Source organism: Micromys minutus, assembly GCF_963924665.1.
Source record: "Micromys minutus genome assembly, chromosome: 31".
Taxonomy (NCBI): Eukaryota; Metazoa; Chordata; class Mammalia; order Rodentia; family Muridae; genus Micromys; species Micromys minutus.
The window spans coordinates 27,201,125-27,273,213 of NC_137966.1; the positions used below are offsets into that span (position 1 = coordinate 27,201,125).

At 39.7% G+C, this 72,089-nt stretch overlaps 1 protein-coding gene and 1 pseudogene across 2 annotated transcripts; both read right to left on the minus strand.

The window, feature by feature from the left end:
• Nucleotides 1-21,969: 21,969 nt before the first annotated feature.
• LOC308440465 (eukaryotic translation initiation factor 4E transporter-like) lies at nt 21,970-56,230 on the minus strand (annotated as a pseudogene). The gene is made up of 5 exons: nt 56,177-56,230; nt 46,195-46,260; nt 24,515-24,806; nt 23,651-24,472; nt 21,970-23,445 (listed from the first exon to the last, which is right to left on the minus strand). The product of its transcript is annotated as a eukaryotic translation initiation factor 4E transporter-like (transcript).
• A 2-nt stretch (nt 56,231-56,232) lies between these two features.
• Nucleotides 56,233-58,940, minus strand: LOC308440466 (PRAME family member 8-like; the record flags this gene model as incomplete). Its single annotated transcript, XM_080942566.1, has 3 exons — nt 56,233-56,800; nt 57,617-58,207; nt 58,660-58,940. The coding sequence occupies 3 exons, from the start codon at nt 58,938-58,940 to the stop codon at nt 56,233-56,235; spliced, it is 1,440 nt and encodes a 479-aa protein (XP_080798692.1).
• Between the last annotated feature and the right edge of the window lie 13,149 nt (nt 58,941-72,089).

Below are 72,089 nucleotides of genomic sequence, written 5' to 3' on the forward strand. Positions count from 1 at the left end.
TAGATTGGTTTAATGTTCTCTGGTAGTAAAATAATTGAAACAGGAGAAATCTACAGCATTACAGGCAGCAGTGTTATGGGGGTGTTCATGAGGGAAGACTCCTAGGACAGGGGTTTTAATCAATAGAATGACTTTATTAGCCAGCATGCAGTAATGCTGGGTATTAGGGATCCCAAGGTTACACCAAACCTATCTCAGGGTGAGTTTTAAGTAGAAATGTTATCTTCTATGTTGGCATACTTCAAATGATAAGAACAGTTAGCTCCAAGCTTAAATACAATAGCCCCAAATCCTGATTAGTACATTTAGGAACCTTTTCAGAACTATGGACTTTGTTGGATTTTGCTTTTGTTTTATTTATGGCAGATGGCAGTGTCTATGTTCTCCATTTTAGAGTCTGAATGGTAGTTGTTTCATAGAAACAGTTGGGCTAAGGTCTCAGTGCCTACTAAGATCTATGTCCCTGTTATATAATCCATTGGTCTTAGTTAATGATTTAAACCATGTACTCTGCCTGTTTTAAAGAGTTATAATTGGTTCTAAGATGCATTTATTCAATTGAACTGCTACATAACGGGCCATATAGATTAGCATGCAGAATCACATGTAAACCAATCAGAATGAAAAGCCCAGTAAGAGCAGATAGTGGAGTAGCTAACCAAAGGTAACAGGAGAACAGTAACTAGTATCAATTCTTCAACATCCATCCATCCTTCCCTATCTCCCTTCCCCTCTCTGTTTTTATCTCTGCCTCTCTCCCTCCAACTTTTCTTCTTTTCCTCTCTCTGCACTTCTCCTTTTTCAAAGGAGGTTCCATTTCCTAAATGTTCCACAACAACACTGCCAGCTTAGGATATACACTGTTCAAACACGAACTTTGGCAATTATTTCACATTCAAAACATAAAAGCTAATTCTGGACCCAATTATTAGTGACCATGACATAATAAAACTAATTAGATGAATAAAAAGTCTATTTTCTTGTTTAACAATAGTCTTATAGGCATCTTTACCTACAATAAGAGAAAAAGGACAGAAAAATCCCTCTTATAGACTTCAGATTGGACCTCATGAAAGGGTTACTCATCCATGGTTGACCACTAAGGTCGAAAGTTATGTGTATCTCAGGACAGATTACTTACAATATTACCAGAAAGTTCAGTGTTTCTTTTTTTTTCCCTGTGTGAACCTGTATTTTATTTTATTTTTTTCTTTTCATTTTTCCCCTTACAGCTTTATTTAAAATAAAATAAAAAAAAGAGATACATGTACAGACTTTTAAAAGCATTTTGGCATAAAACTATGTGAATGTATTTTGGCCAGTTTTTCCTTTATTTTTGGTGTGCTTGACCCACTTGTTAACAAACCTAACAGAACCCTATTCCTAATTCTGAGATACCATAACCTTAACCCTAACCCAACGGACACTTGGTCTTATTCATGATAATTTACCAATTCTTATAAATGGTGTGTGTAGACCTTCTTAAGTGGCCAATCTGGATTCCAAGACTTTTGAGAAAGTATACTTACACCAGCTCTTGTATCTACCAAACCTTCTCTGTTAATACCATTCATTTGTACCACTAATTTGGGTCTCTGATCATTGACCATTGTTGGTCAGAACACATATTTTCCAGGACTCCCAAAATCTCCTGTCCTTTCTCTTGGAGAAGCTTTGCCCTTGATGTAAGGAAATAACATTTGAGCAATTCTATCACCAGTATCAATTTGCATCTCCCTTCTCACATATCCTCGCTATCCCCATCTATGATGTTTGAACTGCACAATAAATCCTTTAGAAGGTGTCTAAGCATAACCAGCAATCTTGCCCAAGTTCTGACTGGGAATCATTAACTCTATTCCCAGGGTGCCTTCTTGTGCCATGGAGTATGGTTCCCTAGATTTTCTGCTTCCCAAAAGTCAGAACACATATTTTAAAGAGATTTCTAGATTTTTAATTTTATAGCCATTGGGTTATATTTTCTTATTTTATATATTTTGGGAGGGGGCTTTCTTTCTATATACCTGTATTGTTTTACAAAACCTTTGTTTTGCACTCCCAACTTTGCAATGAAATCTTTTAATTTCTCGAAACTAGGGTAGCCCAGACATGGTATTCATAGACTTGTAAATTCTTATTTCTATCACAAAAGATAAACTCCTGCATCGTTCCTTTCTTTAATACAACTAGAAATTTACAATACTTATCTGTTAGCAAAGGTCAAGATGAATATGTGTTACTGGTCTGTATTCATGTTAGCTAATACCTTCCCTACATTTCTTTCTCAGTTCCCAGACCCAGGACTGAGGACAGTGGTGATTGAATCCCATATTGATACCAAACACAAGTCTCAAAAAAGGTATAGGGGCAGGTAGTTGAAGAGCCTGTGGTTTCTATAAAAATCTTAATTTTAATGTATGTATAATCTAGAGACAATCCCTTTGCCAGCATCTGTGGCTTTCACTTCTTTGACCTTGGTATGGTGGATCCATGGTGTAATGCTAGCTACCTTCATAGCCACAGGAATGGAGAGAATCACTGTGCAGTTTTTGTTTTTTTAACATATTTGCTTCATTGCTCCTTCAGTTATACATCTGACCCAGACAGGATCACTATACTTGAACAAGGGAAACTTGATAGTGAACTCAGAAGTTGGCTGGTTCTCTTGAATAGTCCAATAAATAGGGTTAGGAGGACTGCATGACCTTCATTCCTTGAGAAAGAAATGATTAGAGAATTCTGCCAACTGTTGGTATCTGAACCTGGGAAACAGTGAGTAAGGTCTTTCAACCGTAATGTCATAGGAAGACAATACCTCCCGACATGGGGTGTAGTGGGTCCAAAGCAAAGCAAAGGAACAAGGTCTGTGTACCCTTTGCTGGACTCTAATGAGAGTTCTGTTAGAGTTTCTTTTGATGTCCAGTTTTTGTTTGTTTTGCTTTGTTTTTCTACCTGCCCAGACGCTGATGTTTACATGTACAATGAAGTTTCCCATCTATGTTTAAAGATTTTAGTTGCTAATTAAGTTTTGGCAATGAAAGGACCAACTGCTGAGAAACATGAATGACCCTGAAAAACAAGAGTCTCCTAATGACTAGAATAAGAAGATTGCAGTTGGGGAGAACTATGGAAGATCTGCTGCTTCTCTTCACTAGGCCAATGCTAAATATCGTGTACAGAGTCCAGGGAATGGTGCAGTAGCAAGTGCCAATATGGTCCAGAAGAGAAGGGCTCTGGTGATAATTAAGAAACTGTGAAGCTGAGGTGTTTGAAGGACTCCCAAGCCTAAATCACCCTGGTTAAGGCAGTGTCAGATAAAATGACTCAAAACTTCAAAGACAATCCTTCAGACTCTTCAGGTAAAGAAAGGGAAGGTTGGTGAGAATACAGTGGCAAACCATCACCTTTCCTTCTTCTTGTAGCCATACATAGGCAAGTGCAACTCTGCAGACCTTCCCATCGAAAGAACAGTTTCTCCATGCCTTGCATTTGTATTAATCATAAAATTTGTTCCAGTGGTTGAGCAGAACTGAGCGCAAATGATGGTGTATCCATTTGGAACCAAGTCTTCAAAAGCCTTAAATATACTTCTTGACCAGACAACAGCAAATCAGTCTAAGCTAATCATATGAATTTTTGCTTCCTATATATTCAGGTAATATTTAATCTGTTCTCAGATATCTGATGGAATTGAAGATTAGATATAACTTCATAATCAAAGTTAAGTTCTTTATCATTAAGATGATCTAGATTTTAAAAGATGGTTTTTAGATGGTATACAAATTAAAATCAAAACATAATTCAGATATAAAATTATAAATTCTTAAGATAGATGATAGAATACTATATCTAAATAGATAAAATTGATAGACTGGATGTTATGAGTATATGTCATACTTTAAAATTTACATAATTATAATTATACTCAATTTAAATGTGAGAAAATAAAAGATTCTTTAACTGGAAAAAATGCAGGAAATGTGGATTTGGTCTAATGCTGCTTGTGATATGTTATTTTGTGTCCCCAAAATTACATGAAAATTGAAGAATGCACTGTTGCCAGCAGGATCAATTTAAGTGATTATTTGTACTGTTACATCCTCTGTTTATATAGCTGTATGTATTTACTAAAATCTAAATTTCAGATGTCAACTGTAGTGTGAAAAAGTCAGTTTACAATTTTGCATAGCCTAAAAGTTCACCATTCATTATATAGCTATTTCCAAAGTTAATAGTGGACTCTTCTGTGAAAATAATTAAGATCTCATGTATTTATCTTATAGATTCAGCTACTGTTCTACCTTGTGTTGAGCCTTAGAGTAGAAAGCACATTCTCAGCAGCTGTAAGGAAGTTACTCTACCTGGGATGGCCAGCTTATAGTTTTAGAACTGTAGATCCCCTGAATGGAAGCCAAAAACTGGAAATCCACCTCTTAATAAAAAATTCACTTTCAGATTTTCAACTTTAAAGGAGTTATCTTCCCAGACTTCTGTCAACTTGACACAGGCTGGAGTTAACTGAAAGAAATGAACCTCAATTGAGAAAATGCCTCCATATCTACATCTAGCTGTAAGACATTTATAAATGAGTTTTTGATGGGGGATGGCCCATCTTATTGTAGGTGGTGCCATCTCTGAACTAGTGGTCCTGGGTTCTGTAAGAAAGCAGACTGTGCAAACCATGGGCAGCAAGCCTGTAAGCAGCATCCCTCTATGGTTTTTCCATGAGCTGCTGCCTCCAGGTTTTTGCCCTCTTTGAATTCTTGCCCTGTGTTCCTTAGATGATGAACAGCAATATGGAAGCATAAACAAAATAAACCCTTTACTCTTCAACTTGCCTTTTGGTGATGGTGTTTTGTTGCACCATCTCTAAGACAGGGAGTTTGAACAACAATGTCTGTTTGAACAACAACACTTGAAATTCAATTTTGTAACATTTTTAATTTCAGAAACAGCCATACTTCAACAATCCTCTAAGCCTTTGGTTGGCAAGGAAAGTTTTGGCAAGGAAACTGTAAGCTGTGAAGAGTATGGGAGGCAACACGAGAAAAGGACATCTTTTGAGAGTCTTATTTGCCTCAGAACCACAGCTGATCAAATCCAGCAACTGCAATTTTCTTGCAAGAAGTCTGTTGAAGAGGGAAAGCCAATGATAGAATAGTACCAATCATTTCTGGACCAGGACTCTCAGTCTCAATATATGGATTCACACTCTCTGTCTCTGTCTCTCTGTCTTCCTCTTCCTCTCCCTCTATTTCCCCCCAAATCTTTGTGTCTCCCTGTCTCTCGCTGTCTGTCTATCTCTGTCTTATATGTCTTTGTCTCTGTTTCTCTGTCTCTCTCTCCCCTTAGCACCATTGGCTTCTTTTTTTTCTGGGAGAAGCAGCTGGCAGGGATGTGTAGTCTGCTTTGAGAAACTCACTCAGGGTGGAAGTCCAGATGCAGATTTCAAGCTGTGCTCTGCAAGGAAGCAAACCAGTGGTCCTGTGAAGAGGATTATGGTCAGGTCAGTGAAGCTGTGGAGCACTCTGGGGTGGAGGATCCTCCTCCCCAGGTGAGAGATGCAAGAGGAGAACTGATCCACCCCCCAGTACTGATCTGTTGCATTAGTGTCTAAGTGAAGGGAAATTCCAGAAAGGGTCTTCGAATTTAGGTAGATCAGAAAAGTAGTACCCCTAAGAGGCTACTTCTCAAAGATTGTTTCCTGTTCACACACAGCCCTTCCCTCATTCCACCACTATCACCCCCAGCCATCAACCCAAAATTTTGCAACTGTTACAGAGTGCTAAAATGCTTCTGGAAGAATCTATTCTGGGGTGTTTGGTGGCAATTGAGACCTTAGAAGGTGTAGGGGAAGGAATCAGGGAAGGCAGGAAAGCAGGTCACTCTGCATTCCACTGCCTGTTGCTATTTTCCACATTGACATTTTTTCCAAGACATACAATTAATTGTCATTCCCACACAACAAGCTATGCAGTGCCCTAGCAAACCATCCTGCAACTTAAGACCCCTGTAACTTAAGAATTAGAGGCTTCTGAGCAACTGGGGCTGTTCTTTTCTGGGAACATTTAGCTACTTTCTCAACAGTGTTTCTTCAGAAATATCAACAAGGTGAGATGTTGATGTGTATACACTCTGCCTAAGAAGCAGCACAAGTCCAGCTCAAGCTGACAGCTCAGCATCATGGGGAATTAGTACCCTGTCTTCTAAGGCTGGGTCCTAGCCCCTGCAGGCTCCCTTTCTTGGGGAGCAGTCCGGCCTACTGCAAAATCTCCTCAAGGTGTTAAGCAAGAACTTCATTCTATTCGGGAGCCTCTCAAATACAAGTTGTTAAAACACTTTGGCAAGTGTCTTTGGACTGGTGAGGTTCCTAGGGATACAATAAGGACAGGGTGGGTCAAGAATGTACATCTTTGCTTTGCTTTCTGGCACTGCAGGTAGAAGCCAGGGTCTTACATGCTAGGTAAGTGCTGTACACTAATTGTATCTCTCAAGAGTACTTTTCTGAACTTAGAAGCATGTTTGACATGCTGGGGAGTTTATGATATATATTTAGGATGTAGTTCAACAACTCTTGAATAATAATCTATTATTATAGGGGGCTGGAGAGATGGCTCAGTGGTTAAGGGCACTGACTACTCTTCCAGAGGTCCTGAGTTCAATTCCCAGCAACCACATGGTGGCTCACAATCATCTGTAATGAGATCTGATGCCCTCTTCTGATGTGCCTGAAGACAGCTACAGTGTACTCACATAAAAAAAAACCAACAACAACAACAACAAAAACCCCAAAACTATTATTGTTGACACAGAAAAGCCTGTCATTCTCTAATGTGATTCTCAACTTTTCAGTGCTACACACTTGTTAATACAGTAACTGCAATAAATCATTATAAAAGTGTGAGTTTTTGTTGTGGCATTTATATACTGTTTCAATTTCTTTCTAATGCTTCCTATCAAATTGAATTTCCTTAAAACACCCATTGTGTTTGTTTTGTTTTGTTTGGTATTTTTTCATCCTCAACATCTTCTGCTACTGGGAGCTTTAAAAGTTTTAGGTTTAAAATATTTTCATAATATTAATTCTTAACACTGCTTACAACTGAGGTGATCTATTGGTTTAAACAATTGTTTTTGTTTATGTTTTCTCTGTTTAAACAAATGTAAGTTTCATACTTCCAATGTAAATTGGCTCCTGTCGGTTGCAGGATGCCACAGTTGGCAGGTCCAGCTCCAGGCACTAAGAGCATCAGTAAGGATTACCTTAACCTTATTATGTTCTGAAAAAAATTATTATTTAAATGTGTTTGTGACGAGCTAAACTTCTCATTTTCTAGATGCCCAAAGTAGCAATAGATCTGACTGAGATTCCCATGCACAGCAAGTTGACTGGACCAAGGCTGTGACTTCTCAGAGCCGGTGATGAGACACGGAACAGCAGAGTCAGGGTCTTTTGTATCCCAGACAACTGGCTATGTGACCAAAGATGACCCTGAACTCTTGAATCTCCTACCTCTGAGTCTCCCCAGTTGTTCAGATTACTGTCATGTATAACCATGCTTTCTTCACTTGAAGATGAAGTGGATAAGAGTAAAAGTAATATTTTCCCATCTCCCCTTTCCAAGGGAAAATGTGATTTTAAAATAAATGACATTTCAGGTGGCTACTTTTTTATGAGCAACCATCCAACTTTATATTTTACAGGTATATTTCATTTCTATCAGGATTATTTGTCTTATCTTTATTAATAGCATGAAGGACAGTTAACATTGCATTGAGCACATACTTTTCCATACATTTTCAAGTGCAAAGCCTGGTGCATTTCTTGCTATTTCTGTCATGATCTGCCCGTACTAGTTAGGGCTTTGGGTAGGAGAAGCTGACAAGTTCTACCGGCTTATAAGAGCCACTTGCTTTGTTATATTAGTGATATAGGACACCTTGAGAGATGGAAGGACTGTTAAAACTTATAGTTAATGTCATTGACCCCGAATGTATATGTCAAGCTTTGGTACAAAGGTTCTACAATAGACAGCCTTGTCTAATTCCAAGCCTAGGATGCTACTTGGATGTTTTTGCCACATGTGCTGAGGGACACCATTAGTCTGTTGCTGCTGGTTAGAACTCCTTTCTCCTGATGTTTTGGTTTAGTTTGTCATATGATGATGATAACTGCTGCCAACTCCAGGACTAAAGAGTCAAATCTATCATTTTAGGGATTTCCATTTTCCTGTCACCTGTGAGGCTATGGATACAGAGTTCATAGTAGAGTGTTTTTACCTGTCAAATTTGAACTCTAGGATGGCAAAGATTTGGTGTGCTGCTTCACATCTTTGGGAGTTAGAATCAGGAGAATTAGAACCTCAAGGACATCCTCAGTTGCATAATAAATCCAAACCCAGCCTTAGATATGTAAGACGTCACCCTAAACAAACACATGAAAGACTGAAACAGAACATCATTCCACAGAGCCAAGCATAAGAATGCACTGTTTTTGTGTGTAGAATGTTAACCACAGAATAGAAGGGAAGCCTGGCTCCTTCTAGTACTGCTGCATGTGAAGTGAGTAGTAGCCATTCTCCAGAGAGCTCACCTGTGGGAACTGCTAGTGCACAGTGGTTTTTTTTTTTTTTTGTTTGTTTGTTTAGTTTGTAAATGAAAGATCAGAAAAATCAGATATGTATCACGCAGCAAGTCAGTAGTCACTAGACATTGGACCCTCCGCCTAATGGATTTACTTTTCTCTTTTCTACTTGCCAGTATGTTGACACCCACGTTTGTGTATTTTGAGAAATATCTTCAGAGTCATCATTAGGGGGGTGGAGGAATTCTCTTGCAGTTTGTATTCTGGCCTGGGGTTCGTACTCCAGATTTCAAAAGGCTGTTGGACATGCAGGTGATGACATCATCGACATCTTTAATCCCATGCTCTGGTTTGCATTTGCTTCTGGGGAACTCATTTTCTCTTTAGCTATTTCTACCAGTTAATTTCGAAGAACAAAAATGCAAAGCAGGCTCAGACTAGGTCCAGCACCCGCGCCTGCCCCCCCCCCCCACAAGGAAACTGCTGGGCCAAAAGGCTGGCAGTTACTAACTAGAAGTGAGGAGCCAAATGGCTGGCAGTTGCTGATTAAAATATTCTGATCTTGCCCAAACAATCTTAAGGGGGCAGTGACCAGGACATGAGCTGTTATATGTACAAGCAAATCGCCCAAAGTACCCAACAACATCACCCCCACCCCCCAATTCACGGTTTTTGGCTATAAAAGGGTGCTCCTCTTGCTACCAGGGTTCCTCCTTTGGCTCTCTCTCCTGCGTGTGAGCCTAAGAACATTGACGTGCAGGCTTCAAATAAACCTTTTGTTATTACATCGGTCTATTGTCTAATTGAACTCTGGGTCGCGCGTTCCTGAGCTGAGACTCCTTGGGGTCTTACACTTCCATTTGAGGTAAGAGAAGGTTAAATATCTGATTTTCAGACTTTCCACTATGTATCAATAAAGACCAAGTTTTATAATGACTGTTTTTTTGAAACTCTTCCCTTAAGTAATCCAATAGCTAGCACATCTATAATTTTATATTTTTTTATTTTTTAATCATCAGATAAGAGATGATTATTTATGATTATGGGTATTCAGAACTTTTCAAATAACTACTTGTTAAGCCTCTGTACATGTGGAAGCCAAATTATGCCCCTGACAAAGTCCGAAGAGTAAAGATATATATAGAGTTTTTGGCTTTTTTCCAAAGGAGCACAGCAGTGTGAAACCATGCGTGCATGTAACATGAAACAAAACCCTGCATATATGTTGCCTCCACGATAACTGGTTTGGCATGATAAGCTTCTTCTAAATCCAATATTCTGTGATAATGTGGTCAAATTGTATGTTGAGATTCTGTAAACCACACCACAAAGTTACCTGGCAATAGCCAGGTATGCTCAGCCCCATACCTGACATTATAAAAAGGAGCTGCTTGCCCCCTTCTCTCTCTCTTGCTCTCTTGGCCTCTTGCTCTCCCTTTTGCGATTCCTTTCCCTATTCCCTTCCTCCCTCACTCTATACATGCTCATGGTGGGCCTCTACTTCTTTTTTCCTCTTCTCTCTCTCTCTCTCTCTCTCTCTCTCTCTCTCTCTCTCTCTTTCTCTCTCTCTATCTCTCTGCCTCTACTACCCTCTTAACTCCCCTCCCCATGCCCTGAATAAACTCTATTCTGAACTATACAGTCATTATGTGGCTGGTCCCTCAGGGGAAAGGATTCCCAATGTGGGTTTCTCAGAGGCATCCCCCTCACTCCCAGGCCTGGCCGCACCTCCATGGAGCATATGCCCCCCCCCACTCTCTTCATCTTTTTTTTCTTCACATTGTGTACATATATTACATTTTAATCAACAGGCTGGTTGTATCTGATAAGGCTGGCTGAATGCCGTAGTTTAGAGTAGGATGGAAGCTGAGCCATTGAAACAGAGACATAATTACATACAGTGTGCACAAAGCGTCTCCCCTATGTTTTCTAATTTTAACCCAACTCTTTTGTTTTCAAAATAGAAAAAAAAAGAATACCCTGTCATCTGCTTAAACCCCAGGTAACTAAAATATGTTATCTTAGAAGCTAATTCTGGGATGGTACCCCTGTGATGGTTAAACCTGTTTATCACCTTAAGTAGTTTGAAACACATTTGAATTATTGAGGAGTATTTATTTCCCCATGAGCCTGGAGTGAATTTCTAGAAGCAACTGGAACATGGCTCACGAAGGAGTGGGATGGTGGCCACCCTACAGGCAGCATCCATGGATGTAGGGAATATAGAAAGAGTGGAGAAGCTTGCACAGACGCCTTAAGTTCTGTTCACCAGCACTGGGGTCTGGGTCTGATACTCCGTCACCCAGACACCTGACTTGAGTGTGTAGCATGGTCTCAGACTTCTGATCTCATCCCCAGCTTTCAGACTTCAAAATAAGTTGTTACTGCATTCCCAGCCTGTCTTTTTCTGAGATTTCCTGCATCTTGAACTGAGTTGCTGTGCTTTAGTCTAGATCTCAGGCCTAGAGTTGGCCACTAGAGGAATCCTCACCTTCTCAAGTATAGGTCAGTCTCTTTTGGGAAGAAATAGGGACGGGGAAAACATGATTAAAATACATTCTTTGAAAATTTAAAAAAGAATTTAAAAAGACACAGTTGTCTTGGAAGGTGAGAATCCACTATCAATTTAGGAATTCTTGGACTGATCACGTACACACAGTGATAAGTCTAGGAAGAGTGAAAATTGGTTGCTCAGCAGAGGAGTGGAGTGAGTCACCTGATGGCTCCAGGTCATGGGAAACATAAACAAAGGAGCACAGTGGCAGGCTCAGCTCGCGGGTGGTAGGAGCCCCTGCTGTGAAAAGAGACAGAATGGTTGCTCTGAGGCAAAGAGCCAGACAATAAAAGCTAAAGCTGCCTGTTTCTTATAAGCAGGTAAACAAAGGACAGGATTCTCAAGTTTGGTTTAATTGTTCTTAAAGATAGAAGGGAAATACAAATTTTGCCTGAGGCAAGTGGGGAATCTTCCTGTGGTTTGGCTTACAGGTGCTTGGTAGCCCTTGCTGTGCAGAGAGAGACTGACTGCTGGGAGGAAGGCAGAGACAAACAGTAAAAGGTTTCTGGCCTCCAAAAAGCAGGCAAAAGATTGTTGGTTTTCGGGACAGAGGGAGTACAATGGTAATTCTTTAAAGATATTGAGTTCCATGGGAGAGAGATTGAGTGAAAAAACACTTCAGAAAAAATTTGTAAAGGTCTTGCTAGAACATACTCAAGTTCTTTAAAAGTATGCTTCATTGGGAATTCTTGGATTGATTCCTGGCACTACAGATTAGAAGCCTAATAATAGGTTTATATAGTAAGCAGAGGGAATTTAGTCATAATTATTAAAATATTGAGGTATTCATGTTGAAAAAATTAGATCAAAGGCAGAGGATAGGGTACCTAGCCTATATCACACAGTAGAAATTTAGGCCTTGAGAATTATATAAAAAGAGATCCTGGAACTAGGCTCATACAGTAAGTAAATAGATATTAGATAAATAACTTAGGCCTTGATCTTGTGAAGGTGGGGGCAAGGGTGTAACCGTTCTCTCAACAGACACTATTTGTCTAGATTGCTTTATTTGCTTTGAATTGTTTAATTATCAACATGAGCATGATTTTGATGAGTTATATTTAATTTTCTCTGAGAGAAACATTTGATGATTTTAGGTTAGTGTACCAAGCACATGGTATCTGGGGAGAAAAAGCTCTGCATTTGTGTTGACAGAAAAGGAGAATAGGCTCTGTATCCCTTCCAGAGTGATATGGATGACATGTGGGGGGGGGGCAGGGGAGTAACTCCATGAAACACTAGAAAAGTTTGAGAGAATCAAGCAGGAGAGGGATTCTTTGTACCATCCTTCACATGGCATGAATGAAGACTTGTTATAATTGGTTATTAATAAAATTAACTCTTAAGAAAGACAGCTGTCTTTCACATGCTCAAGCAAGGAGCAGAATATCATCCTTAACTTATCTGTGGATATCTTAATGGCACTAAATTTTTGGTTTTGAGATTTGTACATTACAGGATGCACAGCTTTAATGAGATTCATCCTCAGCCTGACTTGCATGGATTCCAGGTTGTCTTGCCTCATTCAACCTTTCAAACTGATCTAGTCAGAACTTCAATCAAGCCCTAAGCCTTTTAAGCACACAGAGACTGGATAACAGTTGCTAAAGTGTTGCTTTCTGAAGTATAGCCATATTTTCTAGTTTTCCTACCCCTCCCTGCCCCTTTAAAGAATTTTTCATTGCCCCTGTTCAGCTAGAAGAAATTGTAGAGAGTTATCAGATCAAACTCTTGGGTTTGGGCATTTGGTAATGGTTATTTTATAAATTATAGTAATGTAATTTTAAGGAATAACTTGGGAATGGTCATAATTTTGAACCAGGAGGAAATAGACGAGACAGTTTGTGTAGTCCTAACCTTAATTGTTAAAAATCATCTTACTTTGGCACAGAATTTATTTTGATACAGATTTAAGATTTTTACTGGTATGAATTTCTTATATTGATACAAAATTTAAGATGAATATTGTTACTCTTAGATAGACATTGTATCTATGCATCTTATTTAAGAATACAGAGCTTAAAACCAGTCCATCTAATAACTGCTTTTACCAACTATTTTAGATGATTAATCAATATGAGTTAGATAACAACTAATTCAATAATAATTAGATAATTAAATAATAACTTATAAGACCAGATAATAACTAATTTTTATGTTAGATTTTGATTTAATTATAAAAGGGTGTTTTTGATGTATTTCAATTAGAATTAGAAATAGCTAAGAGTAGTCAAGATTTAACAGTTCAGATTAATATACATATATTTTTCAAAAACATCAGAAATCACAGAATGTGACATTTAATGTTATTTAATCATTTGACAATGAAAGATATCTGCTCCTGACAGCTCCCCCTCCTTGGGTCAAACAAGATATTGAACATCTTCATTTTCAAGCAAGGTTGCTTTTTGTAGCAGGGTGGCAACTGGGCAGAAATTGCCTACTTCATGTGCACACAGGATACTTTCTAGGAAAAGCTCACATTGTGAAGAATAGTTGATTGTTGGCTGTGCCAAGACAGGGTAAGCAGTCATTAATAATTCTGCTCTGCAAAGATTTGTCAGATGATTCTGGGCCAGAATGCTGAAGATTAATGCTCCAACATTTTGAGGAATTAGGGGGTTGTGCAGGTAGCCAGCTGTCTACAGTTGTTTAAGATTGTGAAGCTGTGTTTGGTGCTTTCTATATTTCTAGGTAATGTTTAAGTAATTTTATGATTTCTGACAGGGTTGAAGACTCATTTTATTCTCATAATCAAACTCAAGTTTTTTAACATTGAGAGAGAGGTTATAAAGTGGAGGACATGGTTTACAGATGGCATAAAATCTAAACATAATCTAGGGATAGAATCATAATTCTTTCAGATAGAGATGATGGTAAAGTGCTTTATCTAGCTGATAAATGTTTTGTTATTGTTGTTGTTTTTGCACGGAAAAGGTGAGGTGTAGGGGTGGTTTTTGATGCTGAGATCCTCTTTCCCAATTTGTTCTTGATCTATCAGGAAAGCAAGTCATGGGCCAACCGCTGGGCAAAAGTTACAGGTAGGACTTCCTGGTCCCTGGAGAAAAAGAGAGACACAGGAAGGAAAGAAGGAGTTTTTGCCATGCTTTGGAGGGAGAAAAACCCAGCAGCCCTGTGATGTCTTGTTAAGAGCTAGGGTCAGTGCCCTCTGCTACAGATGGGTGATCAGGGATGTTTGGCAGGGGCTAGATGGGACTAGCCACGAAGTTTAGGGCAGGTGACAGGAGCAGAGCTATAAGTAATGATAAGGGCATGTTTTCCAGGCCGAAGATAGCACAGACCAGCAATAGTGTCCAAAGGCAAGTTGAAAAGAAACAATTGTGTGTGTGTGTGTGTGTGTGTGTGTGTGTGTGTGTATGTGTGTGTGTTTTATCCATGAATTCAAGGGAAGCCAGTTAGGGCTGGTAGTGTAGCCACTTCGCAGAGCAAAGGTGTGTAGTTCAAAAGTACAAACAACAGTACATTGAATTTGTTCCTGGAAAAATCTCTTCTACATTCATCTTCTGATGTTTAGTCACTTCAGAGAACATTGTTACCTGCTTGAGGACAGGCCTAAGGATTCTGTTATACTCCACCAATCCCTAGCATAGAGCAGGCATTTGTTGCATACTATCAAGTTCCCATCACTGAATTTTGTTATAAACCCACTCACAAATTTCTCTTTTCAACATCAGTGTGTTGCTTATGTTAATATTGATTTCCTACAAGATACTGTTATCAGGAATTCTTCATAAATGAAAGGTTTGAAAATTAAAAATATGCTAACACATAGCACTGAACTTCTTGGAAATTAGTGATAAGTGAAGGAACATGGTTGCTGTACTGTCCATCCTACAATTTAGTATTATATGGTAGCTTTTCCCCTCCTATAGAAATTAGTAATGGTCCCAAAAATAGCTTATATGAATTTTTCCTCCGGGTGTTATTAAAACTCTTGAAATACACTTTTTTCACAGCCATCATTTTAGTATGTAAGCTTGCTCAACATCCAGGAGTTCCCATGAGTGTGCCCACAGCCCTGCCTCTGAGTCCTGCCACAGCACCTGACTCCTTCCTCTAGCACTGGTGCGTCCAGGGCCATTCTTTCCCTGTGTGTTCATCTGCTCCTCAGCTTTTGTCATCACAAGGGGGGGGGGTGAGACTAGAAACAGGAACCAGCTGAATGTGTGTTCTGTTCTTTCTGCCCCATCTGTATGCAGACCAGCCCCTAGCCCTTTTTCCTGGTTGTTTATGCCATAAGCCTGTAATCCTTTATCCACCTAAAACACTATAAGTGGCCAATTAGCAAACTGTACTGACTCTCTTTTAGAGTCATCTTCAAAGTGTGTCTAGTCCTATCAACCTTAATGGGTATAGAGTTACACTATTACTTCTCACCTGGCTTTATTCATTTTTTAATTATTTAAAATTTCTTTCCAAACATGATATATTTTGACCATGTTTTTCCTGTCTGTCAATTCCTTCTGGATATCTCTACCTACTTACCTTATGTTCTTTCTTTCTCTTTAAATACACATGTAAATAAAACCACAAAACCCAACACGCGCGCACACACACACACACACACACACACACACACACCAATGGAAGTCAAAATAAACAAGCAAAACACCAATAAGACAAGGTTGCTCAAACAACTCAAAATGAAACCAAAAAGTCTACAATAATACCATTAAGTTAGTTTTGTGTTGTCCAACTACTCTTGGGAATGGGGCATGCCCTGAAGAGAGATTCATATAATCACCTGAATTTACTTCTTTGTTTTTCATTTTCTCTTGCTTTAATCCAGAATTTGTTCTACTTCTCTACAAGACTTATTCAATTACCTTGCATTGTCAAGTGCTTCAGCCATTTCTAGTCTCTACTTTGAGTTAACTGTAGCATGTGACTCTGTTGGCCTTTCATCCTTTAAACATTACCTTCTTTTGTACAACTGTGGTGTTTTTTTTTCTTCCTGTTTTCTACTTCTCTGACAGTTCATCCTTCTAAGTCTGCTGATCCTTCATCATTTTGACAGCATCATTTGTACAGAGTGCTTCAAATTTCAGTGATCATATCTTTTTTCCTCTGTTATTCTTCAATTATCTTCTATTATTATTAATAATAATTTCTATTAACATTTACATGACTTTAAGGATAATGTGCTGTCTGTCTAAAAATAGCCAGAACCCAGAGAACTCAGAACATAGCCTATAAATCTTGGTGGCTACAGAATTCTCAAAATTTATCTTTGTCATTCTTTGATATGGCATGAATAAAGATGTATCACCATTTGGTTATTTATTAAGCTAACTTAGAAAAAAAACATTCTCTTTTACCTGCTCAAGCAAGGAATAAATTTTATCCTTAACTGTTCTGTGTGCCTTCCACATTCCATAGAAATATCTTTTTTACTTTTTAAAGATTTGTTTGTTTATGTTATGTATGGGTATATTGTTGCTCTGAGGGCACTGAATCTTAGATGGTTGTGAGCCATCATATGGTTGCTGGGAATTGAACTCAGGGCCTCTGGAAGAACAGTCAGTGCTCTGAATAGATTCATCTTCAGGGATGCTGAAATGACCAATGTTCCAGCTTCCTGCCTGATCCTGCCTCAACTGATGCTGTTTCCCGAGACTTGTTTTGAGAGCAGCTTTAGAAGGGGCTGCTAATCCATGCTGACTGCAGTTCATCTAGCCTTTCAGATGCTCTAAACTTTGATATTTTTGAACTTATCCTGTGGAATGTCCCTTTCCTACATTTTATTATCTCTCATGACTACAGACAAAGTGAATTTCTAAAGTTACTTTTATTGTTTAACCCTTTCATTGATTTGTCATCCGGAGCATAGATAAAACAGACTTTACAGGACCTTCATTCTCTCATTCTCCATTTGCCTCACCAGCTTCCTTTGTCTGGATATATTGGTCCCTACAGCCTATGCCACCCTCTGCTTCATGCTTCACAGTTCCTAGAGTGTTCCCTAATCTCCATTCTCTGCCCATGCACATGCTGTTCTGGTGTCCCCAACTTAACAACTAATTATTTAGCCCATATTATTACTTCCTTGCCATGTTCCAGCTATGTGCCCCAAAGGTTTCTCTCAGATGGTAGCTCTGAACCTATCCTACAGCTGTTGACCTTCTCACCATACTAAATGCATGTTGAACACAGGAAGTCAATGCGTTTGTCCACTAGCACAAAAGATGTGGTATCGTGAGTTGTGGACAGAATGTGTGACTAATTATCGGGTTACAATGAATTTTGTGAACTGTGTTGGAACATGTGCATTTTTTTAGTCTAAAAAAATAAGTTTTTGACATTTTTCTTAGTGGAAATAACTGCGGCGTAGAGACAATTTTCAAAATAACATTTCTCCAAATCTTCAGTTTCTTTCTTTCTCTCTTGTTGTCTTCCCTGTGGCATTTCAGGACATGACCTGCTGGTGGTCTAGCTTGGAGCTCTTTCTGTAAGTCCTGAAATTAAGCTGGATCTCTTTTCAATTGTGGGTCCAGAGAAACAAGCAACTTTCTAGTTATAGGGACGGAATACCGAAGTTGAATTCATGAAGGAGAGAGAGAAAGAGGGATGATGAGAGCGATTTTATTTGAATATCTCCTGTCTTTCTTGGGGAAAAAAACCTCAGGTTTGTAAAGTTAGTTTTGAAAAGATTACAGATTGTTTAAGTGTTCGCAAACTTTTCAAATATCTAACGTGAAGGAATGAAAGTGTTGAACTTTGGGAGAAAGTTGTTGGCTTCATGTTTGAGTACTGCAACAATAAAGATAATGGAGTCTCAGATTGAATACCACAGAGGCCTCCTTTGCCAGCCAGCAATGTGCCACCAAGGGTATGCCACCCCCAACTCTGGAAGAGGGCGGGGCCGCGGTCACCTAGCTCTCTGAGATAGCAGCCCCTGTGCAGTGAGCCTGGTCACATGTAGGATGGGGGCAGGGCGAGCTAGAGGGGCCTGGCGGAGGCGAGAAGTGGGGTGGAGCCAGTTTGGAGGCAGGAGGCTGTTCCCTCTGCTGAGGAAGCAGAAGATGCTGAGCCTTGCTGCTCGGAGTCCTGCTGCCTGGCTACCTTCTCCCAGTTTCCTTCTGGCCGCGTTGAGAGTACTGAGTGGCGACGGCGAGGCCCAGGTATGGTGTCTAAAGGCAGCGCGGAGGGTGAGCGACCCCCTTGGCTGGCGGGTTTGGAAATGGCGCGGAGCCCGGAGGTCTCAGTCCGCGGCACTTCCCTTTGTACCCCACGAATTAAGTAATCCGTGACCTCGGTTCCCCTTCCACCACTGTATGGCCATCCCGGCTCTGCCATCTGCACTCCGTCTTTCGCCGACCTGTGTTCCCAGAGCCCTGTCCCTGAGTTCCGCCGCCGGCTTAGCACCTCAGTCCTTCCTCCAGCTCCCGTTCCGGGCAATTCTTTCCCTGAGATTTGGAGCATCTGCTTCTCAGTTTTTGCAGATCACCGCAGGGGCTTCAGGGACCGGCGCCGCAGTTCTCCTGCCTTGTTCTCAGCCATTGAAAGACCCCCGGAGGGTATCTTCCGTCTGAAGAGACCCGTCCCAAGGAACAGCGAGACCACTCACTTCGGATGCAAGTAGCAAGAGGTTTATTTACACAGGTACCTGTGGGCACACAGTCTCTCAGAGGACTTGTGCGCCGGACAAAGGGGCAGTCCCCTTTTTATAGGGCTTGGGGGGCAGAAGCAAGGTACAGAAGCAGAAGCATAGCAACAGGGTTCTAATTGGTTAGTTTAAATGTGGCCAGGGGGTGAGCCCAAGGACAGGGCTCTAAGGAAACAGCTCCTGATACCAGCTGGGGCTGCAGATCCTGAGAATAGTTGCCTTGGGCTTATCTAAGTGTGGGAACTATGGCAGAAATGTGGCTTTAAGGAGGCAACTCCTGGTACCAGTCAGGCTGCAGCTTCTGAGGATAATTGCTTTGGGCTCATCTAAGTGTGGGGACGGTGGCAGAAATATGGCTTTAAGGAGACAACTCCTGGTTCCAGTCGGGGGCTGCAGCTTATCTGAAAGCTGGGCTTGTCTGAGTGTCTCCCTTTCTTTGTCTATTGCTAGCTGGCCTCTCACCGGTATCTTGCTTGGCCACCTGGGACCCTGACCTAGCCTGCCCCGTGTGTGCACAGCCTTACAGACATGGCATTTACTGTTGCTAAGCGGGGGTCTTTCACCATCAGGTGTTAGTATCCCGAGACAATGTTTTCCAGACTCCTTTTCCTTTGTTACTTATCTGTCCCTTTTGTTTGCAGAGCACCTGTTCCCCTCCTCTCCCCGCCCCCTGTCTCAATATGTGCTCTGTTATACTTGTGTGTGCTGTTACAATAACAGTCAGGCAGACTGAGAGGATCACTTGTCCCAGTTTGGAAGCACTTTCTCTTTGTGGCTGGTCTGGAAAGCCCATATCATCCTGTACAAAGTTCTTCTTCTTCTTCATCTTCTTTTTTTCCGTTCACACGAGTGGCATATGCAACTTTTAGTATACCAAAAGGAAAAGTTCCAAATATACAAGTGAAGGAAATCCAAACAGTTGCTACAGGCTTAACTGATAATTACTTTATGTACAGCTGTGTAAGTTCAAAAAACCTATTCTATTTCTATGTACAAAAGTTTATACACAGGTCTTTTCATAAGGGTCTATACATTTTATCTTCTCAGCACCCTTAGGTGTCACTTCTAGAAGACACCAACACTTCACTCACATTTTATAAAAGAACAATTTCCAGGACTGACAATTTTGTATTTGAACCATGTAGGCTCTATTTGATTATTATTATTATTATTTTAAATAAAAGTTTTATTGGAGAAAAATAGAACCATCTCACATACACAGGGAAAAGAGCACAAAAATTCAATTGATACAGCACAACTGAAATTTGTAACAACCCAATGTAGTTTGCTATGACTTTTCAGTTTCATAAACAGTTTCCCTTAGTCTGGCTAGTTTTTTTCTGCTGAAACACCATCAAGTTTTCAAGGAGTTCAGAATTTCAGAACAGGGACCTGCTTTCAAGATGAGGAAGGTGGTATCAAGAGCATCCTAGTAGGAAGGAATCTACCTAACCATTATTTAAAGAGTAACTAGTGAGTGGTGTAACAGTCTCCATATCTCAGAGACCAACAGGGATGAATCACAGCACTGATGTTGATGGTCCAGTAAACATAACAGCCACATTCCTTGTCAGAGGAGCTCCTGTAAGGAAATTAGAGAGGAGCTGGAAAAAATATATGAAATAGCTGCTCAGAAAGAACTGGGAAGTTAATTCTAAATACTATACAAATCAAACAGTGTGCAAGTTGATGCATTAGAGAGAAATGGGCAACTTAACAAAATACAGATAGCTGGCCACAGGTCTTTGAGAATTCAAGAAAACGATAATAGACATAAGAGCCCCCAAGTCTTCTAAGCTGAAGGCACCCTTAATTGCTTCGAAAAGACAAAGATAAATGCTAGTTGAGAAAGCACTGAAGTTCTAACTTAAAAGAAAACACCAAGACAGCTTGCTTCTCTGCCACAATCAATTTCCTTCATGGAAAGAGAAACCAGGAAGCAAAGCAAAACCCTCTGGTGATGAAGAAGGTCTTTTACTCACATTCTGAATTTGAAAAGCAGTATTTTTGTTATTTTCTGTGTGTGACCATGTGTGTGACCAATTTGAAAGACACTTCCCTAAAAAGCAGGTGTCCAATGAATGGCTATGAGAACTCTTAAATTCAAGCTATTAATGAAAAAAAGAAGAACATAGAACTTGCAGTGTTCTAATAGGGAGTGTGTAAGGAAGACAAGAGAGAATCATGTTGACTTTCTGCAAGTCAGGAGGAGCATGACTGTAAAAAAAAAAAAAGTGGAAAAACCTGGAATGGTAGAAAACCTCTGTTAATTGACAATCCCCCCAAAATAAAGACAAAACAATCCAAACATCTAAAGACTGATGAAAAGCAGCTGGTACATTTTTACTCCTGTAATTCATAAAACCTGTTTGGTGATTTTGGTCTCCTGTAATTTTCATACTGTACTCGGTTTTAATAAAAAGAACTGGGTTTTCCCCTCTTACTATGTTCTTCTAGTACAAGATGATCAGCAATTTTTCTCTTTTATCTATTTTAATAAGTTCCTGTTAAGCAGCACAGTGAATTTGGGGCTGTCTTGTATATACATCCCAGAGTCATAATGGGAAACCTTTAGGATGTAAATACGTAAGTTGTGATTGAAGGAACTGTCATCCTATCTGAAAAACTTGTTTCCAAATAAGGTCTTTCCCCTTCAGTGTAACAGAACGCCAGCAACAATGAAAACTTATTTTTCTTTTCAAGGGAAACCACAAAATGGGTGAACAACTAAGTCCAGGGTGGTTTTTCTATTTGATAAATACATCCAGAACTCTGTACAGTAAATAAAATTTGCATGCAGTTTAAGTATCTTTAAATGACTTTTAGGCAAATAAACCTTTTGCTTTATTGATGGTGTATAAGAATCACCCTCCCCTTTTAATGGCCATAGGGATCTCTTCCCCTTTTTTAAAAGGAATCTTGAAGACCCAGGTACTTTCTTAAAGAGTTTTCTGCACATCATACTAAATAACATGCATAGCGTTTCAACAACATTCTTCTTAAAGGTTAAGTATTACGCTTTAAAATAGGTATGTTAACCACTGAGAAAAGTCCACGCAACTATTCCCATTACACTGCTTCATTTGGTCATCAGAAGTATAAAAGAAGTCAAATAACATGAGATTCAACAAGTTAGTTTATCTATTGGCTACGGCATTATGACAACAAATGTTCCAAGGCCAACATTCATTTAACAGCCTTCAGTCATAATGTATATCCAAACCATTTGGCAAGGCCCACAGGGGAGATGCTTCTTTAGTTTGTACGATGATCTAGCTGGACATGCATATGGGGCAGGCCCGACTAGCTGGGTACATTCTGAGAAGTCTGAACGTTGATAGCTGCTGCCTGGGAACTAGATCCTGGAGGATGCAGAACTGAGTACTGTAGCTGCTGCTGCATCACTGCCAAATGCAGAGGGGTCCTAGGGTTTAAGAGGGTGACTAACAGCAGACCAAAGGGTACAAGGGTTGACCCAGGAGCGGGCCAGATAGTCCCTGTAAAGAAGTCTATCCCAGGAGGAAGCACACCATCTTGGAGCAAACTTGGAAGATGCTGTGGATGTACCACTTGGGCTTTCAACCTTTAGACTAATCTCGGGTAAAGCTGGTGCACAGGTTGAACAAGAGGAACGTGAGTGCCGAGGGGAACTTGGAGAAAAGGTGTTCCTGAGATTGGGGATGCCAGGGTAGGTGTTTTCTTCCCAGTTACTTTCGGTCGGTAATCTTGTTTTTTGGTATAACGGTGGGTCTGGGACAGTGGGGTGGAGCATGTGGAAAGTTTAAGATTTGTCATAGAAGAGTCTTGATCAGTATTGGGTATGGGATTGGATGACAGCAGGTTCTCTTCGTTGGCCTTCTGAGTATCCTCTTTACCATCACCAGGGATGACTGTTCCCAGTGCTATTTCCTCCTTGCTCTTCTGTCTGCTTTCATACATCTTGCGGATCACATGTAGGGGTGAAGGAAGGAGAAAGCGTGCTCATGATGGAGGCAGCAGGAGCCGGGGAAGAGGAATTTCCTCGGTGCATGGGTGCTGGTGACTTTCACATTCACTGTTGCCTGTTTCTGAGCCCAACTCTGGTTCTGTCCACTTGGGGTTTGCTAAAACCAGGCTGGTAGGAGGGTGCTGTCTGTACTGCAAGGTCAGGTGGTAGAGCCAGCCCCTCCAGAGCAACTTGCTGCAATTCTAGCTGACACATCTGGGCTGAGACAGGACTCATGGGCTTGCACATGCCTTGGAATGGATCTCCAAGTAGTTGCTGGGGTCCTGATTGGTGATGATATCCTTGGATGAAGGTAGTCTGTTGAGGCTGCTTGAGTTCGAAACACGTGTAGGATGTTTTGAGAGACAGACTGGCTCAGAATCTCAGCAGGGGCTAACAAGTGACTGACTTTGGGCTGGGTAGGCAAAGTCTCACTTGCCTTCGCTAGTTTGTTGAATGCAGTCGTATCACCATCTTTCTTCAGCTGTTGATTGCTAGTCACAGCATTCAGAGTCTCCTAAATGTTCTGCCATGAAGGGAGTTGAATTCTTCATTTTCTGGTCCACCTTCAAGCCTTTCAGCCCAGCTTCTATCTCTTCTACTGAAAGTACAATCCCTGAACGTGAGCTCTCTTTAAGTTTTTCTTTATTTGCAGAAAGGCTAGAAAGAAGAGGTTTTAAATCCACTTTGGCTTTCTGTAGTATTCCTTTTTTTAATGTTTTTTTTTTAAATTTAATTTTATGTCTATGAGTACACTGTAGCTGTCTTCAGACACTAGAAGAAGGCATTGCATCCCATTACAGAAGGTTGTGAGCCACCATGTGGCTACTGGGAATTGAACTCAGGACCTCTGGAGGAGCAGTCAGTCCTCCTAACCACTGAACCATCTCTCCAGCTCTTCTGTAGCATTTCTAAAATGTCTATTTTATTTTCAGCATGGTCTTCTGATGGCATTAGAGCAAAATAAGTCCCCGAGTTCTGTCCAGGAGAGAGGACGGCTTGCTCCTAAGCTACCAGCCTCTCAAGTTCTTCAAGGTGTGTGGGTCCAAGGCTGCTGGATTTTTCCCCTGACCAGCTTGGGTTAGAGAGCCACCTACTGAAGTGGCTGGCAGAGACTGCTCCTTCTTCCAGAACATCTATCATTGAAGCCATGCATGGCACCTTATCAAGGTTAAAGAATTTATTATGGTCAAATTCTCCTGGGGACTGCTCAGGTAGGATTACATCCCTTGGAACTTCCACTTCATCCTCTTCAGCCACCCCTCCATTGCACTCCAGTATGCCTCTTTTCACAGAGGCAGTCCATTGTTCTTTTTGTCCTTTGTGATCCTCCTCTACAGTCTTACCATCAAAGCCAGTCAGCTCTATGGTTTCAGACTGACAGCTGAAAACCATTCTGGTTCTTCCTCAGTGTACGAATTGTTTCTTCTGTGCTCACCAAAGGCACGCTTACTATCTCTAAACTCCCTCCTGAAACACTTGTCCTTGTCTCGGTCTCTCAAGTCACGCAGGTCCTTACCACTAAGATGCTGATTCTTCTCAAAGGCTGTAGCAGAAATTATCCTTGCCAATCCTTCGTCCACCAAGGAGAATGCTCAGCACTGTCTTTCTCCAGTGGACTGCCAGAGTGTTGGGAGACACAGCAGTTGTCACATGGCAGCCACCTGCAAAGTTTCCTCTCTGTGGGCTGAGAACAACATCTAAGTAATCTCTCTCTCTCTCTCTCTCTCTCTCCCTCCCTCCCTCCCTCCCTCCCCCCCCCCCCTCTCTCGTGGATCTGCTATTCTTCTCACAAGAGAAGGTCGATCTGATTCTGGCTCTTTTTTCAGGCTTTCCGCTGGTGAGCTCTGCCCGGAAGCTGGGTCCCAGACACCATCACTGACATATTTTTCAGAGGCATGGTAGCTTCTGTTTGGAGTATGGGCGGTCTTTTATATCCAAGAGCCCCTCTTTTGTATAGCGACAGGGGTGATTTGGAGGGGGACAGTGTCTTCAGGACAAGGAAGGCATCTCTATTTTCTATTTCATCCCCACTCCATGGAGGTGGTGAAGTTTCCTGGAGTAGAGGTAGGACTGGTTGGGCTGCTGGTCTGGGAAGTCAGGCTGCTACAAAGTGCCTGTCACTTGTCAGTGGATGGCACCAGCTGCCCCTTATTATCCCGGTGTAGGGGCTGAGGAACTGGCCAGAGTGCACCTCTCAGCAGGCCACATGTGTGGCCATGTGAGGGGCCTCCACGGGGAGGGAGGGCCAGTGCGGTCCTCCTCTGGGAAACCCAGGTCCCCTCACCTAGATCCGGGACTACAGACTCTTCCGGAATAAGAGCAGGGACAGTACTCATGGAGGGAGGCGCAGACCGTAGGGAGCAGGTCCACAGGTAGGCTGCCTAGAGCTGGCGTCTGCTGTCTGCCTGTCGCCCGCTTGCCTCCTGCTTCTGCCGCCCCCTGCGCGCGCTCTGCCACCCGCTCTCCGGAAGTTGCTCGCTGTCCTCACAGGCAGGCCAGGCCCCGCGCTGGCCACACTCTTGCTCTGAGTGCGTGGGGCCGCCTCCGCGCCCGCTGCAGGCTGTCTGCGGCTTGCGCTTGCGGGGACCCCCCCCCAAACATACACAGGCTGGCTCTCCTTAGCCACAGTAACAGCTGCGTGGCTCTCCTGCTCTATACGAAGTTCTTAATTGTTAACAAAACAGCACAAGTGATTGTCTAGGATTTTACCAGTTTTTTTCTTGGGTCAGGTGTAACAGAATTACCATTCTTTGAGTCTGCTATCTCACACTGACAGGACTTTGCCCAGGGAAATGCTGTCCAGGGCTACTTGTGCTGACACTTGGAAGTTTACCTGAAGCTCTCCATCCAGGAATTGAGTCTACTGGAGTGCACTCGGCTTACTGATTAGCCTAGTTATTTGCCATTTTTTTCTGAATTACTCTGTTTTCTTCTCTGTCTTTTAGGTCAGTATGTACCACTTTGTGTATATTGTCTTGAAACTTTACTCTGTTGTATGGTAACTAATGCATATTTGTTCAGTTTTTAAAGAGTGAGATTCACTTTGAAGATTAATTTCTATGTAGTCTCAGGTTGAAAAATACAAAATTTCAAAGGTAATGTGTTTAAATATATAACATCATTCCCTTAACCCCAACTGAAAACTAACATTCTAAATGGGGGGTGGGGTGAGTCACTGTTCTTAACAATCAATCACTGTTAATAAGTTCCAATGACTGCATATTCCTATAAAGTCAAACATACAGTCCTCAATGGCTTTTGAAGTGGAAAGACCAAAGCCTTTAATATGGGTTTGGATTTTGTTTCTGCTGGTTGTATGACCTTGACTAAGCTTTTCTTTTATATATATTTTTCATTTATACAAGAGACTAAATCAAGCACATAAAAATACTTATAATTTCATATGCAAATCACTCTGTAAATATAAATACACAGAATGGTGCTCCCCTTAGTGAATATTTAGTGTTCAAATTTGAGCTATTCCTATGACATACTCATTCTTATTCAGACCCTCAAGCAGATTGTTTCTATTCCAGCCGGGAGAAGATCTGTTTCCAGGTGATGAACATAGGAAAATGTTATTTGACACAGTGGATATCTGTGCCTTGTGGGAGGGAGGTGAGCAGTTGGAAGAAGGACAACTGAGGAAGTGAGGAAGGGAGATTCTCCAGGGTATGGAAGAATATAGGAATGTGCCTCTGAGTGTAGGCATTCTTTGTTTTTACAGAGTATGTTATTGGAGTTCCTACAATACCCCTTCTTTAATTCATCTTTAACATTTCTCTGTTCCATTAACGTTAGCATCTCATAGAATCATATATCTTTGTTTGCCCATCTACAGGTGTAATGCCATCTCTACCTGAACCGGAGCAAGCTGTTGAACTACTGCAAGTCAAAGGACACTGTTCTAGTTGCCTACTGTGTTTTTGGTTCTCAACCATCTAAGTGATGGTAAAAAGGACAGTAGGGAGTTTACTTCAAACACCAGTATTGGTGAAATCTTTTCAGCACTATAAACTCGATTTTCAGAAGCTCAGTTTGAACTTGCACACAGATGATAGAATTTGCATTTTCTAGGAGATCTCAGTGGTGGAAATATTGCTGGTTCTTTGATGACCCCTGATTTTGAGTAGGCACCCTATGAGTTCAGAAGCCTCCTAAAGATTCTCAACTTTTGAAACTAAAGATTTCTGCCTTCTCTTCCAGGGTAGATCCAAGTACCCCAGTTTTTTTGAATGATCCAGTTCTTTGTGACATGGCAAAATCCTGTCAGCGAAGCCCAGCTGAGATTGCCCTTCACTACCATCGTTAACGTGGAATTGTGGTTCTTGCCCAGAGTTACAAAGAAAATGAGATAAAAGGGAACTTACAGGTGAGCAGGGAGGCTGTGGACATCTGCGCTTCTTCACTATCTTACTGTCTCACCAGTAGTTTCTTCTTTGAAATCTCTCAGGGCTTCTTTGTTTTCTGAGTCGATCTCCCTAGCATTTCCTAAACATGTGAAATTTCATTCACATTCAGAAGTGCTCTGAATGAAACACAAAAATCAAGTTAACTTGATAGAATTAGATTTAGAGACCACAGAGATTTAGGATCCAGCATTAAGTCAGGCATGCACTGTGAACAGATCCTTTGCAATGGATCTCCTCATTGTTTGCTGGAATGAGAATGTAAGTCTGGATAGTTATTTAGATATGATAATCATCGTTACTTTATTTTGTACTTGGCCTGCATAGTCACATATTTTAGTTTTATTTTTCCTTATTAATTTAAGTCTATGTGTATAAATGTTTCGGCTGCACATATGTCTGTGTACATATGCATGCCTGGTGCTGGCAGAAGCCAGAAAATGGTATCATAGGCCCTGGAACTAGAGTTGTGGATGGTGCTGAGCTGTCCTGTGAATGGTATCATAGGCCCTAGAACTAGAGTTGTGGACAGTGCTGAGCTGTCCTGTGAATGGTATCATATGCCCTAGAACTAGAGTTGTGGACGGTGCTGAGCTGTCCTGTGAATGGTATCATATGCCCTGGAACTAGAGCTGTGGACGGTGCTGAGCTGTCCTGTGAATGGTATCATATGCCCTGGAACTAGAGTTGTGGATGGTGCTGAGCTGTCCTGTGAATGGTATCATATGCCCTGGAACTAGAGTTGTGGACGGTGCTGAGCTGTCCTGTGAATGGTATCATATGCCCTGGAACTAGAGTTGTGGACGGTGCTGAGCTGTCCTGTGAATGGCATCATATGCCCTGGAACTAGAGTTGTGGACGGTGCTGAGCTGTCCTGTGAATGGTATCATATGCCCTGGAACTAGAGTTGTGGACGGTGCTGAGCTGTCCTGTGAATGGTATCATATGCCCTGGAACTAGTGTTGTGGACGGTGCTGAGCTGTCCTGTGGGTACTGGGAGTTAAACTTGCCCAGAAAGAGCAGCTAGTACTCTTAACTACTGAGCCTTCTCTCCAGGTCTGCGCTCATACATTTTACACTTGATCGTAGCCAATAGGCTGAGAAGTGATGTGCTCACACATTTTAATCTGGATATATTTATTTCGAGTTGCTTCACTGGCTAAGTGCATATTCTTTTCTTGAAGCCTTGCCTGTGCAGATGATCTTTTATTTTCAACAACAAGAACTTAGTTGTACTGTTACCTAAAGTAGTTGCAAAATGAATGAGTCCCAACATAGAGCTTTAACACAAAGAGTCTTATGTGGGTTATTAGTCTATGATTTAAAATTCTGCTTCACTTTGGCCTGAACTCTGAGGCATCTCTAGCCTGAGTTCACTCACATGTGTTCATGGAACTGTTGTATACGTTTGCAGGTTGATGAGGTCCACCATGAAGTCCAGGATTTAGTTTGTCTCTTAACTGATGTTCTTCAGCTTCAAAAAGTTTTCATTCACTAGCCAATTGGCATAGGCTTTAGCTCCTCATGTTTTCTCTTTTACCACACTGAATAGAAATCTGCAAAGACATTAAAATTTTGTAGTCCAGTTCCTCAAGAATGGTCAGCAGCAGTTGTGAATGAAAGTCCAGGGGTCTAGAAGTTGTTTAGTCCCACAAGGCAAACAGGTGAAGAAGAGAGTTAACTAAGCTTTTCATTCATACTTTGAAGACATCATTTTCCAGTTTTTGGTAGCTGACTAATAAATTGATTCTTAAGTGAAAGTTGTTTAATAAGACTGTGAATCTACAGGTACTATGTTTTTTCCATGTTATACTCTTGTAGCTGTGTAATGACCAGGGCCTGGTATGCTAGAGAGAATATCACGAGAAGAAAACAAGTCAAGGGGTCCTAAGGAACCTGCTCCTGAAGGCTGGTGTGATTCTTAGTGTTTTATTACAATATAAGGGATTATCAATCATAGTATAAACAGCGCTTGGTTATTCTTAGCACTAGGGGACAGAGGCAGGAGGATCTGTGATCTACACAGTGACGTGCCGACCAGTTAGGGGTTGTCTAGTTAGACCCATCATAAATGAAGACCAAAATAAATCATAGGGTAAGTTAAACAGGATATCGAACCACAAACAACCAAAAATACTTTTTACTTCTTTTTTAGTAACAGCAGTGCCAACTGAAACATTATTGTGGATATTAATAGATATTTTAAAAATTAATTTTCTTTGAACAGAGCTTGAGAGCATGAGAAGAGTGATAATTGAGAGACAAGTGCAGATTCTTTAAGTATCTCATCTTGTAAACTGTGCTCAGATGCAAGTGTTAAGTTCTAGTGTTATCCTCCTTAGACTGATTAGTGTCCTCGCAGGTGTCCTTATTTTTCTTGCTATTCCTCATATAACAAATCAGAATAATCTTTTGAGAAAGAACTTGGTTTGAACCTTTTGTTCTCAACATCCTCATATTTCTCTGGATTGCATGCAGAACTGAATCTAAGCTCCTTCTCCCTGCCGTCAGTGCAGCTGCCAACTTAACCTTAGCCTTCCCCGTGACTCTCACTACTGGGCTTCAGGATTTTGTTGCCTACCAAAATTTATTTGACTTTCTAAGTAGTTTCTCTGTGTGTCTAGAATAAAATAAAAATAAATTGCTGAGTATAAGAAAGCCACCTAAATGGCTTTCCTAGGTTTGGCTTTGATATTCTACTGGAAATATGATTGTGGAGATGAAAGAACTTACTGGGGCTTCTTGTTCCAGACAGTAACACTCTAGATCTCAGGGCCGTCTATTTTTTGAAAGGTTCAAGAAGGAGAGTCATCTTGTTATCTTTAATGTGATGTTTTCTACCATTTTGTACAAGGATATTTTTCTACATGTTGCATTTTAGTTCTCAAGTTGGAGCAGAAAGCAACCTAGAAATATTCAACATACGTACTTTTGCTTTCTTTTTTCTAATGCATTGTTTCTTCCTTTATCGTTTATGAAAACAAAACCATATCTTTGTAATAATAAAAATTGTGAAGTAATGCATCGAGTTAGTCTCACAAACTTAAGACTCTATCTATGGTAATTATATTTTGGTAATACTAGGTATTTTTATTTAGCATTTGTCCTTGACAAAATGTCTTCTTGTAATTCCTATTATGTCTTCATCTCAACTTTAAGTCATAGGATTCTAAGCCTTGTGCCTGACACTTAAAAATGAACATGAAACTGCTTGTGTTTTTAACATTTGTTCCAAAATTTAATCATTATTGGTAAATTACTCCGTATGGACTACATTCCAAAACTCTTTGCTAAGTGATATCCCATTTAATATTTAAAAGCACCACTTAAATTTGACACACCGAGAAACGTATTTGTAGAGATAATAGTATTTGGTTAGGTCATAGGGTACACAAGGAACAGGGATTTTCACTTACTTCCCTTAGATTCATGACCCAGGTCCTAGCTCTTCTGTGAGCTACATTTTAAAAGGACAAACTTTTCCATTTTTTTGCCATATATTTGTACATGTATGTTTCTCCAAATTACTGGCTGTTTTTCATTATTTGTGTCTAAGAAGATGTTGTCTGAGTCCTGGAAGCTGTAGTCACTGCTGTTTTCAGGATGCTGGGATTCGGACTGCAGGCCTCATGATTGCATAGCAGGTTCATTTTAACCTGGGAACTATCTTTATAGTCACCAGAACTGTAGCTTATAAAGAGTTTAGTATAGATTTAAACACGGACATTAAGGGAGGAGAAACACACTTGCAAGCATGACAGACATGAGAGGAGGAGAGGTAGATGTGAGGAAGGGAGCTATGTAAACCAAAGACAAAAGTGGGTCTGGGCCAAGAAGAGATGATGTGAAAAAAAAATATATATACATTTACACTAATTTACTCTGTATGTGTGTGTGTATGTATTAGTGTGTATATATGGAGGTCGTACTCATGTGTTCTGTTGATAAAACTTAGATACTAATTTTTGATGGCAAGTGCTTTAACCACCTTTAAAAATTACATTTATTATTTTTGTGTGTGGGTGTGGAGTTGTATATGTGTATGTTGTAAAAATTATTTAATCTCAACTTGGGGTTTCTACCCTGCCTTTGACCATTTACTTCCCAGATAAAAGACACACACAACCTTCATATTTACAGTAAGCCTTAATTAGCACAAGAGCTGGACAGATACCGATCCTCTGGCTATTATGTCTATTTCCCAGCCAATAATCCCACTATATAATTTCTGTTGTTGCATCTGAGCTGCTCTTAACTGCAATTAGCCAGTCCACATGGTTATTATTTTATGAATCACCTAACCTATAGTGGCTTCCTCCTTTCTTCATCTTCCTTCCCCCTTGTGATTCTTCTCTGATGATGGAAGTCCTGGAATGTTAAACCCTGCCTGTGTCTGTAAGACTCAAAGTGAGCCTTAGCTACCAGGAGACCCCCCAAGTGAGAGTATGCAATAGCAAGAGGTTTATTGTTCCAGCACGATGGGGTGTCCTGCACCCAAAGGAGAGGTGACCCCTTCTTTTTCTATTATAAGCTATTTATATAATTTTTGAGTGCAGATTATAGCAACAGTAACTAGGCATGTAATGATTGGTGGTCCTGGTGACCTCTGTTAATTGTCTGGGTAGGAAGGGGGACTCAAGGACCCTCCATATCTCCAGGTAGTAGGATAATTGGCTGGATAGGAAGGGAGACTAAGGGACCTTTCCTAAGGCCTGATGGGAAGTTCCAGATCAGGACTCTCTCTCATGTCTTTTCTGCTCAGCTATTGACTGTTGGCATCTGTATTCACCAATCAGAAACAATATTTGGGCAAGGTCATATGGCATCACTTGGGTCTACATGTGGACTCTTGTCTCTGGGACAATCAGACCTTGGCCTGCAGTTAGCATTACAATACATAGCAACAAACCAAACCTCAACATGTGGAGGTCAGGGGCAGCTGGTGGGAATCAGGTTCTGTGTAGGACCCAGGTATTGATCTGATTACATCAGGCTTGGCTGCACAAGAACTTTTACCCATTGAGCTATCTTACTGGCTCATGAAAAACTTCTTACAGGGTAGTTTTGTCCTTTGGCTGTGTATACATGAGCTTGCATGTGTGGAGGTCTGAGGACAACCTTGGGTGTCATTCTTCAGGTGTTCATCCACTGTTTTTGTAAAACAGGATTTTTCATTGGCTTCGAATTAAACAGGTATGCTGGGCTGCTTGGCTAGTGAGGACATGGAGTCTCTGTCTCCCCAGCACAAGTGTGTGCCACCAAACCAGGTTTTGTTATTGTTGTTGTTATTGTAATTGGCTTCTTGTGTTTGGACTGAAGTTTATTATCTGAGTATCTGGCCCCATGGCTTTCCATATGAGGAGGAGAGGACAAAAATGTCTGTGATTGATGTATGTACTATATGTGATTGTACTTGAGTCTAGTATAAAAGTGAACCAGAATGGTGCTTTCTGGCTTAGTCTTGCTTGACCATACTCAAGGTTTAGGAGGAACTTCTTGAGGGTTCAGTTATACAACATTTTGCATGTGGTCTTTGTTCATATATTACTGGCCAGAACTTAGTCACATGCATATAATTGAATTAAGAGGCACCTAGGAACTGTAATTTACAGTTGCCAACTCTGTACCCTATTAAAGATGTAGGAATTGTGAAGAAAAGAGAAAATAACAGTACAGACTCTCTCAAAATTAAGCCTGTGGGTTTGTACTCCATTTATTTAACCATTCCTGAGTGCCAAACATGGCTTTTGTAAATTGCTTTTGTGTAATTTTTGTAAATTGCTTTTGTAAATCACACTCCTCAAAAAGTGTAAGTTTCCTATCCACATGCAATAAGGTATAAAAGTTATTTCACCTAGAACAATGCGAGTGTTTGACTGAGCTATAACACGTGGAAAAGTTTTCTCTCCAGAAGCCTTCATCAGAATCTTTTTTCACTGTATTTTGTACTGGCCTGTAACTCAGGCTCATGTCATCAGCAAAGCCTGCTGCTGCCTCTGCCACTGGCATAGGTGCTGCCATGGTAGCAGATAAGACCCACGACCCCGGCTACCTGTCCTGTATTGTCCGCCAAAACCTCCCCACTTCCCAGCCAGGTCACGCATGAAGCTGTTCACCTGCTTTGCAGGGTGGTGGTATTTGATCTATCAAAAAGAATATCCACTAAGGATGCCTTAACTCACTCCTACCTAGATGAACGGCGGCTGAGATACCATGTGTATGCGTAAATGCTGCTTTTCCACCTCGACGGGAAGAGTCTATACCAGTGACTTTGAGCCTGTCACCAACCCCAAATTTGACCTTTGAGAAGAACCTTAGCTATGTCCGACAAGTTAAAGAAATTATACACCAGTTCATTTTGGAACAGCAGAAAGGAAACAGAGTACCTCTCTGCATCAACCCGCAGTCCGCCGCCTTTAAGAGCTTTATTAGTTCCACTGTACTACTGAAGATGTAATGTAGCTTTCACTGGAGTCGGGGATTTGCCATTCTGGAGGGTTAATCATGCTTGTACTGTAATTTTACTAATGGAGTTTTAAATTAACAACCAACACTCGTAGGATATGAATAATATTTAGAAATGTTACTAGACTTTTAATCCTGTAAAGTGGTCGTGCTTTTAGAAGAAAAAAATATTTTCCCCAGAGTTGCACATGATTAAAGAATTCAGTACAGCTGTTATGGCTCACCTCAGAACAAATGAAAATTGAACCAAATTTGGGCATTTGGGGTTTATGTTTTTATTTTATTATTAATATTTTTAGTGAAGTAAGATTGTTCATGTATACACTCACACACAGAGCACAGTCATACATTTTGATATTTGAGCCATTCCTAAAGATTAAGGTTTTTCTAAACTAAAGAATCTAGAAAAGCCTACCAGTGTCCAATCATGGAGCCATGAGAGCTGATCGTGGCCACATGGGGCAGGAGGAGCTTGCCACCTCATGACCAAGCCCTGTAACTGGCTTCTCATTAGAGCCGTGCTGGTGATGTGTGCTGCCTAATCTCTGATATATATATATATATATATATATATATATATATATATATATATATATATATATATATATATTTATTATATATATAACATTTTCTATATATAATATTTAATAATTTAATAATATAATATTATTAAATATAATAATACATTATATAATATTATAATAATATAATATGTAATATTATAATATAATATGTAATATTATATTATAATATGTAATATTATATTATAATATTTAATAATATTATTAAATATAATAAAATCTATATTTTTATTAGAAGTTTTCCTGCTTTTTCTTACATAAAGAAAGAAAAAAAGACCCAAGCATGCATTTTTCATGTGTGTAAATAATTCATTTCTGGGCTAATTTCAAAAGAATCCCAACACTATTGTATAAAGAACTAGCTTGCACATTTTTGGTCTGTGAAATTCCGTGAGGCATTTCCTACATTGCACAGTGAAGAATAGTAAATAAAAACATAAAAGCAATTTAAAAAAAATTACAGCCACAAAGGCACATAGGGGACCAAGTCAAATGTGTTTGTGTCCTTAGGCAAAGCTGTGGGAGTTTTGAAATGTCACAGTAGTAAATAACTTACTACTTTTTGACAAATTCTTTTTCCTGCTGGAACACTGAACTCTGTGCATATGTAACTATGAGCACCAAACAAAGGCCTCTACCTTCTGGAGTTATACAACTTGACTTGTTTACCTCCACATGCTGATGATGACTTTTTTTTTAAGTTCAATGTGGAGACTTGAAAGTTGAATGTCCTTTCCAACTTCTATATTAAAAATAAGAAGACAAGAAAATTGAAGAGCGTTTTTCACCTGCATGAGGAGTCCTAACAGATCGTCTTAAAACTGGTCTAGGAAAAAACTTGATGTTTGTTACGAACAATTAACTGTTAAAGTTATTGTAAGTGATCTGTATTTAGCAGAGTATTTTCATCTTGAGTGATCTTAGCTCAATTTGAAGACTATTAAGTTATATTTGGAAGTTTTAACTTCAATGAAGTAATTATTTGCTGTGAAAGAAACAAACATTGAATTACTAAACAAAGATGGTGCAATATCTTTGTTGTTTTTGTTGTTGTTGTTGTTTATGAGGCTCCTGAGCATCTACTCAACCGAAGCATTTCAATTCACTTGAATGAGAAACATGTTTCATACCAAAAGAGCCCGAGAAGACACTGGTATGAAAGGTCCACTATGAGGTTGGTCAGTTACCGTGGCACACTTTCTGGTCACTTTGTACAGTGTAGATTTGAAGTACAGTGGTGAGAACATTTAACATGACATCTGAAAATGGAATAAAAACAAAACAAAACAACAACAACAACAAAAACCTTCCTTGCCATCATAACCACTAAGCTTCTGACTTACTGCTCTGGCAGTTGTAGAAACATAATTTTATTTCTTCATCCTAAATTGGAAAGACAGGTACCCTCAATGGTGTCATGGGAGCCTTTCTTTCACTCAAAGGGTTGTATAGTTTTTTGGTTAACATATTTTATATGTTATTGAAAGAAAGACACTAAAATGGGAGAGATTTCCTGGGACCCAGTGGGGATGACACTAGCTAAAATATGCAATAGAACCTGAAGAGACCATGACCTCCGCATAGGCATGTCTCCCAGTTGAAGGAAGGGGCTACTCACACATCTCAAAATTTTAACTTAAAATTATTCCTCTCTGAAGAAAAAATAGGGACAAAAATTGTAGTAGAGAGTGAAGGAGAGGCCATCCGGAGACCACCTATCTTGGGTTCCATTCCATCAGCTGACATCAAACCCCAACACTATTGCTGATGCCAACATATAGGAGACTGGTATGGCTGTCCTGTGAGAGGCTCTGCCAACATCTGTCTAAGGCAATTACAGACACTCACTATTGACTGAGGCTGGGGACTTCAATGGAAGAGATAAGGAAGAACAGAAGGAACTGAAGGAGACTGCACAAAGATGAAAAATCACCTATTTACACTATTCTGTCAGAAGTCACTCAAAACTGCCAAGTTGTGCTTCTGTCCCCACAAGAGCCCTCTTCCCACAGCTCATCTGACTGTTCACCATGTCAAGTTCCAGTTCCAAGATATCAGTCACTGTACATCCTTTTGTTTCCAACCATCTGAGCAGTGTCTGAAGTCACAATCTCTGAGAATCCCAGATAGTTAGACATATGGATTAATGTGGGGTACAAAGAAAGACATTAAAACAGCCTTTCTGTCTCTCAGATTCCTGTCCCCCCCCCACATACTTTCTCAGGGCAGGGCCAACCTCACAGCATACCTTGTTGTATTGAGTATGTTCTGAGGTTTGCTAATATTATGGAGCATGAGTTATATTGATTCACGACCTCAATCCTAGCATTAGAAGGATGCAGAGGCAAGAGGATTGCTAGAACTTAGAGTTCTAAAACAACCCTGGCTTCACAGAAAGACACAGTCCTGTGCCAAAGTCAAAACTATGTAATAATTAAGCAAATGAAGGGAGAAAATCCATTTGATACTTTCTTTAGATGTCATGACTGTTGTCTGAGTGGAATACAGGGACTAAGTTTAAGGAATTTGCCAGAAATGCCCTCCTGAGAGAGTCGAAATATACAAATTGATGCCAGGCATGTCATCATTGAAAGTTATTAGTTAAGGCGGTTCACATAGGGACATATAGGTTGCCTGTCATACAGAAGAATCATTGAAATAACCTCTGTCTCTCACACTCCTTGTTCCCCCACATACACACTGTCTCCCTCTCTGCCTGTCAGCCTTGTAGGCCTTTTTGATTGGAACCTGTGAACCTGCTGGACGTTTGCTCACAATAAACATCTTTTTTAGATGCTTTTGAGAAAACAAACAAATAAAAAAAGCCCAGCAAGCCATAGGTGAACTTAGATGTCTCATGCCTTAAGAACACATGTTGTAAAAGAAGACCAATGTTTGGTTTCAGAACTAATGTCATCAGTGGCTCTCAACTGGAACTCAGGCTTCAGGTTCTAGGCCCATTTCTTCAGGCCCCTGTGGATCTCAGGTTTTAAATGCACAATATGCACAATACCCTATAAATACAACAAAATATTAGATATTCACACAAGAAACACCCCAATTTAAAGTTAGCCACTTTTCTTAAGGAAAGGTTGTTTAATCATGTGTAGTTGGTAAGTCATTCAAAGTTTTGCCCTAGATTGGAAGGCAACTGATCTGTTATGAACTGTGTGGTTGATGCTGTCCCCCTAGAAAAATGGATGCTAAAGTGACCCTTGAGGTTACTTTCTAGGCACACCTGGCAGGGAGTTTCAAGATTTGCAAACATTGAAGACCAACCCTAGATGTGGCCAGTGTCCTGTAAATGCCCAATTTCTGTAGAGATAATAAGGAGAAACCAAGCTCAGAAGTTCCTTTGGAATCCAAATCTTTAGTCCCATGCCTCTGCCAGTTGAGTACAACTGCCAAGCAAGAAAGAAAATTGCTACTCCTGGCTTTGGGTAGCAAACAGGTGTTTCTCTGAGGCTCACAGTGTTTCTTCTAAGTTCCTATTTTGCAGGCTCAGGATTGAAACCAAAAAGGAATTGCATAGAGTAGGTAGATTTGAATGGCTAAAAACTAAGGGCACAACTCTGCAGTGGCTGCTACACCTGCACAGGTGGTAGAGTGCAGTGAGCTACCAGAATAAAATCTCTGAGCACCAGACAAGCCAGGGAATTGTAGGTTTCATGGCCAGACATAGAATAAGGCTTAACCGTGTGATTTCACCCTCAGACATGTCCTGAGAAAACCCTCAACTAAAGATAGAAGATACAAAACCAAATAAATGAACAAACAAATAACAACAAGGAGAACAAAACCTCCCAGGCTCAATTCTCCTACTCTGAAGAGCATGGTACAGAAGTTCAAAATAAGCAGGTCAAGGCTTCTACAACAGTGGTGAAACTATGCTGCCCAAACAGCAGCATCTACTGTGGTCCACACTTAGCATGGAATTGCTCAAGAATACCCTGGACAAGCTCCTCAGAGGGGCATAGATCAATCACAGACAAAAAAACTTTAGAAAGAAGCCTTCAAATATATAACAGGACCAGGGGTCTATCCACTCCTATTGAGCCCATTCAAGCCTGGACATGAAGAAGGTCCTTTTTCAACCATAAGGTATTTAGACAAAGGCCTCCATGCCCTCTGAAACCAGAAATGTTTCATGCTTGTTAAATGACAGTGTCCACACTGCCACCATCACCAAGCCTTGGACAGAGGCCTGGGGAATTAAAGAAGAAACACACACATGGGTCATTCAGTAATGGGTGAATGCCAACCAGGCTTTAATCGGGACTGTTTTTATATGGGGTGAATAAGGAAGTTCGGGAAGGCCAGGTGCAGTTAAAAGAGTACAAAACAGGATGTTTACAGGGTAAAGATGGCTCGAACTGAATGTTCTGTGGTGTGGTTAAAAGCCACAATGGATACAAGGAAGGAATTCTTAGCAAAACAATCGGGGGAAGGGAAAATAAGGCCAGGCTCCAATGGTGGGTTACAACAGCTCCCCCTTTTATATTATATAAAAGACAAATTTGTAGAGGGGAAGTAGAGGCTCAAACGAGTATAAAAAGAGGCATAACTCCAATTTCAAGCAGTGCCTTGTCTTCGGATCAGTCTGGGGTTTCAAGGCTCTTGCCTGTCTCTGGGTACCCTGCCAGTCTTCAGAGCCCCTGTCTTAGGTTGGCCTGCTCCCAGAAGGTTGCCTGTCTTTGGCTAACTGCTTGTCATTATGGCCACAATTTTTCTGTGGTCCAAAATGTTATATTGGCCTTGACTGGTGTCAAGAGAGCATGCTTCACAGAGGATCCAGGACGGCTATAACAAACCCCTCTTGCAGTCTTAGCTGCACCTCATGACCATGTGATTATATGAAGGAGGGAAGTTAGCACGGCACCCAGCTCTGGATACGCTGGGTGCTCGAAATAAGCTATGGAGCACAGGCATGGTAAAGGAATAGAGAGTAAAGGTCAAGAGGGAAAAAGTACTAGTATGTGGTGTCGACAAAATCTCTTCCTTCATGAAGAACGTGGTACTGTTGTCTCACCATCATCAATTAAAAGGCTGCAAGTCAACTTCGCAAAATACCTAGAAACTTATTAAAAAGAACTGGTCCAAACATAAGAATATGATATTATTATGGCTCATAGTTGCATTTTAAGGTTAATCTGGGGAGTTAAATTGGGATGCAGAGTTTGAGAGGATGGTGTTAGGTCCTATAAATGTCAGGGCAGTACTAATTAGTGTTTTTGGATACCAATTGTTTCACAATGGGGATATCCACACCACCAAACAGCTTTCCTGCCAGTTGTAACAGTCTATCGACAAAGTCTGAGAAAGTCTCAGATGGTAGGTAGTTGGTCTCCAGCAGCTTTATTAGGCAGGGCTTTCTATGCCTGAGTAGCAGCCATGGCAACTTGTAAATGCACTGCGGGGTCATAGGCTATCTGATTTCTGGAGGGCAGCATAAGGCCCTGTCCCCGACATTTCAATATTTCTTTGAGGGTGGCCTGCCTGAGCGTTTAGACGGGTGGCGGCAAGGCAATGTTCTTGATATTCTCCCCTCTAGAGTAAATAATCCCTGCCACTCAACACTGCTCAGCAGAGCTGTTGCCAATCACTAGGCATTAAATTAGACTGGGTATAAGACTCAAATGCAGCCAAGGTAAATAGAGCCAAAGGTCCATAAGCCGTGACCGCCTCTTTTAGTGCCTTGTTCCTTAAAGGTTAATGGAATATGTTGCCGAATATATTGATTAGGGTAATTCAGATCAATGGTCTCAATTACAGGTAAAGCCTGTGACTTCAGGGGAGGTCCTGTGGTGATGGTTTGAAATGGACCCCCCTACAAGGCAAATCAGGAAATTCTGGATAATCATCATCCCACCCTGTATTCTCATAGGCTGAAGGGGCCGAAGGAGCAACGAACCTCTCTGGAGAAAAGCCCTTTTTATTTTTTAATTTACATTTATCTAATTTCTTTTCTACACTGCTAATTTCTTCTTTGAGTTTAGACTCTTCCTCGCTTTCGCTTTCACTCTCTCCTGACTCATCAGAGGTATCTGCCAAAGTAACAGATTTCTTTGTCTGTTCATCTTTAACAATCTCAGAACTTCTTTCCATTTTGGCCCTAATTTCTCTTAATTTAGCATTATCACTTAGGAGAGCATCTTTCACCAACCTCCAAAGAGAGAAATTGATGACTGAAAAACTATCTGGCCCTTGGTGATCAAGAGCCTTTGGGAAATCTCTTCTAACTTGTTTCCAATCAGGATTATTTAGTAAACCACTTATCAAAAACCAAAGACTACTTTTTTTCAATCTCCTTAACAAATTTCTGAGTTATTTTTGACCGAATGGCTATTCCCTGCTGTTTGAGGAGTTCAGTGAATTGGTCTGCTAACAGTACAAAGGAACTTGTCATCCCCATTTTAGTTTCACTTTAAGAGGATTAGAAAATAATAACCTTTTAACAGTTTTTTTCCCCCAGTGTGTTCCCCTTTTATTTACAGTTGCTGTCTCCCGGGGAGGATCTCATCAGGTCTTCCTCAGTTTCCAATCTCAGTGGGACCTCCAGATGGTGGCAACTGCACCGCCACTGTCACCGAGTTTTGGACAGAGTCCTGGGGGAATTAAAGAAGAAACACACACATGGGTCATTCAGTAATGGGTGAATGCCAACCAGGCTTTAATCGGGACTGTTTTTATATGGGTGAACAAGGAAGTTTGTGGGGGCCAGGTGCAGTTAAAAGTGTACAAAACAGGATGTTTTTAGGGTAAAGATGGCTCGGACAGAATGTTCTTGGGTATGGTTAAAAACCACAGTGGATATTATAAGGAAGGAGTTCTTAGCAAAACAAGTGGGGGAAGGGAAAATAAGGCCAGGCTCCAATGGCGGGTTACAACAGTTAAAGATGGAGTCCTTCTCTTTCTTTATGACCCGATGTACTCATTGGCTTTTCTATTAATAACTGAGGTATCTATTAACTTGTCAAGGTAAACGCTCGCCCCTAGGCTCCCTAATTCCCTGCCCATGTGTCCCATTCAGCCCAAAATCTCTTTTCTCTTGGTCCCATGTAATTTTGAAAATTGTTCTTTCTACTATTGATTTCTCCTTACTCTTCCCAAAAGACATCCATAGCACTTTTGAAGCCCACTAGCTCCCTTTAACCCAAAGAGCATGGGACCCTTACTTTAGCTATTTTCATTCATGAAGCCCAGGGCAAGGGGCTAAGCTGCCTATTTAACACCCAGCTCCCATTAATGGTATTTGGTTGAATGAGACCTAACTGCATTATGTTGTCTAAGCAAGACTCAGTTTGGGGGCTATTCTTTATCAGTCCCCTGAAGCTTGCACCACCATCCTCGATCAACTCCCCTGCTGTTCTTTGCATGATAGCTGTACTAGTTCATTTGTGCTTTGTTTTATCAGCAGGGGGGCATGCACGTAGAGGTGATGGGACAAGAACATGAAGTGGTTTCTCTCAGTATACCTGTGGGCCTCATTCCTGAATTCAGGCTTGTGAGAAAGTGCCATTTCCCTCTGAGCCATATCACTGGATGTAAAGCTCTCTTTAGGTTTTCATTTAGGAATTTCATTTGTTTTGCCATTTGGGTTTTGTTGTTGTTTTTTCTTTTACTTGGTTTATTTGTGAGCTGAGTTTGTCTGTTTCTTTGTTTAAGGTTTCTGCACTTGAGCCATCATGTGACTCATCATGGCACCACCCTTCTTTAACTTAAAAAAAAACCTCTAACTCTCAGGTTGGCAATCTTAAATTTTTAGTGGACTCTTGTCTAACATGTCAGTTTGCCACCTGTTGCAGTATATATTAAAAAAACATCTTCCAACCCACAATATTGCCAGCATCGTAGAGCCATATGGCATCTTCAGCATGTTTTCATCTCAGTGGTGGCCACCTTACTGAGACTCTCTGCAGCAGACTCTGCTCACATTCCCCACAACCACTGCCTGTGGTTACTGTCATAATTCCCAATAGCCCATCAAATCTAAACTCTAGAAGTTTGTAATTCACCAATCAGATTTATATCAGTAAATTCTTACTCCATAGAATGTCTACACAATAAACACAGGTCCAATTGAAATGCTACAATCTGCCCAACTAGAAAAGACAAATTGCCCATAATAATCCATCCATATCACGACATTTATTGCTCCTGTGGCTATTCAAAGCCACAAGGAGATAGACCATTCTCTTCCTGCTCCATCTTGGCTTCTTCTCCCTCCTCTCCTATCTCTCCTGCCTTTCTAAAACTTTGTCCCTGCCTTACGTTTTCACTGCCCAGTAGATGCCTTGCTTTGTCTGTGCCTTCCCTCACCTGCATATCAAAACAACAATTTATTTGTGTAGAAACTGGTGGCTTGTTTTTGCCATTGTAACTCTTCTAGCTTTGAGTTACACTGAGAAATCTCTGAGTGTCAGAAGTTTTCTATGTGGTTTGAGCAGGTGAGTACTTGTGCATTAGTGCAAAATCTTGTTATTTATGTGGCAGCTAATTTGTCAGAATGTTAGAAACTTTGTGTGAGATCTACAGAGCCTAACAAAAACTTGTGAAAAGGTAAGTGACTTATGATACCATGGTGATTTTTCAAGGTCTGAGTAAACATTTGTGCAGTCCTGATACTAATCATGTGTATGTGTCTGCCACCTTCTGGTTGGTTATTGTTACTGCGGGCTGTATCCTTTTCCAGGTCTGAGTAGTGCCACATTTGTCTTCTGTGGACACCACAGTCTGGATGTTTCTTGTTATTATAGGCTGTACTTTCTCCTGGTTTTAGTTGTTGTTGCTGTCTGTCTCTGTTCACAGATTGACAGTGGCACCACATCCTTCTCCGTACAAGGCATTTAAATTTTTTCCTTGTTTGGTTGTTTTTAACACAGACTTGTCTGGGATTTGTGGCCAAAGTGTGACCAGGAGACACCCCAAGTCATTGTCTGGGTTGGGCATGAGCTCAGGAGAGTCAAGAGATGCCCACCAATCTGGTACTTTTCTTGTGGGTGTGTGCCACTTTCTCGTTATTTCTCATTTCTGCCTAATAGAGAGAAAAGGTTGGACTTGTGTTTTGGGTGTCATAGAGTGATTTTTGCATGAGTACCAGTTTCTGTTTGTTTCTTATTTCTGCTTCATAGACAGGGAAGGTTATATTTGTGTTGTTACAGGTTCTTTTATATTTCTCATTACATGATGATTTGACAAAATGACTTTGATAAGAAAACCTTGACAAGAAAACTTTGATGAGATGACTTTGACAGATGTCTTTGACAAAGTAACTTTGACTTAATAGACATTAACACGAGACACACTGCATCTTCCACATTTTATGGACCACTTCACCGCATAAGAACCCAAGAATCTGATTTCTGGCACCACACAGAAGTTCCCAAATATGCTTGCTTTCCCCTGACATGCCCAGGCTGAGATTATATCACCTGAAAATAAAAGATCTACCTTCAGGCTCATCTAAAAGGTCACAAGGTGGCCACAATGCCCTACAATTTGGTCAGAGTGTATGCCATTATTTGGGGAGTAAAGGAACTCCCTGAACCTTTTTTAGAGAGAGTCATGGAGGCATTTTGACAATTCACTCACATAAACCCTGAATCATCAAAAGCAAATGCAGAAATCAATCTAAATTTATTAATCAGGTAGTACCAGATAATGAGAGATGCCCCCAGAAGGTTGAGAGGTTAGGAGTTTGAGGAACATAGTAATAGTGGCAGAGAGAGTATCTAATAAATGAGAGACTACAGAGGAGAAGCTGGTGAGAGAACAGAAGCCACAAATTCAATATCTGACAAAGTTCAACATTCTGTCTTGCAAAAATCTGAAGTTAAAGTCCCTTAATCAGTTTATAAACTTGGAAAATCATATGATTAAAGAATTTTTTTTGATAATGTTTTTGTTACTATTTCTATAATCTCATATTTAATTGGGAAAGTCTTAGTCATTCTTTAAAATGTATGTATAAATACTGGCAAATATCTGTATCCCAGTTTTCTTGTTTTTATCTCTGTAAGGTTGGTTTCTTGATAGATTCCTGGTTGTTGTTCTCTTACTGAGTACTGGGGTTCTTCACATTGGCCACTGCATTGGTCAATTGAAAGGCCTTACAATTTTTCAATTTTTTTGCTATTTTCCAATTGGCATTTTTGATTTTGATTTTGGACTGTCAGACTAAGTCCTTCATTCTACTGGCTCTCATATGTGAAGAATGACGGACTATTTCAATATGTGTAGACCCATTTTCTCTTGTATGATAAGTTTGTGGTCAGCTGTAGTCCAACATGCCTATGGCACTGAGACATGGGCTGATTTTTAGATCCTATCTTCAGTAGTATATTTATGCTGGTTATGAATTCTGGGGGTTCTCTGAATCTAGAACAATCAAATGCATGAGGGGTCCAGTTTCCAGGGCCACCAGCCAGGCTGTTTTATGTGCTTTTTTGCTGCCCTGTGAGATGGAGTTTCTTTCCTTCTTATGCCCTGGACAGTGAATGATGGCAAGCCTTTTACACCACTCTAGAGCCCTTAGTAGGGAGAAGATTCCCTCTTTATTAGTAGTAGATCTTCCTTCTGCTGCCAGAAGGCCCTTTTCCCTATGAATAGCCTCATAGAAATGAGCAGTAGCAAAGGAAAATGATCCTTCTGTGTCTTCTGTCTTTTTTCAGCTCTGACGCCTTGGCCAGAGCTGCCAGTTTAGATTGCTGGGCTTCCATTCCTGCCAGGACTGGCTCTGCCCATATGATCTTGTTTTCTGAGACAAATGCTGACTAGGCATACCATTGTCCATACTGAATGGAGCTGTTGCCATTTGTGAGCAATGTTACCTGGATCCATCTGAGCAGACTTGCAGAGGCCCATCAATAGAGCTCAGGGTTAGGCAGCTGGGCAGCTGAAAAGTTATTCTGGGGACATTCTAGAAGATTGGCTGGTAATTAGTATTCCTGTCATCATCTTTAACCAGGAAGTCATCCATTGCTACACTGATGTGTGAACAGTGTAGGGGCCAGACTCTGCCAATTGGTGACACATTATATATTGGCAAATATCAGGGCCCCAATTTTGAATATGTATTCCTGGATCTAGGGAGGTCACCTGTTGTTGACAGAGCAAGGTCTTTTTAGCAGAGGGTTAATAGTCCAAATATTTTAGGACCTCTAAGAACTCTTGAGTTTTTGTTTTATTTCAGTTGCCACCAGGAAGTCATACATAAACTAATGAAGGAAATTTATCTTCAGAATTTAGCATGACATATCATTGAAATTTCTTAATTATCTACAAAAATTTGGTGCGTTTTCCTTTACTTTTAAGATTACCTTGGGGTTAGAAAGAGGGCACTTTTGATTTAGGGCCCCTTATCTTTGTCTTCTGAGGTTACCTATTTAGGCAACTCTTATGGTCTTATAGTTTGGTTTTGGTTGCCAACAGAATCCTTGCCAGATCTTGAATTTTTTGCTTCTCATCTCTGATCAACTTCTCATCTCTAGTCTCTCCCTTATTAAATAGTTTGTCTGGAAATATCGCTTTGGCTTTCAAACTCCTTTTTTCTAACCTCACAATCCTCTGGAGGCTTCTCTGAATATCTGATGTTCCCTGATGAATAAATCTCAAGTGACTGCTGCGTTTGCTTCTGATTATACAGGGTTCATGGGAGTGTGTTGTTGAAATGCCTCATGAACTTCCTTAACAATCTGCAGGGCTTTATTTTCTCTCAGAGTAGGATTATATACTCTGGCCAAATTGTAGGCCATCTTGAGGCTACGTTAGACTTGCCAGCACAGACTGAGTGTAGACCAAGAGCCCCTTCTTAACCACAATAAAGTTAACATCTCACTCTAATGTCAGGTGAAAGCAAGCATATTTGGGAGGGTTATAATGTGGGGCCAGGAAATAGATTCGTGGCCTCTTCTGTGGTGTAGTGATCTGTAGAATGTGGTAGATGCAGTCTGTCTCATGTTAATAAGTCCATTAAAATCAAAGTTACTTTGTCAAAGTCATCAGTCAAAATCATCTCATCAAAGCTTCTCAAAGTTACCTCATCAAAGTCATCCTGTAACCAGAAACACAAAAACAACATACAAAAATGCAAATGAAAACTTTTTTTCCTATGGCCTGTAACATAATTAGCTACTTCTGGGAGTCATATCACAAAGTTAATATCTACTCCTTTCTGCATTGTTGGTCATTAGGTAGGAGGTCATTTTGTAAACAGGGGATACAGGTTAAACCTGATGACACTAGTCTTATTGAGTGCTGTTTTTGTTGGGGTTGAGCCTAGAAACTAGAGCTGGGTTCAGGTTTTGTTGGGGTGCAACCTTGAAATTAAAGCTAGGTACTAGCCTGTTGACCCCTTTTCGAACATAGGTCAGGTTCTCTAAAATGGGATCTGAATTTCAAAGATTTGGCATCTCATTGGCAACAGATAAATATGCACAAACATGAGGCAGAATTCAGGAAGTCATGTTGAAAAGTTAGAGGAAGGATTGAGGCAGTTGGGGTAGAGTATACGTACAAAAGACCTACAGAGCCAAGCCACCTGGAGCCATTGAGGGTTCTCAGAGATGAACCATCAAGTAAAGAGCATGCATGGTCTATTCCTAGGCCTCCTATACATATGGAGCACATGTGAAACTTGGTCTTAGTGGGGGGTCTCATAAAAACTAGACCAAGGGCTGTGTTTTATTAAACTTTGTTACTTTCCTTACAAACCTTTTTCCCAAGCTGGGCTGCCTTGTCTGGCCTCAATGACAGAGGATACATTTAGTTTGATACAACTTAGAGTCCAAAGGTGGTGTGGTATCTGGTGGGGGTGGGGACTTGGTGCGTCTCCTTCTCTGGGAGAATAGGAGCAGGAAATGAGAGGAAAGGGTCAGAGGGAAGAACTGGGAGAAAAGAAAAGGCAGGATGTGATCAGTAGTAAAGTGAATAAATAAATGAATTAATGAAAACAAAAGGATGTAATTTGTGGTTATAAACTAATCTTACCAAAAAATCTTTAAGAGCATCAGAAATCTAAACTTCTATATAAAAACCAGTCATTTCTACTTTAAATCATCAGAGTGCACTTCTACTCATTAACAATTTATTAATTCATATCATGAGACTGAAGGCAAAAAGAAAGTAACCATCAGCTTAAACAAAGGCACATGAGCTTGTTATCACCTCACCCTGGCACATGAAGTCACAGCAGGTCTAGGCACATCTCTCCAGCTGAGACCAGATAAGGCATCCCAGTTACATTCTTAGACATGCAGATATCGAATCAGACCAGCATCATTTGTTGAAGATCCTTTTTTTTCCTCCTGTTGTATGGTTCAGCTTTGTCAAAAATAATGTGTCCATAGTTGTTTGGGTCATCAAGTCAATTCCATTGATTGACCTGTCTGTCTCAAAAAAAAAAAAATGCTGATTTTATTACTATTGCATTGTAGTACCATTTGAAGTAAGAGATGGTGATACCTCCAGAAGTTTTTTTTTTTTTTTTTATTGTATAGAATTACTTTAACTATTCTGGATCTTTCATTTATTCATGTAGAATTGAGAATTGCTCTTTCAAGAACTGAAAATAATTGTGCTGGATATTTGATAAATGTCGCACGCCCCACTTCCCGCCGGCAGGAAAAGGCGTGCAACAACAGGATTCTTCTGCGAACAACCTTTATTGTACAGCACTCTGAGCAGGAGACTCCCACGTGGAAGAAAAAATGCACTGCTTAAATATGCCTCAGAGACTTGTGTTGCTACCTGATTGGTGCATCCTCCAGTAGCTCATTAGCATGCCCTGAGAGTGGGCTGTGATGTATGTGGTATATAAGCACCATGAGGGGAAAGGCTTTGTTGGCTGAATAATAGGCGGGAAGTTGGCGCCATCTATTGGCACCAACGGCTTCCTACAGATAAAAACTGCACTAAATTTGTAGATTGATTTTGATAAGATGGCCATTTTCAGTATGTTAATTCTACCAATCTGTAGAGAAATGGCATGTCTCCCAGCCTGCTACCTGCAAGACGATGCAAAGATTTCTGTAAATCTCAGCATACTGGCACATTTAGAAAGAATACTTTCTCAGTAGTGAATGTTGATGTTCTGCCAGTTTAGCTGCTGTCTTAGTTAAGGTGTTATTGCTGTGAACAGACACCATGACCAAGGCAAGCCTTACAAGGACAACATTTAATTGGGGCTGGCTTATAGGTTCAGAGGTTCAGTCCATTATCATCAAGATGAGAACATGGCAGTATTCAGGCAAGGCATGGTACAAGAGGAGCTGAGAGTTCTACATCTTCATCCAAAAGAAACCAGGAACAGACTTAGCATCTTCAGGCAGCTAGGAGGAATGTCTCCAAGCTCACACCCAGAGTGACACACTTCCTCCAATAAGACCACGCCTTCCAATAGTGGCACTCCCTGATCCAAGTATATGAAACCATCACAGATACATACTGAGGAAGTGAACTTCACAAACATTTTCTCATGGAAACTTTGTTTTTAACTGATATAAGCAACACTTAAAAGAGGTGGACTGCTGACAGATTTCTCAGTCTGCAAGGAGGTTTTGGTCAGCTTGAACCTAGATAAGTTATTGCTTGTGATATGGAGGCTGTTGAGAATTAGAAGCTATAAAAAAATTCTTATTCAGCTTCCCTATAAAAGGTGCTTGAACATTTAATAAACTGCATTCACTCATTATTGCTATGCATGTCCTGTGTACTGGTTACTGTGACTCTACCCTGGGACCTCAATGCACTAGGCATCGATACTGATCCATGAGCATTTTCTGATATCTTCCTCATTTTCTTTCTCCAAAGCCTTGAAGTTTTTGTCATACTGATATTTCACCTGGTGGTTACACAAAGATATTTTATATTATATGTGATTATTATAAAAAGCATTGTTTGCCTAATTTTTTTCAACCCATTTATGATTTGTATAAAGGCAAGCTACTGACTCTTTAGTTAATTTCCTATCCAGCCACTTTTCTGAAAGTGTTGTTCAGCTATTGAAGTTCTCTGGTAAAATATTTGGGGTCATATACATATGCTATCATATCATCTATGAATAGCAATACTTTGAATTTCTCTGTTCTAATTTGTATTCTTTTGATTGCCTTTACTTGCCTTATAGCTCTAGCTAGGACTTCAAGTACTACTTTAAAGAGACAGGAAGAGTGTGGAGAGCCTTTTCTCTGTTTTTAGTGAAATCGCTTTAAGTTTCCCTCCTTTAATTTAATGTTGGTTCTTGACTTACCACATACTGTCTTTATTGTGCTTAGGTATGTGCCTTGTATCCCTGATCTCTCTATGACTTTCAATATAATATGATGTTGAATTTTGTCAAAATCGTTTCTCAGAATCATGCAATTTTTTTTTCTCTCAGTGTTGTCATATGGTAAGTTGTCCCCACTTTCCTGGTATGGAGCCTACTTGAACATTGTGGATTATGTCTTTGATTTTTTTAAAATTAGGTTTGCCAATGTTATTTTAAGTATTTTCTACCAATGTTCATAAGGGAAATATGTCTGACATTTTCTTTCCTTGTTGAACCTTTGTGTGGTTTTGGTATTAGAGGAAGTCTGGCCTCATAGATTAGGTTTGACAATGTTCCTTCTATTTCTATTTTGTGGAATAATTTGAGGAGTAGTGCTATTAAATATTCTTAGAAAATATTGTAAAATTTTGCACTAAACCCATCTTTTCCTGGCTTAGTTTTAGTTTTGAGACTTGTAATAAATGCTTTTATTTTCTTGGAAGTTTGCCTTAGTTAGAATTTTACTGTTCTAAAGAGATACCATGACTAAGGCAACTCTTATATGACAATATATAATTGGGGCTAACATGCAGGTTCAGAGGTTCAGTCCATTATCAACAAGGCAGGGGCATGGCAGTATAAAGGCAGAGCTGAGAGTTATACATTTTCATATGAAGGCTGCTAGTGAATGACTGGTTAGAAGGCAGCAAAGATGAGATTCTTAAAGCCCACACCCACAATGGCACACCTATTCCAACAAGGCCACACCTACTCTAACAGGTCAATACCTTCTAATAGTGTCACCCCTTGGCCAAAGCATATACAAACCATCACAAAGTCATAGTACTAGATTATTTACCTGATCTTGATTTAATTTTGTAAGTGTTGTCTGACTAGAAGATCTTCCATTTTATTTCGATTTTTAAAATTTTTTTAAAATAGAGGCTTTTGAAATAAGACCTAGTGATTCTTTGATTTCTTCTGTGACTGCTGTTGTGTCTTCCTTTGAATTTCTTATTTTGTTAATTAGGGAACTATCCCTATGCCTTTTAGTTTGGCTAAGTGTTCGTCTATCTTGTTGAATTTCTCAAAGATTCACTTCTTCTCTTTTTCTCTACTTGATTGATTTCAGCCTGAGTCTGATTATTTCCTGCTCTCTAACCTTAGTAGTTGTGTTTGATATTTTTAATAGAACTTTCAGGTTACTTAAAATTGCTCATATGAGAATTCTCCATTTCTTAAGAAGGCATGAATCCACCTGCATTGAGGTCATAAATGTTGAATACTGAGACGTCATTTTGGGAGAATTTTCCTTCATGAGTATGAAGTGTTCCTTCTCATCTCTTATAATTAATGTTGGCTAAAAGTTTTAAGAGATATTACAGTGGCTATTCCAGCTTTTTTCTTGGATCATTTCTGCAAAAAATCTTCTTCCAAGTATTTATGCTAAGGTAATGGTTATGTTTGATGCTGGATTATAATTTTTATATGCAACAGAAAATAAAATCTATTTATCTAACCACTCTGTTAAATTATTGGTTGTTTAAGTAGAAAATTGTGTTCATTGATGTTAAAAGGCATTAATAGACAATGAATGTTATTTCCTGTAATTTTGATGGTGGTGGTTGTGTGTGTGTGTGTGTGTGTGTGTGTGTGTGAGTGTGAGTGTGTGTGTGTCTGTGTCTTGGATTTGCTAGTGTGGAATTATTTTTTAGCTGTCATTTTCCTCCTTGTTTTGGAATTTTTCTTTTAGTATCCTCTTTAGAGCTGTACTAGTAGAAAGATATTGTTTCAACTTGGTTTGGTCATGGAATATCTTGTCTTCTCTGTCCATAATAATTAGTCTGGGCTAGTATCTGTGATCACTTAGAGACTTTAAGACATCTTTCTAGACCTCTCTAGCTTTTATAAACTCTTCTAAGAAGTCTCCTGTAATTCTTATTGGTCTGCATTTTTATGTTACTTGGCTTTCATACCTTGCATCTTTTACTGTTCTTTCTTTGTTTTGTACATTTAGTGTTTTACTATTTATTATGTGACAGGAAGACAGGTTTATAATGCAATTCTATTTGAAATTCTGTAAACTTCTTGAATGTTTATAGGTATGTTTTTAATTAGGAGAAATAATTTTCTTCTATAAATTTGTTGAAGATATTTTCTAGGCCTCAGAGTTAGGAATTTTCTTCTATCCATATTGTTTTTAGGATTAAATTTTTTATAGAGTCTCAAATTTCCTAGATTTGTGAGAAACTTTGTAGATTTATCATTCCTGTTAATCAAACATTTTCTTACATCTTCTACATCTGAAATTCCCTTTCATCTCTTGTATTATGTTGGTGATGTTTGTGTATGTCACTGATCTTTTTCAGAAGATATTGATTTCCAGGATTGTCTCTTTATTTTATGTATTCTGTCAATTTCAATTTAAATTTTTTCATTTTCTTGATTTTTTAATTGTATGTTTCTGTATTTCTTTATGTTTGTTTGTTTCCGCTTTGAGGACCTCTCCCAGTTTGAGTTTTAAGGGACTCAACCTATTTGGCTGTATTTTTCTGTATTTCTTTAAGGGATTTCTTTTTTTAGTAAAGTTTTTTTTTATGTTCATAAGATCAGAGGTCATTTTTTGCACTTCAGGTGTATTAATTTATCCAGTTTTGCTGAAGCCTAGCAGGATTCTGATGGTGCCACATTGCTTTGGCTCTTGTTGACTGTGTTCTTATTCTGGCCTGTAGCCATCGAGTTGTCCCTAGTCCTAGCAGATCGGGAAGACCCTGAGGGCAGCTGGCCTCTGGGATTTGTAGGTAGAGCTCTTTGGTCTCATTGGGAGTAGGTTTTCAGAGAACCAGGTAGAACGGGTAGTCCCTGATGGCTTCAGTCCTGATATGCAGGCAGAAGTGTGTAGTAGAAGATATACCACAAAAAACAGGTCAAGATGGATGGCTACTGGGTATGCTAAGGGGACTCTTCAGGCAGGGGCTTGGGGCTTGAAAATATCACCTGGCTGTCCCAGACCTCCAAGGATTAAGGAAGAGCTGTGGCACAAGAAATAGGTTACAGAGAGGTCAGGGTAGAACCTCGGGACAATGAGTTTGCTTGGCAAAGCCAGCAGACAGGATATTGGGGTAAAGTTCAGTAATATTTTTATATACAGCTACTGACAAAAACATCCACATCCAACTTTGTTAACAATGATCATTTCCAATTCTTTCTAAGAGTGGTTGACATTACTAACAATCTGCATTTCTAAGTCCTTTCTGAGGGGGTGGGTAAATCATTAATCTTCCCCAAAGCCATGCTTGAAAAAGATTATTCACTATTATTGAAAGGGGCAATGATACTGCCCAGTGAAGTGGTTGGAAGCTTCCTTATAGATTTACTAGAACTTATGATTAGGAGGGGCATGATTCCAAGAAGCAGAGCAAAACTCCACAGCAGCATAAAGTCCTGAGGACACATACCCCTCAGGGCTCTGCCTTTCCAAGGCACACCCATGGTAGTTGTGCTAAAAGTGACATTCCATGAGTTTTAAGTCTTTTGTTGTTCCTCTTATTCAGCTCTAACATTCATTGTTGTTCTTATTTTATTTTCTTGTCATAAATTTTGACCTTGGTTATTTATAAGGATTGGCTGAGGGCAGGTGGAAGGCCATTGATCTGAGTCTGTCCTCTCACACCCCAGAAATTCCAGTGTCTGAAGAGTATCCTCTTCATTCTCTAGATGCTTAAAGATGCCTCATTTGTAAAGGGAATTGGACACAATTCATGCCCAGCTGTCTTAGTTGACTGAGGCTCTGACTCAGGGAGAATTAATATAGGCATGTTTTACAAATCTAGATAGAAGTGATAGAGACACTTTCCAGAAAGTTCTGACAGTATTCCTCCAGATCATGGGCAAAAATTTTCTCTATGCATCTTGAGTGAAGTTATGTAAAATACAGAGATCCTGAGGGAGAAGATTATGGAGCTGTTCCCTCTCCCTGTGGTGTGCTATGATAACATGGAATGTGTCCATAACAGAGATTTATATAAAATTGTTCTGAGTTCATAGGTACACTCATGCATGTGAGGCAGCCCCAAAGAATTGTCTTTTCTAAAAGAGCCTGTAAAATATGCAGGAGATTCTGTGTATGACAAGTAGACCATATTTGCTTCTCTTTGCAGAAAATTGGAATGTACCCTTTGCTTTTAGTTATTTGTTATATCCTTGTGTGTCTGTTCAGGGCCTTGAGTAAAGAATTTTTCAGTGGTTTATGTGTACAGAATTGTTACATTGAAGTGATCAATGGAGACACACACTCCTATGAAAAGGGTTTAAAGATTACAAACTATTCAAATCCAAGAGGCTCAGTGCTGGAGGCACCTTGTAAGCATCACACATTGCCAAAAAAAAGGAGCACAGAGCAAGAGTAATTGACCTGAAGCCTCAGGATTCACTCTGCTTTATATCTTCAATTTCAAATTCCTAGGTAACCTATTACTCTTGAAAAGTGTGTAATTTTATTTCCATCATTTAGTTATGAGAGTGGGCATCACACTAGTGCAAGTGCTAGAAGCATTGGAAGCTGGAGGTGTCAGGTCCTTAGGGTAGAGTTATAGAGTGGGAGCTGTCTGGCCTGGGGCAAGAAACAAAACTTTTCCTCTCTGAAGGAGGAGCAAGTGTTCCAAAGTGCTGATCCCCCACAACCTGATGGTCCAGAATTCTTGTTTTTCTTATTGATTGTGCCTCCACTTCCTAAGTGCTGAGATAACAAATATAGACTACTGCATCCATCCTGCCTGCCACATGACCATGGGTCACATTCTTCTGGGTTTCTAAATGCTCGGTGATTAATGTTATATGAAGGTCCTCAACACAAAACAAAAATTTTTAAGTCTTCTAAATCACTTATGGATAAAATAGTTGTATATTAACACTTTGATTGTAATGTACATTTTTTTTCTCTTTAACTGTCCTCCAATAATCAATTATACCCTGTTTTATGGACATAATATAGTGACAGAAAAGATTTATTCTGTACTTTATAGTTTATTAAAATGGAGACTGAATGGGTGGGTGGTTATTTTTGGTTTGGTTTTGTTTTTCGATCATTGTTATTGGCTTAGAAACTGTAAATTGTGTGTGTGGTTTTTTTTTTTTTTTTTTGCTTGTTTTGTTTTTGTTTTTCTGTCATTGTTACTGTATTGTAAGGCCTCACTATAGAAATTAGTAGAATCATGAACAAAAGTGGTTTTCCAAAAGCAGAATTTGAGATTATTTGATATTCAGCTATTTTCAAATGAATGTTTAGGGCAAAGATTCGAAGTAACTACAAAACATCTTCTACCACACTTGTTTTACATTTTACCTACAGTAGTCCTCAGAAACCTTCTCTCAGGAAAAATAACATGTGTTGTATTCATTCAATGAGCTTCTCCTGTTTTTCTGAGCTAAATGACACTTTTCTACACCTCTCTGATCTCAAGTTGTACTACATAGTCATTGTATAATAAAAACTGCATGGTATTTGAAGGAAATCACATATGATGATCAATTGAATACAACTGACCCAGAAATAAGCTCACACATCTATCACCTTTGGACACTAGTTTTTTTTAACAAGGATGTTAAAATAAACATTGGAAAAAAAGCATTATCAACAAATAATGCCTCTCTAATGTAATGTCGACATGTAGAAGAAAGTAAGTTGTTCTGTATTTATCATGCTCATATTTCGCAATTCCACTCACATGTCAAAAACCTCACCATAGAAATGGATGCACAATATCTAGTAAAAGAGAAAGTGGGGGATTAGCCTTGAACACATTGACACAGGATATAATTTCCTGAACAAAGCTGTAGCTCGTGCAATAAGTTCAAAAATTAATAATGGGACTTGATGGAACCACAAAGCTTTTGTGGAGTAAATGAGTGCATAAGCAGGCCAAAATGACAGCTTAAAGAATTGGAGATCCAAACAAGCCCTATATCTGACAGAGTGATGATATCTGTCTAATGAGTTGAAGACCTAGCCTTTTTCTTTCAGTTTGTTTATATGGTGCATTATACTGCTGTATTTTACTTATGTTGGACTATCCATGCAACTTATGCTCTTGAAATATGAATCATCAGTTTTGTTTATTTGTCTGAACAGCAGGAACGAAGTTTATTGTGACCAAACTGCCAGGAAGTTCACAGGTTCCAGGCAACAGGCTTGTTGACAGGCAGACAGGGAAACAAGGTTTTTGGGATTAAAGAAAAATGAGTGTAAGAGACATAGAGGTTGTTTTGATGACTTCTGTACCACAGTCCAAACTAGGTGATCACATGTGAACCACCTTAGCTGATAACTTTTTCTACCTACCCAGGATTTTGGATTGTGACAGGCCTGACATCAGAGTGTTCATTTTGGGTCTCTCCAGAGCGCCTTTTTGCCAAAATCTTTAAATTTAGACACTTTATTCATCTCAGATAACAGTAAGAACACTGACAAAATGATCTATGCTATATTTATTACTAAATGTTTCAAGAACAAAGTTTACAAGACCAGGACAAAGCATTTAGATAATCTGTCCTGGCAGAATCTACTCAAATTTATCAAGTTGTCTGACTCCACAAGCCCCCTGTTCCCACAGTCCATCTGACTATTTCCCATGTCAACTCATCCTCCATGATTCAAGTCACTGTACATTCTTTTGTTTCCAATGATCTGAGCTCTGTCTGAAATTACAATCACTGAGCACACCGAGATAAGTGTCAAAAGCCTGTCATTTTTCACTTCCAAAAGTTCTGCATCCATGTTTACTGCCAGCAACCACAAAGTTTGACATCCTGGCCATAGACACAGCGCAAATGACAATTACGGCACATTTCTGTAGCAAAAGAGATGCTCTTTGGCTGCCTTATATCACAGAGTGTATTCATGAGCTCTAAACAATGTTCGGAAAATCTTACTATTGAGACATCAGGCAATCGATTATAGCACTCCAGAGGGGCAGGGTATTGTTCCACATCGATTTTGCTCCAGTTGGCTGTGTGCTGCAAAAGGTCCTTCAGGATGGGCATGGAGAAGTTATTGTTGTAGAAGTTGACATTTTTGAGCTGAGAGCATTGTCTGAGGGCAGGTAGGATGGTACTGAGCTGGGAGTCCTTCATCCTACATCCCTGAAAATCCAGTGTCTCAAGAGTGTCTGCCACTTTCTCTAGGAAATCCATCAGAGGCATAAGATCTAAACCATATAAGATCACTCCTCTGATCTCCAGATATTTTAGCTTAAAGAGGCTCTGACAACAGGAAAAGTAATTCAAGCTTCTCTGTGAAATTATGAATCGAGTGATGGAGAGGGTCTCCAAGGGTGTCCTCAGGCGCCTAGAAATAGAACAGGGGGTTAGTTCTAGATAAATTTGTTGTAAAAGTTTGGCTAAGATGTACGCAGTGGTTGAAGGAACAACGTTTGCCAATCTCAGTTTGACTAAATGATCTAGGATCATATCTATGATGCATCATGTTGGAAATTGCCCCATCATACCAACACCACAGTTTATCTACTGGCTTCACTCTCAAGCTAAAAACTACTTCATCCCATAAGTCCAGAAATCACACAAGAAGAACTTTCATGCCAAGACTATCCTGATAGGTTCTAGATATGTTCTGTGAGCATACTGAATATGCATTTTATCGTTCCTTTGGCAGCTGTGCTTTTTCTCACTTAGAACCCAAACTCTAACCCCTCTCTAATGCACTCAGCATTAGTTGAGTTAAAAAATATTTTAACCACGGGGATTGGGGGAAGTTAGAAGACTGTTCTCAAAGATCTATGCAAATAGTTCATGTTTACATTGTGCTAATAAGTAACCACTACCCACTTCCTTTCCTGTTCCCTTTCCATTTACTTGTGTGGGCATGATTCTCAAAAGAATTATAAACCATTCTTATTATATCTGACCTGTTCTTTTCCCCAAATCACTCCTCAAATATGTAAGTGCTCATTTGAGCCAATGAGTTCATTTGTAAAATTTACCTTGTATAATGTAGTATACATGGAAACAACACATAACTTTCAGAGTCTTATGGATCTTTAAATGTTTGTTCCTAGTCACTAGGTGTCATCTTGCATCACTAACCCTTAACACAAGAAAGACAGATTTATTTTGATAGTTGACCCAGATCTTTATTCTTGCTTACCATAGAACCTCATCCATATGGTCTCTGAGAAAACGAACACGATTCAGGAAGAGATGCTGGAGACAGTTAAATTTGGAGAACTTAGAAATAAAGTTGTTGATACTCTTAGCTTCTCTGTCTCTTGTTCTCTTGCTATTGGGGAATGGCAACTTCTTGACAGGTGCCAGGAAAACTTTGTTAAGATTTCTCATCAATCCAAAGTAGCGAGAAAAATATCCCAGCTCTAACAGAGTCCAATCAGTATTTACTTCTAATTCTGTAATATGCTCTGGATCAAAGACATTCAAGATCTGTCTCATATCTTTAATTGGCAGAGCAGTGATCCTCATTTTTGTACAGCAAAAGCGTATAGTGCCCTTTCTCTGCTGAGCCCACTTCAACAAGCATGCTCGAGTTTCACCAAGGCAGGACATGCTGCACAGTTCATCTATGACCTTTAGACGGGGCCTCAGGGCATATCTGGGAAGAACCATCTTTTCTTGATCCACTTTCAAGGTCTCTATTGAAGATGAGGTGTCCCGTGTACCATCCCACATGTTCCAGAAGGCATGGTGCACATTTCTCAGGTCAAGAACCTGAAGTTTTTCTCTCCTGTGGGTAAAACATAAATTTCATCAGACCCTGGATCATCTTTTACTACACATGTGTAAAGTGATTTCTCCACCCTCTTACGGTGTATGTTTTTAAAGCACCTGATATCCAAGGTGGACTCAGGTATGCTACAGACACTTTCACGGGCTGCTGTACACTTTATTTCTTTTCTTTTGCTAATGTAAACTTTATATCTCCTTAGTCACATTATTAATGATAGTGGAAATAGCAGGGTTAGAGTCATTCTTGTGAGCCTACGCCGACTCTGTCCCATATTCACCTCTAATCTATATCCAGTCCTCAGTACAAGTATACAGTAGCTTTTAAAGACTCTTTATTTCTGCATGATTCCATCAGAAGCTTCTGTTCCACTTATAACAAAGTCAATCTCCCTGATAATCTTTTCTGTGTGCTCCATATATTCCCTTCTACACTGCATGGATATTGCTTACCTGGGGTGAAACCTTATTCTCAAATCCACTCCATCGAGCACAGCCTGGAATGTTTCCAGGCTAAGAGTCTCCATCATTCCCCCCACAGGGAGACAGGGAAAAGGCCAGGCTTCCACTATTGCCTTCACAAGCTTGATATGTCTCCCAATACAGGCCTCCTTTAACAGTGCTGGGAAGAGCACATGGGGCAGCTTCTCCAGAGTAGACATGGCCATAGCCTCGTCTCTCAGCAGAGTCTGACATGCCAGCTTCTGGAATGTGGGTGGGGTCTGAACACTCATTCTCTAAGGTCTCCAGTCAGAAACTTCCTGGGGGAGAAATCAGAAAAGAATATAGTTTCAAAACAAAGTTTTTACAACTTCCTCACCATCATATCAACTACTAAGTTTATGAGTTATTGCTATGGCAATGGTAGAGACATCAATTTACCTCTTCATCCTAAACTGGTGGCATAAAGACAGAATTCCATACTGTTATCACCAAAGCTTCTTTATTACTAAAGTCAGTCAATAATTTTCTGGTCAAAATATCTTATGTGTCTCTTTCTTATAAGAGAGAATGAGAAAGAAGAAAGAATGAAAAAATGATAGAAAGAAAAATGTGAGATACTCTCAGGACACAATGGGAATGACATGAGTTAAAATATGCAACAGAGTGAAGATAGAACCTGAAGAGATCACTCCAGATTGTCAGGCACTGCTCCCAGTTGAGAGAAGGGGCCACTCACCCATCTCTACATTTTAAAATTAGAATTGTTTCTGTGTAAAGTAAAGGCAGGGAAAAAAACTGGAGCAGAGCCTGAGTGAATGATCATTCAGGGATCCCCTACCTTGGAATCCAACCCATCATGAGACATCAAAAACCAATACTACTATTAAAGATATCAAGATGTGCTTAGAGATAAGAGCCTGGTATGACTGTACTGTGAAAGGCTGTGCCAGCATCTGTCCCAAAAACTTGCAGACACTTACAGGCACCCATTGGACTGAGCTTCAAGAATAAAATGAAAGAAATAGGGAAGAATTCAAACAACTGAAGAAGATTGAACCCCAAGGAAATAACAATATCACTTAACTGAAACACTCAAATTTCTGATGGACTAAACCACCAACCAAAGACTATACATAGGTGGGTGCATTTGTCCCAATAAATATGTAGCAGAGGATTGCAATATCTAGCATCAACTGGAAAAAAGGAGATTGTTTCTGTGCAGGCTTATTGTCCCAGGTAAGGGGGATGCTAAAGGGTGAGGGAGTGTTGGGTGAGTGAATAGGGGAGCACTCTCTTAGAAGCAAAGTGGAGGGATTAAGGAAGGGAAGAGCAGAGAGCCTGGGGCACAGGCCAGGTGAGGTCCCACTGTGAGTTCTCAGAGTGCAGAAAGTGCAATCTGAGACAGACAACCTGGCAACATCAGAACCCAGCTCTCCCACTACATCAAGTAGTAGATTGCCAAACACACTAGAAAAACAAGACTTATACTTGAAACCATACTTCCTGGTTATGATGGAGATCTTTGAGAAGTGGGAGAATAACTCCCTTAAACAATTACAGGAGAACAAGAAGAAATCCCTCAAAGAACTACAGGAAAATACAACCAAACAGATGAAGGAATTGAAAATGGAAATAGAAACAATAAAGAAAACACAAAAGGAGACAACCCTGGAGATAGAAAACCTAAAAAAGAAATCAGGAGTCACAGATGCAAGTATCGTCAACAGACTACAAGAGATGGAAGAAAGGATCTCAGGGGCCGAAGACAAAATAGAAAACATAGACAAAACAGTCAGAGAAGATACAAAAAAAAAAAAAAAAAAAAAAAAAAAAAAAAAAAAAACCAAAAAGCTCCTATCCCAAAATGTCCAGGACATCCAGGACACAATAAGAAGACCAAATCTAAGGATAATAGGAATAGAAGGGGAAAAAGAATATCAACTAAAAGGCACAGTAAATATCTTCAACAAAATCCTAGAAGAAAACATCCCTAACCTTAAGAATGAGATGACCATGAGCATAAAAGAAGCCTACAGAACCCCAAATAGATTGGACCAGAAAAGAAATTTTTCCCAACACATAATAGTCAAAACACCAAATGTTCAAAACAAAGAAAGAATACTAAAAGCAGTAAGGGATAAAGGACATGTAACATAAAGTTAGACCAAGAAGAATTGACTTCTCAACACAGACTATGAAAGCTAGAAAATCCTGAACAGACATCATACAGACTCTAAGAAACCACAAATGTCAGTCCAGGTTACTATATCCAGCAAAACTCTTAATTACCATAGATGGAGAGACCAAGATATTACAGGACAAATCTCAGTTTACACAAAGACAAATCCAGCCCTACAAAGAATGATAAATGGAAAACCCAGCACAAGGAGAGAAACTTCACCCTAGAAAAAGCAAGAAAACCAAAAGAAGAAAGACACATAGACATACTTCTACCTCTAAAAACAAAAATAACAGGAAACAACAATCACTATTTCTTAATATTGGTTAACATAAATGGATTCAATTCCCCAATAAAGAGACATAGACTATCAGACTGGATACATATACAGGTTCCAGCATTTTTTTTGCATACAGGAAACTCATCACAGAGCCAAAAACAGACACTATCTCAGAGTAAAAGCCTGGGGGAAAACTTTCCAAGATAATGGCCCTAAGAAACAAGCTGGAGTAGCCATTCTAATACTGGATAAAGTAGATTTTTCAACCAAAAGTTATCAAAAAATATAAGGAAGGATTCATTTTACTCATTACAAGAAAAATCTATCAAGATAAATTCTCAATCCTAAGCATCTATGCTCTAAATACAAGACCACCCACTTTCATAAAAGAAACCCCACTAAAGCCCAAAACATATACTGCACCACACACAATAATAGTGGGAGATTTCAACCCCACTCTCATCAATGGACAGATTATGGAAGCAGAAACAGAAACGCAGTGGAACTAGCGAGGTTATGAACCAATTGGAATTAACAGACATCTACAGAACATTTCATTCTAAAACAAAAGAATACACCTCAGCACCTCATGGCACCTTTTTCAAGATTGACCATATATTCAGTCCAAAATGAGCCTCAACAGATATAAGAAGGTTGAAATACTCTCTTGCATCCTATCAGATCACCATGGACTAAGGCTGGTCTTTAATAACAACAAAGACAACAGAATGCCCACATACACATGGAAACTAAACAATGCTCTAATCAACCATAACATGGTCAAAAAATAAATGAAGAAAAAAATTAAGGATTTTTTTCTTGGAATTTAGTGAAAATGAAAGCACAACATACCCAAATCTATGGGATGCTATGAAATTAGTACTAAGAGGAAAACTTATAGCTCCGAATGCTTTCAAAAAGAAACTGGAGAGAGCATATACTAGCAGCTCGACAGGACAGCTGAAAGCTCTAGAACAGAATGAAGCAAATACACCCAACAGGGGGAGACAGCAGGAAATAATATAACTCAAGGCAGAAATCAACCAGGTAGAAACAAAAAGAACCATAAAAAGAATCAACAAAACCAGGAGCTAGTTCTTTGAAAAAATCAACAAGAACAATAAATCTTTAGTCAGACTTATTAGAGGGCACAGAGAGTATCCAAATTAACAAAATCAGAAATAAAAGGGGAGACATAACAACAAAAACTGAGGAAATTCAAGAAATCATCAGGTCTTACTACAAAAGCCTATACTCAACAATCCTGAAAAATCTGGAGGAAATGGATAAATTTCTGGACAGATACCAGATACCAAAGTTAAATCAGGATCAGAGAAACCATCTAAACAACTCCAAAACACCAAAAAAAAAAAAAAAAAAAAAAAAAAAAGAAAAAAAAAGAAAGAAGCAGTCATCAAAATCCTCCCAAACAAATAAAAACCCAGGATCAGATGGGATCTGTGCAGAATGCTATCATTTATTGATGACCTAATACCAATACTCTCCAGGCTATTTCACAAAATAGAGTCAGATGGAACACTACCCAACTCATTATTCAAAGCCACAATAACTCTCATTCCTAAACCACAAAGACCCTATAAAGAAAGAGAACTTCAGACCAGATTCCTTTATGAACATTGAATCAAAAATACTCAATAAAATTCTTGCAAACCAAACCCAAGAACACATCAATAAAATCATTCACCGTGATCAAGTAGGGTTCATCCCAGGGATTTAGGGATGGTTCAATATTCAGAAATCCATTAACAAAATCCACCATATTAAAAAAACTTAAAAGAAAAAAAAAAAAAAACCACATGGACATCTCACTAGATGCTGAGAAAGCATTTGACAAAAGTCAACACCCCTTCATGATAAAAGTCTTGGAAAGAGCAGGAATCCAAGTTCCATACCTAAACATAATAAAAACTACACAGCAAACCAATAGCTAACACCAAACAAAATAGCGAGAAACTTGAAGCAATCCCACTATAATCAGGGACTAGACAAGGTTGCCCACTCTCCCCCTACCTATTCAATATAGTACTGTAAGTCCTGGCCAGAGCAATTAGACAGCAAAAGAAGAAAAAATCAAAGGGATACAAATGGGAATGGAAGACATCAAAATATCACTATTTGCAGATGAAATGATAGTATACTTAAGTGACACCAAAATTTCCACCAGAGAATTTTTACAGCTGATAAACAAGTTCAGCAAAGTAGCTGGATACAAAATTAACTCAAACAAACCAGTAGCCTTCCTCTATTCAAAGGACAAATATACTAAGAAATTAGGGAAAACATACCCTTCACAACAGTCACAAACAATAAGAAATACCTTAGTGTGACTCTAACTAAACAAGTAAAGGACCTGTATAGCAAGAACTTCAAATCTCTGAAGAACAAAATTGAAAAAGATCTCAGAAGATAGAAAGACCTCCCATACTTATGGAGTGGAAGGATCAACATTGTAAAAATGGCCATCTTACCAAAAGCAATCTACAGATTCAATGCAATCCCAATTAAAATTCCAACTCAGTTCTTCATAGAGTTTGAAAGAACAATTTGCAAATTCATCTGAAATAACAAAAAAAACCCCTAGAATTGCTAAATCTATTCTCAACAACAAGAACATTTCTGTGTGAATCACCATCAAGCAATAGTGTTAAAAAAAAGTATGGTATTGGTACAGAGATAGGCAGATAGATTAATGAAACAGAATAGAAGATCCAGAAATGAACTCTCAAACATATGGTCACTTGATCTTTGACAATGGAGCTGAAACATTCAATGGAAAAAAGGACAGCCTCTTCAACAAATGCTGTTTCTTCAACTGGCAGTCAGTAAGCAGAAGAATGAAAATAGATCCTTTCTTATCTCTGTACAAAACTTAAGTGCAAGTGGATGAAAGATCTCCACAGAAAACCAGATACACTGAAAGTATTAGAAGAGAAAGTGGGGAAAACCTTAGAACACATAGGCACTGGGGAAAATCTCCTGAACGGAACACCAATGGCTTATGCTCTAAGGTCAAGAATCGATAAATGGGACTTAATGAGACTGCAAAGTTTCTGTAAGGCTAAGGAGACTGACAAGAAAACAAAATGGCAGCCAACAAACTGGGAAAGGAACTTTACCAATCCCACATCTGGTAGAGGTCAAATATTCAATATATACAAAGAACTCAAGAAGTTAGACTCAAGAGAATCAAACAATTCTATTAAATTAATATTAAAGCCACATGTCCACTTCTAAAAGAGGTATACAACATAGAAAGACCTTTGAAATAATCAAGCATAATAATGATATCAACAGGCTAACAATGATTTTTGATAAGCTAAAATTATATTTGGAATTATATCCAAAGTCTTCAATGTGTCCCTCTAAAAATACAGAAATTATAATTTTCGTTCTATTGGAGTCTAAAGTTCTCTACATCAAGCTACGTGACCCAAGGGAAACCAATTACATACCAGTTATGACCACTGCATATAGGTCTCTGAGTCCAAACAAAACCAGGCAACTATCCAGGCTTCAGGTCTGAATATAATCTCTGGTTTCAATAAAGGTTTTATATACCTCTATGATCACCCCACCCTATTGTATCCACACCCTGGAACCTCAAACTGGAAATGTATTAGATGGTTTCACTTCACACTTTTTAACTCTATATGTAATATTCATCCACTTCATTCATTGAATCAGAGCTTTCTGTGAAATTACCTCCACACCACGCTATCCATTAAGTATTACACTTGTTAATCAACAAAATAATACTGAATTTGAGGATTTTTCCCTTCCTTGGCTTATTACATAGTTTTGAGGGCTGGGTCTTGCTGTGAAGCAAGTGTTTCAGAATTCTAAATTCTTGCCATCCTCTTGCAAGGTTTTACCCAGCTTAATTTAGATCCAGGCATGGTCATAAACACTTTAATCCCAAGAGATAAAGCCAAGCAGATCTGAGTTCAAGGCCAGCCTGAGACTGGACAAGGTGAGAAAACACCTTAAATCCAGGACTGGTGGTACACACCTTTAATCCCAAGAGACACGCCTGCAGGTTTTTGAGTTAAAGGCTGTTGGAATCTCCTTCCAAAGAGGATAGGACTGAATAGAAAAATGCTTAGGTTTGGATGGAACAGTGGGGAATTTGGAGCCCTTGGGTATACTTGTTAGAGGTTCCTCATGCTGTCAGTGAGTGAGTTTGGAATATCGAAGACCAGTAAGGACAGGTGTTTTTTGATAACTCCACCATTTCAAGAGAAATGATTCTAACCTTGAGTGTCATATGAGAAAGGTTTCTGAACCTTAACTTGAAAATATATTTTTGCTGAGTGCTTTTACAGGAACTGTCTGACTAGAGACCTTACAAGAGGAATGTTCAGACCCCACCCACATCCACCAAGCTGGAAGTGAAGGCTTTGCTGACAGATGAGGCTTTGGCCATTTCTGCTGTAGAGGAGCTTCCAAGGAATCTCTTCCAAAAACTGTTTAAGGTGACTTTTGCAGTCAGACATACCAAGATAGTGGTGACATCCTGGCCTTGAACTCAACAGTTATGACCAAAATGAAGAAAAGGATATAGATCAAAGTTAACGTAATTTCCAGTTTGGCTTTGAATTCTTAATTTTTATCATGCCTCACTCACTTGCTACTGGGAAACTCTATATCTAGGTTTTATGTCACATGTCTTAATTCTATGAACTCCCAAACTCTATGAAGTAACAGTACTGTATGTAAAGGTGTCACATAATATGCAGGTTTCTCTAGGATATAAAGCATTTGCATTACCAAATAATTCTCTTCTAGGTTGTCAGTTGTAAAAAGGACTAAAAGAAAAAAATTTTCTTCAGCCATCACTGTACCCCAGTTTCTGTATTGTAACATTCAATAAAATTCATTGTTACACTGTATTTATTGAATACATACAACATGGATTCTTTGTTTAAATATTACTGTTCTTGTCTGAGTTGAAGAAAGTATCTAATTTAAGGACTAATTTCAGGACTGTCAAGCCATTGCCCTCTGGTGAGAAGTCAGAATAAACACATTGATGCCAGAAATCTTACATTTTAAATTCTTGGGAATGTAGATAAAGTTATCAATTAAGGTGGGACACATAGGGACATCAGGAATGGGCTCAGATACAGAGAAGACAAAAAAAAAACCAGGCTTTTTATTTATATTTTCCTCTACAATCTGTCTCTCTTTCTGCAGGTCAAGTTCACTGGCCTTGTTCCCTAGGACCAGTGAGCTCACCTAAGATTCCTCCACAATAATCACGCTTTCATATTCTTAAACCAAACAACCCATAGATTAGGAGACATTGCTCACAAGTTAAGAGAACATGCTGATTTTGCAGAGGACCAAAGTTTGATTTCAGAGCTAACAATCAGGTGGCTCTCAAATGGCTTCATGTGATAGGACCCTCATTTCTGACCTGTCTGAATCCAAGATTTCACATGCACAAATACACATACAGATATGCACCTAGCTGAAGAAAACTTTAAATTAAAAAAGGCTAAATTTAACAAAGAAATAAAAAATAGTCCAATTAATTAAAATGAAGATGTTGGTCAGTAGCAGTTGTGTGGCTCTGTGAAGAAAGCCTGTGGAGTTTCAGGTGTGTCCATTGAGCAGAGGTGGTGAGCAATAGCCTAGTTTACTATGGCTCCAGGGTTTGAGCTCCTTCACCATGGATGAGTGAGAGGAAATTAGGAGTTGGTCAATGTAAAACATTTATTTCTGTAGACATATAATATATATTCACGTTCTACTTATATGTTTTCTTGGCATGACCTAAAAAGAAAGCCTCAGAACTCTGTATAGATGATTGTGAGCTGCTAGGTGATTTTCAAGAATTGAACTCAGGTTGTCTGAAAGGACTCTTAATTACCGATCAATCTTCTCTCCAGGCCTATATTTGACAATTTAAAAAGCACTTGTGGATACAGAATCACACGGATTCAGATGTCCCTTAGGCATAAAACTTACCAGTGTGGCCTCTTTAACTCACTACATTTCACACATTTTGTATACATATGCGTTTTGATGGTTTACTCATTCACTTGGTTTGTAGATAGTTACTCTGTAGATCTGCCAGTGCCATACCAATGTCCTGAGCCATTCCAAGAAACATCTGGATGTTTTTCACTACATAGATTGCTTGTCTGTCTGTTCACTGGACCTGAGAACCTCATCAATCCTGGTTTAATAATACATAACATTTATCTCATCACCCTGCAAGATGAGACTTCACAGAAGTTTTCAATCTGATTCTATCTGTTTATCTGAACACCTAAGATGAACATTCAAGAAACTTTCTCTTGATATGGAGCTAGAATTCCTCACCACTTTTTTTCTGATCTCTATGGAATTCATCTTATCTCTGCTCAGTAATGGAGTGAAAGCTGTGTAAATAAATATATAATAATAAAAATAATACAAAACCTGAATGATTTTTATAGTATTCATTTAAAGAATATATTGATACAAGAGGAGCAAGAAAAATGTCGAGAGGGAGGGAGATAAGAAACTAAAATAAGTATTCACTATCTACTTATGTCTCTCAGGAAATGTCTGACTGAGACAACATCATTTTAATGATTAATATATGCTACTTATCAATTATAAATACAAACTAACTGTAGCCACCAAGCTTTACAACACTCCTCAAACCTTTATGTTGTAGCTAAAATAAATTCATAGTTCACAGTTTTTTAGTGTAAATATAAGTGGCCCATGAAATGGTATGCTTCTGGCATGTTTCAGGGAGTACATGTGTCTATAGATCTTGCTGTGCACAAAGTTTATATAATGCTAAACTTATGTAGTTCCCTATCAATTCCTTAAGTTTTCATTAACATTTTTTATCCACTCTACCATCTGAACACATCCAGCCTTACTTCCATCCCAGCCCTACCCTCTGATTCTTTCCCCTCCTTTCCTGCTCCCATGAGAAGGAAAGGCTCCCAATCCCACCCCCACCAGATTGTATCAGGACTAAATGCATCCTTTGTCAGACAAAGCAGCCCAGCTTGGGAGAAAGGTTCCTAAGGAAGACAACTAAGTTCAATAAAAGACAAACCCCTGGTCTGGTTTTTATGAGACCCACATTAAGACCAAGCTTCCAATCTCTGTGAATTCCCAATGGCTCCAGATGTTTTAATCTCTGTAAATGCTAGTTAGCTTTCTAGGTTTTTGCAGGTATATTTGACCCCATCTGGCTCCCTCAATCCTTCCACTGACTTTTCAACAAGACTTCCTGAATTCCATTTCATGTTTGTACATATTCATTGTTGCCAATGAGATGCCAAATCTTTGAAATTTAGATCCCATTTTAGAGAAGCCGACCTAAGTTTGAACTCAGGTAAACAAGTAAGTACCTAGCATGAATTTCAAAGTTGCCCCCCAACAATACTCGCACCCAGAATCAGTCTCTAGGCTCATCCCCAACAAGAACAGCATCTCCATGTTATACATTCAACAAGACCAGGTCTTCAGGTTTAACCTGTACCCCCTGTTTATAAACTGACTTCTTGCCTAATGACTACCAATGCATATGAGAGCAGATATTAAATTTGTGATATGACTTCGAGCAGAAGCTAATTATGTTACAGTCCACAGGAGTTTGCCAATTATATGCTTTCACACTTATTCCCTGCTCTCTGCTTACACATAGAAGCCTTTCCCCCATAGAAATTTAGACTCCCACTCAACCAAAACTGACCTATGCTGTGTGGGGGCGGGCAGTGAGGGACTGAGCTAAATGCAATAGAATAAATACCCTGCTCTGAGTAACTTTAGAGTTGTTCCTGTCTGGATTTGATGGGATAACTAACATTTCCCTGGTACAACATTTTGGTTCTTTGGGCAGGAAGTTCCATACAACATAAAAGACTACTAATCTAATTGGCCTTAAAGCAAAACAAAACTAAAAAACAAAACAAAACAAAACAAAAAAACCTAGTTTCTCTATTTATTTGTAACACTGTGTTAAATTTCCTGCTTTTTTCCTCTCTGAGGAATCAATTTGTCTGAGCTTTCTTTATATTGCCATGGTATTTGTATTAGTCAGGGGTCTCTAGAGTCACAGGGCTTATGAATACTCTCTATATAGCAAGGAGGTATTTATTGGTGACTTACAGTCTGTACTCCAATCCTTTAAAATGGCCGACAGCAGCTGTGAAGTTCAAGGATCTAGCAGATGCTCAGTCCTACAGGGCAAGCAGGCAGAGTCCCACAAGACAGGCAGGCAAAGTACCAGAAGGCAGGCAGGTCGAGAGAGAGCCTTCCTTGTTCCAATGTTCTTATGTAGGTCTCCAACTGAAGGTGTGTCCCAGATTAAAGGTGTGTGCCACCACACCTGGATCTGGGACTTGCCTGTCTCAGATGACCTTGAACTCAGTGATCTCCTTGCCTTAGTTTCCTGAGGTTCTTAGCCTCTATGCCTCAAGATCAAGATCAAAGGTGGGCCTCCCAATTCTGGATTGTGGTTCATTCCAGATATGGTCATGTTGACAACCAGAAATAGTTACAGTAATTCTTCTAGGTTTCAGCTGAACTGAATAATCTGTCTGAGTGTGAGGACTTTTCTATGTAGTCTGAGCAAGTGAGCACTTGAGCATTGGTTAAGATCTTGTGATTTGTGTAGTGGCTAATTAGTCTGGATGTTAGAAACTCCATATGAAATCTACAGAGAGAAATGAATTTTCTTTCTATGATGATCTTTTCAGGGCTAAGTAAAAATAGTGCAATACTGATGGCTGTCGTATTTGTGTGTGTGTGTGTGTGTGTGTGTGTGTGTGTGTGTGTGTGTGTGACAGAGAGAGAGAGAGAGAGAGAGAGAGAGAGAGAGAGAGAGAGAGAGAAAGAGTGCCACATAGTAGTAGGTTCTTGTTACTGTAGCCTGTATCACTTTCCAGGTCTGAGTGGTAGCACATTAGTCCTCTGTGATTGCGATGTTATTCTGATTGTTTCTTGTTACTACAGACGGTTTTTTTTTTGGAGGGGGTAGTTTTTCTGGCTGGCTATCTCTGTTTCAGATTCTGATTGGCAGCATATCTGTCTTCTGTGAGTGCCACATTTTGCCTTTTTTAGCAACATAGCATGGCTAGTCAGGAAACCATTGATGAGAAATGCCAATCGCTCTTCCTCACACTCTGCCTAATATTTAGCTGTGGGTCTCTTATTTGTTTCTAACAGTGGCTGAGTGAAACCTCTCAAATCAGCTTATGCTAGGCTCCTGTTTATAGAATATTATTAATAGTTCAAGACTCTTGAGAACTCATTGTAAAAGTAACTACTTTCTGAACAGAACAATCATGGGTCTGGTGTGAAGATCAACAATTAATAAATGGGAACCTCAAGAAACTGGAAATCTTCAGTAAGGCAAAAGACAGCACCAGTAGGTGAAATCAGCATCTTAAAGAACAGAAAACGATCTTAACCAACTGTACATTCAACAGAGAGCTGATATCCAAACAATATAAATACCTCATGAAACTAGACCTCAATCAACCAAATAACCCACTTACAAATTACGTGCAGAGGTCAAAGAGAATTTTCAACAGAGAAAATTCTAATGGCCAAGAAGCACATAAAATATTCAAAATCCTTAGTCATATGCAAATTGAAAGGACACTAATATTACATTTTATACACATCTTTATGGCTAAGGTCAAAATCTCAAGTTAAAGCACATGTTAGATAAGGAGCAACAGAGAGCATCCTGCATTTCTGGTAAGTGTGCAAACTTTTCAAACAAATTTGGAAATCTATCTGCGTGTTTCTCACAAATAATTCTACTTTAAGATCCAGTTATACCACTCCTGGGCATACACTCAAAATATGTTCCCCCATAGCACAAGGACACATGCTCAACTACATTTATAACACTTTTATTCATAAACCAGAAACTGTTCCTCAACTTTAGAATGGACAAGAAAAATCTCGTACATTTATGCCATAGAATACTAATAATCTATTAAAATAAGGAATATTATGTAATTTTCGGGCAAATGGTTGAACTAGAAAATATTCATTCTACATGAGGTAATCTAGACCTAGAAAGACTTGCATGGTATGTACTCACTTTAAAGTGATTATTAAGAGGCTGAGCAACTGGTGAGTGGGAGACCAAGACTGCAGGGGTGCAGAGAGATCTCTGCGGAGTGCACACGGAAAGTGCACACCCTAACTTGCCCTGCCCCGCCTTGCCCGATCCAGCGATTGGGAACAGAAAATTAGAACTTCTGTTTCCACCCGGTGGCGACTTCTGGACTCAGAGCGGAGCCTGGCCTACCTGCCAGGCGAAACGGCAGCTCATAGAGGCTGAGCAACTGGTGAGTGGGAGACTAAGACTGCAGGGGAGCAGAGAGATCTCTTCGGAGTGCACACGGAAAGTGCACACCCTAACTTGCCCTGCCCCGCCCTGCCCGATCCAGCGATTGGGAACAGAAAATTAGAACTTCTGTTTCCACCCGGTGGCGACTTCCAGACGCAGAGTGGAGCCTGGCCTACCGGCCAGGCAGAACGGCGGCTCATAGAAGCTGAGCAACTGCGATGGGGAACAGAAAATTAGAACTTCTGTTTCTGCCCGGAGGCGACTTCAGGACGCAGAGCAGAGCCTGGCCCATCTGCCACCCGGAACGGAGGCTCGTAGAGGCTGAGCAACTGGTGGGTGGGAGACCTGGGCTGCAGGGAAGCAGAAAGATCTCTGTGGAGTACACCAGGAAAGTGCACCCCCTGCCTTGTTCTGCCCTGCCTTGCCTGATCCAGCAAACAGAAACAGAAGGTTGGAACTTCTGCTCATACCCGACGACTCTGAGGCATAAAACAGGGCTTGACCCATCTGACACCTCAACCAGTGGAGAACCAGGGACACAGACCAGATACAAGGGAAAGGTAAGAACATATCACTGACAACAAAATGGCAAGAGGAAAGAGAAAGAGTATATCCCAAGGGAACCAAGACAATCTAGC